Source organism: Solanum dulcamara, chromosome 1 (genome assembly GCF_947179165.1).
Source record: "Solanum dulcamara chromosome 1, daSolDulc1.2, whole genome shotgun sequence".
In the NCBI taxonomy this organism is placed as follows: Eukaryota; Viridiplantae; Streptophyta; class Magnoliopsida; order Solanales; family Solanaceae; genus Solanum; species Solanum dulcamara.
The window spans coordinates 5413403-5485491 of NC_077237.1; the positions used below are offsets into that span (position 1 = coordinate 5413403).

The window sequence follows — 72089 nt, forward strand, 5'->3', positions numbered from 1 at the left end:
ATTGTTACATGTCATTTTTTATATTTATTCATATTCATTTTAGTATTTTAGCACAGTCTAAAAATACATTAAAATACAAATAAATATTAAATTTTCTCCATAATTTTACCTACCCCACTAATCACACAAAATTTTCGACACAATTCCATCCTCATCCAGTCTACTACAATCATTACTAAAAAAGCAAAAGCACTAGGTAAGGCTGACCATTGTAGCATCTTTTCTGTTTAATCTATGCCTTTTTTATTATTTTATTTTTTTTCTTCGCAACGCACGCCATCATTCAAGGACATTTTTTTTCAAACCGTCTCTCTTTCTTTTCCAATGCACATACAGTCTTTCACTCTCTCTCAACCCTTTTTATAGCAGTGTTTTTTCCACATTTTACATCGGGGGGGACCCATTTACATTTATCATTTGGTCCCAATTGTTCAATCTCCTTAGTCAGGATACTTGCTTCTAATTGGTGCCATGTCTAGACAATTATGATTTCAAAGAGCTGAAGTAGAAAGAGAGTTAAGTTTTCCACAAACACAAAAAATACCCAAATGATGCGAGGACCGTGAACCAAACCAGCAAACAGCCAGGAACTTTGAGCTCCAACAAACCTGAGAAACAAGTAGATCTAGTCGGATAATTCCTTACTGCAGCGGACTACTTTGAGTTTTGACTTGGCTATTTAAGGTATTTCTTTCAGTAATTTATTTTTTTCTTATTATGAAATATATACTGATTATTATAATCATAGTGGGTTTTTTATTTTCATTTTTTGTTCCTTGTTGATGTTCTGCAGCAACTCTATTTATATTTTAGTTGTGCTATGATGGTATTCTCTTTTAGTTTGTTGCTAACGATTCACTATTTTGGATGTCACATCATTTTATTTATTTATTTTTGATTCTATGATGAATATACGTTTTATGTTTGTTTCATTTATTGGTTGTTGTTGTCCCTTTTTTTTAATATATTGTTATTCTTAATTGTTTAGATTAAATTCATATGCACAGCTAAAGTTTCCCAGTTAACTATCTTATTAGCATTTAGCTACTGTTTGCTTGTTATTTCATACCATTTTATATTATCTTTTCATCTGTTTAATATGATCTTTTGTTTAGGAAATATATTGTATTTTTTTACAAGTTAAAAATGGTCAATGAAAAAAATTTCTCCATCGATTTTTGAGGCCTTCCTATTTTAAAAGACGGAAATTTTAGTTTAACTTTACATATATATTTTGTTTACTTTGGCTATTACTTTCACTATTCACTATTACTTTATTCATTTACTATTATTATTTATTCTATTCATGTTTGACCACTTTTCATTTTGTTGGAATTGATGATTTACATTTTTATAAGATTTTTGTTAGGTGAACTTTATTGATTTTGTTGGTTATTGATGTTATTTAGTTCTTCCGTAGTCAATTATGTTTGTTATCGTCGTTAGGCCATTTTTTTATTTACTTATGTATTACAGAGATGTATTTTCATTTCCTGTATTTTTTTTATATGTAGTTTAAAAGTGGTCAATGAAAAGATCTCTTCGTCGATTTTTGAGGCACTCCATTTTAAAAGACAAAAATTTTAAATTTAGTTTACGTTTAGGTTATATTAAATTTTGCAGGCTTGAACTCCATGACACTATTTATTTCTATGTTTATCAAGTCAACTTATTCCTTGCTTTGTTTTATCTCGATGACGACGATGTTCTTTGGGGTTATACTATCTTTGTTCATTTCTTCAAATCTAACTGAAATTTCTTCATGTTATTATGAGTTTTCTTTTCATTTGTGTATGGTATACTTTAGGTTCTTTTCTGTTGTTAGTTTTGTCTAGAGAAATTCATTCTTTGTTAAAATTTTTAAATTGTTGGGCTATTTAGATGTGTTCGGTCTCAATTGTTTCATATTTTGATTTTTTTAGGTCATTTTCGTGTTTGAGTTGACTGTATTATTGCTCCATTTGGTTAGTATTTTATTGTGTTTTGATTAACTTTATAGTTACTTTTACTTTAGCGAATATATTTGTTTTGGCCCATGACTCTTAGATCTATTATAGGTATTATCTCTTTAGTGAATTATTTATATTTCTTTGTCTTCTTAAGTTATTTTATTCTTTGATTGGTAGTGTGCTGTTGATTAATCTCATATTTATTCCTTACTAACACGTCTATTAAGTCTTTTACAGGTACTCAAAATTGCTTCCCGAGGAAGCTATTCGAATTAAGTTCGAATAATATATTTAATTTATTATTGTGTATATTGTTGACGTTAGACAAATATTAGGTCATTCCTTATATTTGTTTTAATTTACTCTTTATGTATATTTCTTTATATATTTGTGCAATATTTTCATCTCCTCAATTTAAAAAATGAATTCAGCAGGGACTCGCAATTGTGGATTCTGAACGATGCTAATACCTTCCCTTCGGAATAACTTGAACCCCTTACTTAGGATCCATTGGCTTCGTAGACATTTTTAAATAATTAATTGGTTTTTAATTATCCCAAAATTATGGTGACTCCTTAAATTAAACTATTTTCTTTTAAAATCTCTTTTGAACAGTTGAATTGATTTTTTTACGAATCACCACGATGTTCTAATAGGGATGTAACACTTATTATAGTTACGCCTCTGAGCCCACTATATAATAGAATTCTATTTTTGTAGTATATATATAGACACATATATTTTAAAATTATTTTGATAATAATTTATTCATTATTAATATTGTACCAAGTGTTTGTACAGGTATTCAGAGATATTTTCTGCAAATGATATTCAAATTATTATTTTTTATATGATAGAAGAGTTCTTTGTTCATATGAATAAAGGGCTATTCTTTTAATATTGCATAAAAACTATCCTTTTTACATACATTTATATATTTTTCTCATATTTTCATACACGTTGACGATAATTTACATTACTTACTTAGTACATACTCTTTTATACATATATTCTTATATAATTTTAGCGCATATTTATTTATATATGTGTGTGTTATACTTGCAAATAATAATTTTATCTCCTTCCTTTTTGATAAATTAAGTCTAGCCGGGTACCACATTTTATGGATTTCGAAGGATGCCTAACACTTTTCCTTTGGAATAATGAAAACCCTTACCTAGAATCTAAACTGGTTTTTCGTAGATTGAAACGTGAATCATCCAGATCATTCATCAAATAGGTTTTTCTTATTTTTCTTAATAAATTAGGTGGCGACTCTATACAAATAATTAATCCTTTTAGAGTCTATATGTTGTGCTTTATCTAACCTCGGTTAAAAATAGGACATAACAATATGGATGTTACGGCTGAAGGAAGTTGCAGGTCGAGTAGGGACTACTTTGACGTATTTTAGTGGCTTAAAATGCACCTAGTGTCGTTGTTATTGTAGTGTCGTATTGGGAATTGTTTTGTAGTGTTGTAGGGCTGAAAAATATCTAAATATAGGTATAAGTGCTGCTGGTTGCAGCCACATGACACCCCGTTTTGTGTGGTTAAGATTTTATGAAATAAATATTGAAAATCGGCGGGTTGTTTGGGACTTGTTTGGTGTGATGTTGAGGTGGTATAATTGGTATTGTCTACTGGTTGTTGTTGTTGGTTGGATGCTAAGGTTGGGGGTTAAATTAAAAGTTCGGATAGGGCAAGTTATAGAGGAGATGTTGCCCGAATTTCGTTAACTTCTAACTAACCAATAGACTAGTCAAGACTCGTTAAGAAAGGCGAATAAGGAATTGGTTCCTATGGGTAATTTGTGGTAGAATGATAAGATGGAAGGTCGAAGGTCACTAACTTTAGTATTACTTTCGTGTTAAATAGGTTAAAGGAGTAACGAAGCGAGTCTGGGTGCGATTAACCCATAACAGGTATGTGACGCTATCTCTTCTTTTCTTTGGCATGTCTTAGATATAAGTTACGATTGATTTGTATATGAAATGTTAGGATAATTCTACTCATAAAACTCCAAGTATGATTCATAAGTCTTGTCCACTTCTTGATGTTAGAACTCCTGCAATAGCTGAGTTGTTGCCTTTAAGTCTTCTATGCGATGAAAAGTAGTACATGTAAAGCCTATTTCTTCTTTCCTTAGAAATGGCTTAATTATAAGTGAAATGATATATGATACGAGTTTGTAGGTAGCTCCATTCATAAGTTTCAGACATAACTCATAATTCGTGTTCACTCCTAAATGCTAGAAGTCTTAAAGTAATTAAGCTACTACCCTTGAGCCTTCTATAGGCTGAGTAGTGATTGGATGGGTAAACTCCTGTGCTTAAAGGCTCTTTGACATACCTTATGATGATATTTGAGGGATGTCTGATATGATACCAAGTTTTACGTATATGCAAATATATTATATGTATAGGGATCGGGTCGGACGTTCCTCGACACTAACGTATTATATGTATAGGGATCGGGCCGGACGTTCCTCAACACTAACGTGTTATATGTATAGAGATTGGGCCGGATGTTCCTCTGCACTAACGTGTTATATGTATAGAGATCGGACCAGACGTTCCTCGGCACTAACGTATTATATGTATAGGGATCGAGCCGGACATTTCTCGGCACTAACGTGTTATATGTATAGGGATCGGGCCGGACGTTCCTCGACACTAACTTACTATATGCATGGATCAGGCTGTACGTTCAATAGCGCTAATAGTATACATATGCCTGCGATGATAAAGTGATGCATTTGTAACACCGAGTCCTCGAGCGGGCCGAGTATGGTAGGTGACAATGGTATATATGACTTTATTTTGTAAGATGCAGGTACAGTACTTTGTTAGATGTTATAGTTTTTCCCTGCATCCCTATACTCAATACATATGTCGTACTAACCCTCTCTTTTTGGGGGGTTGCGTTTTATGACCGCAGGTACAAACGTGCGTTTTGGGGATCCGCTAGCCTAGGACTCCACTCAGCGGTTTTGGGGAAAAGGTTCATTTTATCAGAGCCTAGTTTTTGATACTACTCTTCCAGTGTATATATTTGTTTATTTAGGGGTACGGCGGGGGCCCTGTCCCGCCATATGTTATCACTAATACTTTTAGAGGTCTGTAGTTACGTGTGTGGGTTGTGTATATATGTGTGTTCAGTTGTGTCTGTATGACTTATGTTTTGGGACGTTTCCTTTGTCGTGGCAGCCTTATCGGCTAGCATATGTGTTTATAATGGGACAACCCCACATGCTACGATAGCCTCGTCGGCTTATACAATGTGTTGTCTATTGATATGTTGTGACCTACACAGGAGATAGGTTGGGCCAGTATGTGAACATACGACAGGTTTACTTACAGTTACCTAGGGCATACGCGAGTGTCCAGCTTGGGTATCCAGTCACGGCCCACGGGGTTGGGTCGTGACACCTCTTTCTCATTGGTGATAATTTGTTTGATTCACTTCAGGGAGTGGCAAAGAACCAACAGACCGTCTATTATGATTTTTCATTAGCAGTTCGTTATGGCGTTCAGCAATAAGAAGATGAGAAAGTAATTCAGAATATTTTTTAAACTTCTTTTCATGATATTGCTACTGCAGGAGCATATTCGCGGATGGAAATATGGAGTATATTTTTTCAAGTTTATCTTGCTCAGTGATTTTTTCTCCGCATAAATTTAACTAAGCTATAATTCTAAACAAGACAGAGTTATATTCAGTTATATTTTTAAAATCCATTAATCTCAAATTTAGCCAATCATGGCGTGCCTGTGGAAGGATGACTAACTTCAGGTGGTCATATCTTTCTGTTAGGTTCTTCCACAATTTAAGAAGATCATTTAATGTAAGGTACTGTAATTTTGATCCCTCGTCAAGATGGTGACGGAGAAATATTATAGCTTTGGTACGGTCTTGACTAGATGCCTTATTGTCATCTTTAATGATGTCTGCCAAACCCATCGATTCTAGATGTATTTCGGCATCTAGTGCCCATGATGAGTAGTCTTTTCCTGATATGTCAAGGGCAACAAATTTAAATTTAAAAATATTAGACATTTTAAGAAAATAAAATTCTTACCCCTTTTATTACCTTCTTAAAAAAATATAGCTCAAAGCGATGGAGGCTAGTTCTGATAATATGTTATAAAATAAACTAACTTGGTAAAAATAAAAAGGAAAAAGTAAGGAAAAAAAATCAAAAGAGAGAAAGCAGTGTATTTGTGTTTGTATGTCTCACCGTTTTTCATTGCCGACATTATATAGGTAAGAAAAGGTGGACAATTTACCCAAGTGGACATCCACTTGAGTAATACTTTTACAACTTAAACTCGTCATTCGAAAGTATATTTTCAACAAAGTTCTTTTCTTATTAGTTCTTGTAAATGATAATGTAAATATTTAAGGATAAAATATATTTATTGACACCAACTACTCCCTAATTATGAGGATTAGTGTTTGACTAAAATAAAAGTTGGAAATCAATTTTAAAAAGTACATAAGCCATGTTCACTATTCTTAATATTTTTCTTTATCATATAATTTAACACCCCTTGATTATTAGTTTTTTTAATACTACCTACCATATATATTTATTTTACCATATATATTAGGTATCTTTAATATTAAATATTATAATAAAGATAAAATAAATATAATATTTATGCAAGTAAACATAAACAAATGTTATAATTTTGATTGCGTGGTTAAATTATTGTTGCGCATGACATGGGTTGTAACGACCTAGCCCGTCGTTACTAAAATATCTGCGGTAAAGGTATACGAATCTCTTTCGTCATAAGATTAGGATCAATTCCTTAGTATGCGAGTGCATTAGTTGTGAATAAAGATCATACTATACGCATATCTCAAAGTTGAGTTAAAAGTGTCTTTCCAATTTAGTTTTGGACTTAGGTTCAAACTAGTGTCAACTTCAAACAATCATATCTCTCATTCCATAATGAATTAGGTGGTCTATCACCGATCAAATTAAAGGTCTATGAGCCTTCTTTCCAACGCCACTAAATTTTTTTCATTCGGAGTAAAATATTATGTTGATTTCACTGAGCACTGTCCGTGCTGGGATGGTTGAACGGGATTAGGCCGCTGTGCGGGATTTGATGAGACAGAATGGAAAGGAGGCATCTTTTTCTTATCTTATTCTTCCTCTAAGTGCCAAAATAGATGAGGATTACCCTAAAAACCTCCAAAATAAGCTATTCTAGCCTTGGAGAGAAGGGGAGAAGAGATTCATAACGCAAGGAAGGATACAAGCCACGGATTTCAAGCTCATATCCGTAAATTCTCCTTCTGAAAGTCAAGGATTGTGCTATAATCCTTCTACAATTACTTACAGCCCAGGTAGACTAGGTTTTCTCAAATTAAATAGTTGTAAATCTGTTCTCACGCATTCTATATTGTAGTTGAGGGGAGATTTCATACTTAGGCATTCGGGCACGGAGTATGGATGGTTAAATGATGGTCAATTGTTGTTTAGAGTTGGAATGTATGTTTTGGGTCATGATTATTACGTGACTAGTGATAAATGACCAATCTTTGAATGTTAACCTTGGTGAACACTGTTTAGTAGGCCAATGACCCATGCGGGATTAAATGTAAATAATTGCGGGGTTGTTAGGAGATCTTAAGACCTGTGAGTTATGAGTTATTAATGTATATAAAGGAGTATGATTATATCGATAATTGGATGGGTTTATGCTTATTATTCCTTGTAAATTACTTGAGTAATGCAAATAATGAAATAAAAGGGTGAATGTGAATGAATTAGTATTAATAGATCTCATGCCATTAACCTATTTGATTACATATGGCTGTAGGTTATGGTTAGTCTATATCATAAAGAGGCCCTTAATAGTGACTGAGAAATATTGTGATGTTTACCATGCATTTAACTATTGTGGTTAGACGATTGATATGTTGTTATGATAGGTCTTCTTTAAGGATAAATGCCCATAAAAATGGAGTTTCTTGCTAGGGTTGTGCTCAAATGTGTTTTGTTGTCTATTAGAGTGATTCTTGCTATGTTGATGAGGTTTAGTCAAGAACTTCCAAAAAGAGTCTTTGTGTGAGTATGAATTGATGAAGATGAGTTGTTAAATATATTTTATTGATTTTCTTAGCTATGTGGATTATGATAAAGGATGCTATTTTCTTAAAAATGATGCTTATCTTGAATTGTTGATTTAAAGCCTTGAAGTTGTGATGAGTTTCAAAGATTGATTAAATGGATAGAGAAAATGATTGGTTATGTTTACATGTTGCTATAAATGTGCCTTTAAATTTCTCTTGAAAGATATGATTTAGAGATGATTGATTGTGCTAGAGTGGATGAGTTGACAAGGTTTAAATGAGACTTATCGATATGATTTGATTAAGTCAATTGGATGGAGTTTTATGAGCATTGAGTCTTGGGGGGAGTATCGAGCACCGAATTGAGTAAGAGTAAAGTCCATACTCGAATCCAATAACTACGTCGCCAAACGTAGGAGGGGATTGAACCGTTAAAGTCGGATGTTTCTCCAAAATGTTTGTCCTGACATTATAAGACTTGGTTGGATTGGATCCATGATTGGTTGACTCGTTCATGCCCTGGCAAAGCATGAACGAACGCAGCAACAACGTCGGTTTGTTGTACTGTCACTGGCTCATAAGTGATGGTTGTCGAATAAGAGAAACTCCCATATAAGTCTTGGTAGTACTCTGAGTCGGATTGAGTTGAATGATATGTGATTGGTCCCATCTAAACCGTATTCTTGTTTAGACCTAGGACACGTGATTGAGTTGTTATTTCTCTTGAGTTGAGTTCCAAGTGGGTTTGATGTTTCCTTTATGTCATTTCATTCGGCCATTTTACATACCAATACATTTCACGTGCTGACGCTATTTGGCCTGCATTGTTTCATGATGCAGAGACAGGTACTAGAGATCATCAACCGACGCTCCGTTGAAGATCCACATCCACTCCAGTTAGCGGTGAGTCCTCTTAGTTTCGGAGGATATTAAACCTTTTTTTGTATAGTTTTGATGTCATTTACTTTGTTTTGATTGTTGGTAGCCATGGGTTTGTCATGGGCACCTTCTAAATTGTAGATAGAGGCTTCATAGACCGGAGTGTAGAAATGTCGAATTGTTCTTTTGAGTAGCCCTTTCTAAAAAATTTTGTCGAGTTGATGATTGTTTGGCCTTGGCCCTAATTTATGAACAGGATATCCTTAATTGAGTTTTCCACTAAGAGAATATGATTAAATGAATGTGTTACTGGACCAGGTGGTTCGCTCGGAGGTCAGAAATGGCCTTCAAGTGCCGGCCACGCCTAGGGTACACTCCCGGGACGTGACAGAATCCCACTGTGGCGAGGCTGCCACAGCTGGTTAGGTCCCGCCACAATGGGCCAGTACGAACCAGGGAGAAGCTTAGGTCCCTTAAATGTTTACCTCTTTCAAGTGAGATGTTAATTATTCGAGGGCCAAATATTGCTGTGAAAGCTAAAGGTAGTAAACTTGTTAGACAGAGTAAGTAGTGGCCCGTAGTTTGGAAACTCCTCTATGTGATAGAAGGGCTAGGTCATGATTTTTTTTAGAGTTGGCAGCGGACCAACCAGAAGGGATTAGAGTTAGGCTTGAACGAATTTAATGAAGTTATCGGAAATGGTAAAAATTGTGCATAAAGGCTTGGAGGTGTATTTTCTTAAGAGCATGTTTACTTCTTTGTTGATTTCTTTATAATATGCAATAGGTATCGGGTTGACCAATGATGCCTACTAGTACGTGTTATACTGATAATACTCTTGTTATGTCACTTGACATAGTCTGGTTGCAGGGTCAGTGATGTTTCTTAGGTGAAGACGAAAATGATTCTCCAACAGTTTCTACTCTTCATTCCTTATGGTGGGAGTTATGTCATAACTTTATTTATGATATGTATCTGTAGAAGCTCTTGTATCTGTTTAGACTAGTATCCTTGGGGGTCTTATAGTATCCTTGTAATAAACCTTAGAGTTTTAAAAATTCAATTATAATGTATTCTTGACTTTTCAGGCTGTTATTTTGGTATTTGTTAAATTTCCGCATGATATTTCTGTAAGGATTATCCTATCTAGGTGTTAGAGTAGGTATTCGCACCAACTACTCCCTAATTATCATGGTTTTGTGTTTGACTAAAATAAAAGTTGGAAATCAATTTTAAAAAGTGCAAATCACATAAGCCATGTGCTTTATTCAATATTCTTAATATTTTTCTTTATCATATATTTAAGATTCCTTTTTTAAAATATATTTTATTTTTACCATATATTTTAATATTTCTTGATTATTAGTTCTTCTAATACTACCTACCATATATTTTCTTCTTACCATATATATTAGGTCTTTTTAATTTTAAATATTATAATAAAGATAAAATAAATACAATATTTATGCAAGAAAACATAAACAAATGTTATTATTTTGATCCTGTGGTTAAATTATTATTGTGCATGACTTGGGTATTGCATGTTGATTCAATATTGAAGTCTTAACTTTTTGTACATGTGTATGTGTTGCACATTTTATCCGTATAAATATAAATATAATCTATTATAATTTAAACTCGTCATTCGAAAGTATATTTTTAACAGTCCTTTTCTTATTAGTTCTTGTAAATGCTAATGTAATTATTTAAGGATAAAATATATTTATTGACACCAACTACTCCCTAATTATCATGATTAGTGTTTGACTAAAATAAAAGTTGGAAATCAATTTTTAAAGCGACAGGATTAGAAATGAGGCTATTCGGGACAAAATAGGAGTGGCTTCGGTGGAAGACAAGATGCGGGAAATACGACTGAGATGATTTGGGCATGTGAAGAGGAGAGACACAGATGCCCCAGTGCGGAGGTGTGAGAGATTGGTCATGGACGGTTTCAGAAGAGGTAGGGGTAGGCCGAACTTTTTCACACGATATATGTAAGATGACAAGACATAAAGATCATAATTCTCATACATTATACACATTATTAATTTAAAATTTTAAAAAAATATTATTTCTTAAATTTTATGTTCAATACACAAAAATGAAACAGAGAGAATATGATTTTAAGAATATCATAAAGTTGGTTGTGTGTCTCTTCCCACTATGACTAAAATTTTTGGGAGAACTGAATTTGTAGGTCAATTATATTTTTTTTTAGTTTTATAATTTTTTTATAAGAGATTTTTATTTTTACATATAATAGATCTAAAAAGAATTATTTTCTTTTATTCAATTTATAAATGGTCAATAAATTTCGTTGAAAAAACCGTCGTAGAAATTTCTTGATCTGAAGATTGCAGGTTTGAATCCTGTCCCCGCCATTTCCTGAAAATCTGAAAGGGCAAATATTCCCAATTCTCATAAACCAAAAATTACATACCAGAGAAGTCATGGCGTCGCGGGGTATATGTTTGGTAATTGGTATGGAGGAAAATATTTTGTTTCTTAATTATTCATTACCATTTTTTTTCATATTTGATTGAAAAATTACGTCTCTAATCGATGAAGTTGAAAAAATTGATTTCATAAATAACATTTCACCGTTGATTCCCTTCCACCGTTTGAAACTTTGAATGTGTCATTGCCACTAATTAATTAAAAAAAGGATGTGCTTATTGTCAATAAACTTCTGTTTTTAGTTAAAGTCCATCTTGAAAGTTGTGGAGAGGGTTTTATATAAGGGTTATGACATATTATTAATAAACTTCTGTTTTTAGCATATTATTAATCTTTTCTCTAGATTACTATGAGGCTTATGGAAAATTACATGTTATTGTACGTCAATTTAATCTGATTGGTTAAACTTATTTACACGGCTCATGCACAAAATATAATCTCTTCGTATATACTTTATACATAATGTGTCGCACATATTAGAAAATAATATTTTCTTTATTTTAATTTGTTTTTTTATTTTTTTTAGTCCGTTTAAAGAAGAATGACGTATCTTTTCTATTTTAGAAACTTTTTAATTTTTACTATTCACCTAACATACTTAAGACTGCAAGATTAAAGATATTTTTGACACACTTCACGTAACTTTAATTTGAAATCATAAAAAATCAAATATCTTTCTTTTACTTTCGTTAATTTCACATCAATTTCAAAATCAGACGAACTAATTGAACCAGACAAAGTATGATTTATTCGATTGCTCCCAAGAATGATGACTTGGTCCCCTAGTTTTTGCCGACTACAGCTAGCTGACAGAGTTACATAAATAAAGAATTAATCGATGATTTCAATCTCTAAACTTGGTGTTCAAAATCTTATTTATCTAGATTCAATGTTTTGCTTAAACTAGCACCAAAAAAGAAGGAAAAAAACATTAGATATAATTTTTCCTAAACATGTCAGGTGAAGGAGAATGGATACCCACGAGTGAAGATGAGCAATCCAAATATCATCAACCATCGTTCGATCGGAAGAATGGTTACGATTCCGAGACCGGAATTTACCATTCAGTCCTCCAACTTAGTGAACAACACAAAATGACTAGTGATTATTCTGAACTTGACACAACCAAATTTGTATTGTCACAGTTCCCATCCCCTGCCCAAGCAATGTCACAAATTGCACTAATTGACTATGCCACTGACCAAAAATTAACCTATACACAACTCCATAGGTCCATTTTATCACTTGCCACGGGCTTATATAGCGCGCTAGGTGTGCGAAAAGGCGATGTAATTTTCATCCTATCGCCAAATTCAATTTTGTACCCAACCATATGTCTAGCTGTACTTTCAATAGGTGCAATTTTATCCCCTGCCAATCCACTCAACACTGAATCAGAAATTGAAAAACAAGTACGGCTATCGCGCGCGAAATTAGCCATTGCTGCACCCGAAGAAGTTCACAAATTAGTCCCCACAGGCGTGCCTACGCTTCTCACAACGCGATCCAACAACGATGAAAATTCAATTTCAGTACAAGAGTTGATTGAAAATTGTGACCCTTTAGAATTACCTAAAGAACGTCCAATGCTTTCGGATACAGCAGCAATACTATACTCTTCAGGAACTACTGGTGTTAGCAAAGGTGTCGTGTTAACTCACGCGAATTTCGTTGCGATTATGAAACTTCTGAAGTACTACGTGGAGGTAACGTCGTCTCAGGACGACGTTTTCCTCTGTTTCGTACCGATGTTTCATGTATACGGTCTGGCATTTTTCGGGCTCGGATTATTTTGTTCGGGTGTCACAACTGTGTTGATGCAGAAATTTGATCTTCAAGCTATGTTGGAAGCAATTCAGACACATAAAATCAGTCACATTCCAGCAGTTCCACCAGTGATACTTGGGCTTGTTAAGTATAACAAAGGTACTTACTATGATTTATCATCATTGCGAAGCGTTACCTCGGGGGCAGCACCGCTGAGCAAAGAGGTAATGTTGAATTATGTGATCATATCTTTAAAGTTGTTAGAAAAAATATACGTTTTACCATATAATTATATTATATTTGATCACAACACTTAACGTGTGAGCCTAATTCTCATTTCATGAGGCATGTGGAAATGTGGTTGAATCCCAAACGTCTTGACTGCTCTAATACCAAATTGAATAGTGTCGACTATTTTATCTAATAGCTCAATGTGTCAAAGAGGACATGTTTTATAGCCCTTAATTATATTATGTCTCAACCAAGGGCAAAGATAGGGTCAACATTTTGATTTTTTTATGTACAAATTGTTGAGGTTGAATCCCTTGGCATTGTCTAGTGTTTATTTCTCTCTATTTTGAATCTCTTTAGTGAAAATCTTGTTGGTTTGAACAGGTAGCTGATGCGTTCCGAGAGAAGTTCCCTTGGGTGGAACTGAAGCAAGGCTACGGCCTAACCGAGACAACAGGTGCAGCAACATTTTTCGTTACCAACGAAGATTCAAAGGCCCGTCCATCCTCGGTGGGAGTGTTATTTCCGGGCTTCTCCGCGAAGGTGGTTAATCACGAAACAGGGGAGGCGTCGCCGCCATTTAAAGAAGGTGAATTGTGGTTGAAAGGTCCAGGGGTTATGAAAGAGTATTTTGGAAATGAAGAAGCAACTACTGCAACAATCAATAAAGATGGCTGGCTCAAAACTGGTGATCTTTGTTACTTTGATGACAAGGGATATTTATATATTGTTGATAGAATAAAGGAACTCATCAAACATAATGGTTATCAGGTGACGTCAAAATCAAATTCATAATTTAAAGTTTATGAGTTATCATCTAAAGTATATACATATTCAGTGCTCCACCCCTGCGCGTTCATTTAGGTTAGTTAAAAGAACAGCTAACAAGTATCAAGTGTCGAAAACACTTTTATGCGTTAAAAATTGATTTTATGAATAAACAGTTATGCATGCAAAGGGATCCTTATACTCAATTAGTTGAGGACGCACAATTATAAAATGTAAATGCAATACAGGTAGCTCCAGCAGAACTTGAAGCAATACTATTGAGCCACCATGAGATACTTGATGCAGCAGTTGTCCCGTGAGTCAATTTTCATTGACGGTGTAAAAAATGTTTATACTAACGATGTATATTACTTGAACACATAAAATATTATTATTATACAGACTAGAAGATGAGGAAGCAGGACAAATACCACTGGCATATGTTGTAAGAGCAGCCAGTTCTGGTCTCACACAAGACCAAGTCATTCAATTTGTTTCTAGCCAGGTTCGAGTTCATTTAATTTTTTGGTACAATATTAATATTTATAACTTTTTTGTGTTTTTTAAATACATATATGCATAATTTTAAGAATTTTGTTTACACTTCATTTTATTTTATTTTTTATATTTTCTTGCTTTAGTTATTCATTTTTAAAAATAAAACTTCCATCTTATTTAGCTTAAATATTTTTGTGTGTGCGTATTCCCATGATGTCATCACATGTATTTAAAAATAAAACTTTCAATCTTATTTAGATTAAAAATAGAACTTTCATCTCAAATTTGTTAAAGTAAAAGAGGATTTTTGTCACGCCCCGAGAGGGTACCCTAGGCGTGGCCGGCACTCAGAAACCATTTCTGACTTCTGAGAGAACCACTTGGTCTCATTTCTTATTTATTCATGAGCGGAAGACTTAAGAATACTAATGTGGGCTTGTCATAATCAAAGGAAAAATAGATAATTATTAGAAGAAGTAGTTTCTAAGGAGAACTACTCCGATTACATCATCAGACTCTGTCTATGAAGCCTCTAATACTCTTAGATGGTGCCAATGACATGTCCATGGCTACCTCAAAAGAAACATCACACTCAACAATAATAAAAGGATAAGGAGTTCCTTCGAATACAAGAAGGACTCACCAAATAGCTGAAAAGAAATGATCTTCAACGATGCGCCTGTTGAGGATCTCTAACACCTGTATCTGCATCATAAAACGATGCAGGTCGAATGACGTCAGTACGTGGAATGTACGAGTATGTAAAATGGCAGGAAGGTAAGGATAGATATCAAGATACTCCTCTCAATAAAACTCAGCTCAGAACTCAACATCATCTCAACATGACTATGTAATGCAAGTTTAAAATATAATAATAAAAATAATAGTAATAAGCAATGCTTACTCAGTTGGGAGTTTCTCTAACCGACAACCATCACTTATGAGCTAGCGATGATACAACGAAGCGATGTCGTTGCCACATCCATCCAATACCTTGCCAGGGTAAAGGACATCACCATCTTGGATCCATTCATCAAAGTCCTCTTTTTGGGACTTAAGAGGCATAGCCTCCATCCTACGCTGGCTACGTAGTTCTGGGGTTTGAGTCAATTAAACTCTTACCCAACTCGGTGCTCAATACTACTCCCAAAATATGTGCTCATATTAAACTCATCATCTAGTCTCATTGGACTTTAATTTAAATCATCAAACTCATCTCATTTCATGTTCATCAATCATTATACTTCCAAAAACATCATTTACATCTCATCAAAACATCTTGCTCAAAATATCATTTTCTCAAATTCATTCAAATTCAACTCTTTTACTCTTTCAAAACTCAATAAAATACATATATAGTATTAATTCATATAACTCTCTTTTTATCAATAAAAATAATAAAAAGCCAACATCTTTACTCAAAACATATGTAAAAATATTCATGAACATCAAATCAATTAGAATTCATGGGAAAGTAGCCATGAACAATAATTCCAATAATATGAGAGATAACAATAATAATAATATTAATGCATAAATATATCAAACTCAATAGAAGAAGAATTAATTCATCTAGAATTCAAGATTTGAATAAAACTCAACTATAACTCAATTATAATAAATTTAAATATTGGGCGCATGGACGAACTCAATCCAATGCTATGAAAGCCTTACATACCTTAAATCCGAAGGTTTACTCTGAATTGGAATACTCTTGGATCCCTAGCCTTTTCTCCTCGCCGGAGCGTTTTGTGTACTACCCGGAGTATAAAAATAATCGGAGTAGTATTTTTATACTACTAAAACTAAAACTATATTTGAGAAGAAGTATATAGAGAGAAGAAATGCTTAGGAAAGCTTGATGAATAAAATGAGGAAATAAGGTGGGTATTTATAGGTGGGAAAGAGGGACCTAACAATAAATAAAATAATTATAAAGAAAAATCTGAAAATTTAATGGAATATATTGATGTCATGGATGATGTTAAATGGAGGACAATTTATGTCATGCATGATGTCAAATGCATCTAGATGTTTCCATGGTAGGTAAGATGAGTTCTTTTTAACAGAATACTCATTTTCGAAGCTACGTTTGAATAAGATAAATTCCTTATTAGGATTTGGTTTCTTCATAAGAATTGTAGATATGGAAGTCTAGTTTCATATCGTTCAAGAATCAACCAATTTGGAGCAACCTACAGTGAGATATGAATTTTCTTCTATCAACACTCAATTCCGTCACAGCACTATATCTTGCAAAGATTAATTTATTTGACCTACTTATACTCCGAATTTGAAGTTATGTTCTTCATGAAAGTTGTAGGTAAGGATGTTGTGATTACCCAGAAATTTGAATCACCTAATTTGGACCAACCTATGAAAAGTTATGCCCAAAATACAGAGGCTGTATTATTTTTGTCGAGAATTGAAATACCGACATACAACATTTTAGGGGTTGTTACAATATCTCCCCCTTGGGATCATTCGTCCTCGAATGAAGATGAAAATAGGAGACATAAAGAATGAATATCATCAATACATCAACTCCGATACTCAAATGGTTAATGACTCAAACTCAAGAATAAACATCGACTCAAAGGTAGAAGTAAGGAATATTACCTTGAATATCGTCATCAGAAGGCATAAATAGATGAGGATAGTTAGCCTTCATATCTTCTTCAGCTTCCCATGTAGCCTCTTCAACAAATTGATTTCGCCATAGGACTTTGACAGATGCCACTTCCTTAGTTCTTAATTTGCGAACCTGACGATCAAGAATTTGAACTGGAATCTCTTCATAACTCAAACTCTCTTTCACCCCAATGCTCTCAGCTGGGACAACAAGTGAAGGATCTCCCAAACACTTCTTAAGCATAGAGATGTGAAACACGGGATGAATAGCAGCTAATTCTGGAGGCAACTCCAATTCATAGGCTACGTTACCTACCCTCCTCATAATCTGATAAGGACCAATGTAGCGGGGACTAAGCTTCCCTTTCTTTCCAAATCTCATCACACCCTTCATGGGTGAAACTTTCAAGTATACCCAATCATACACTTCGAACTCTAAATCTCTTCTTCTAACATCAGTGTAGGATTTTTGGCGACTTTGAGCAGTCCTCAACCTCTCTTGTATGGTTTTCACCTTCTCCATAGCTTGGTGAACCAAGTCTGGTCCAATCAACTCAGCTTCACCAACTTCAAACCAACCAATTGGTGATCTACATCTCCTCCCATACAGAGCTTCATAAGGAGCCATTTGAATACTCGAATGGAAACTATTATTGTATGCAAACTCAATAAGAGGTAAATGATCATCCCAATTACCTTTGAAGTCAATGACACAGGCTCTTAGCATATCCTCCAAAGTCTGTATCGTACGCTCTGCCTGGCCATCTGTTTGCGGATGAAAAGCAGTACTAAGGTTCACTCTTGAACCCAAGCCCTTCTGAAATGACTTCCAAAACTGAGCAGTAAATTGAGCTCCCCTATCAGAGATGATAGACAAAGGAACTCCATGCAGTCTAACAATCTCTCTAAGATACAGTTTGGCATAATCCTCTGCAGTGTTCGTAGTCTTAACCGGCAAGAAATGGGCCGATTTGGTCATCCTATCCACAATTACCCAAATAGAGTCATGTTGTTTGCGGGTTCGTGGTAAACCGGTAATGAAGTCCATATTGATCATTTCCCACTTCCATTCCGGTATCTCTATATTCTGAGCCACTCCACAAGGCCTTTGGTGCTCAATTTTAACTTGTTGGCAATTTGGGCACTTGGACACAAACTCTGCTATATCTCTCTTCATTCCACTCCACCAGTATACTTCTCTCAAGTCATGATACATCTTTGTTGAACCTGGATGGATGGAATACTTAGAATTATGGGCTTCTTTCATGATTCTCTCCCTAATACCATCAACACTTGGAACACATAATCTTTCTTGATATCTCAACACTCCATCTCCCCCTTTGGTAAAAGCCATTACCTTCTGCTTGTGAACCTCATCCTTCAGTTGAAGAAGAATAGGGTCCTGATCTTGATTTTCTTTCACCTCTGCAACTAGAGATGATTCGGCTCCATTTCGTACTATTGTACCACCCTCACTAGAGTCAATAAGTTGAACTCCCAAACGCGCAAGTCTATGCACTTCCTTTGCCAACTCCTTCTTTTCCTCTTCCACATGAGTTGTACTTCCCATAGATAACCTGCTAAGAGCATCAGCAACTACATTTGCTTTACCTGGGTGGTAGAGAATGCTCATGTCATAATCCTTGAGCAACTCTAGCCATCTCCTTTGCCTCAAATTCAGCTCCTTCTGGCTGAATACATACTGCAAGCTCTTATGGTCTGTGAACACATCCACATGTACACCATAAAGATTGTGACGCCAAATCTTAAGAGCAAATACCACAGCTGCCAACTCAAGGTCATGAGTGGGGTAGTTCCTCTCATGAGTCTTAAGCTGCCTGGAGGCATAGGCAATGACCTTACCTTTCTGCATCAATACACATCCCAACCCAACTCTTGAAGCATCACAATAGATTACAAAACCATCCATTCCTTCGGGTAGGGATAGTACTGGAGCAGTAGTCAATCTAGCTTTCAACTCTTGAAAACTTTTCTCACAAGCATCAGACCATTGAAACTTAGCCTTCTTCTGAGTCAGCTTAGTCAATGGTGAGGATATGGATGAAAATCCCTCAACAAACCTCCTGTAGTAACCAGCCAAACCTAAGAAACTCCTTATGTCGGTTGGAGAGGTGGGTCGGGGCCAGTTCTTAACTGCCTCAATCTTTTGAGTATCAACTTGGATTCCATCCCCAGATATAATATGACCTAGGAATGCTACAGACTCAAGCCAAAACTCACACTTTGAAAACTTAGCATACAACTCCTTCTCCTTAAGAGTTTGAAGGACAATCCTAAGGTGATTAGCATGCTCATTCTTACTTCTAGAGTAGACCAAAATATCATCGATGAAGACAATTACAAACGTATCTAGGTATGGCTTGAATACTCGGTTCATGAGGTCCATAAAAGCTGCTGGAGCATTTGTCAATCCAAAGGACATAACAAGAAACTCAAAATGACCATAGCGGGTTCGAAAAGCCGTCTTCGGGATGTCACATTCTCTCACTTTCAACTGGTGATAGCCTGATCTGAGGTCTATCTTAGAGAAATATGTGGCACCCTGAAGTTGGTCAAATAAATCATCTATTCTGGGGAGAGGGTACTTGTTTTTAATAGTGACCTTGTTTAGTTGTCGGTAATCAATGCACATTCTAAGGGACCCATCTTTCTTTCGCACGAATAGGACAGGAGCGCCCCAAGGTGAGACACTTGGCCTAATAAACCCCTTATCTAGGAGGTCTTTCAGTTGTTCTTTCAACTCTTTCAACTCAGCAGGAGCCATCCTATAAGGAGGAATGGAGATAGGTTGTGTATCAGGAAGGATATCAATACCAAAGTTTATCTCTCTATCAGGAGGAATTCCGGGTAGATCCTCAGGAAAGACTTCAGGAAACTCATTCACAATGGGAACTGACTCAAGAGATGGAGTCTGATCATTAATATTTTTGACTCGAACTATATGATAAATACATCCCTTAGAGATTAATTTTCTGGCCTTAAGGTAGGAAATAAATTTACCCCTAGGCACTACAGAATTACCCTTCCACTCTAAGATAGGCTCGTTTGGAAATTGAAACTTGACAATTCGGGTCCTACAATCAACCGAAGCATAACAAGAATAAAGCCAGTCCATACCAAGAATCACATCAAAATCAACCATGTCCAACTCAACTAAGTCAGACATGGTATCCCTATGATAGATTGACACAGTACAATTTCTATAGACCCTCTCAGCTAAGATAGAATCACCAACAGGAGTAGACACACTGAAAGGCTCAAGAAGACACTCAGGAAGGATCTCAAATTTACTAGCCAAGTAAGGAGTCACAAAAGATAATGTAGCACCCGGATCAAGTAATGCATACACATCAAAAGAAAGGACTCGAAGCATACCAGTAACAACATCGGGTGCGTTTTCTTGGTCTTGGCGACTACCCATAGCATACAGACGGTTGGTTCCCCCACCTGCACTTGAAGCTGCACCTCTATGATTACCTCTATTCTGTGGAGCTGCAGAAGAAAACTGAGCTCTACTACTTCCATCTCCCTGCCTTTTTGAAGGACACTCATTCTGGAAGTGACCTATCTTTCCACATCCGTAGCAAGCATTGGTGCCCACACGACACTCTCCCAAATGGAGCCTTCCACATCTAGCACATGGTGGTTTCCCTCTAGAACCTTGAGCCATACTTAATTGGGACTGAGAACCTTGAGATCGGAAGTTTTGGTGACTTAGAGATCTTTGATCATACCTGGTATTAGGTGTAAAAGTATTTGTTGGGGAAGGTGCATAATTGGAAGACCTTTTCTGAAAGAAAGACTTGTTACCCTTCCCTTGCTTCTGCTCATTCTCATGCCCAGCAGACTTAGCCTTCTTGCTTAGGTGTTCTTCTCGGTCCTTTTTCTTATCATCCTCAACCTGCTGAGCATACACCATCAATCTAGAAAAATCCATGTCAGAAATCATTAGCATTGCCTTACATTCTTTCTTTACATGTTTGCCTAGGCCAGAGACAAACTTCCTCATCTTAGACCTCATATGGGGAATCATTTCTGGGGCATATTTGGACAATTGAATAAACTTCAAACTATATTCTTTCACAGTCATACTCTCTTGCTTGAGGTTCACAAACTCCTCAATTTTTGCTTCACGTAGCTCTTGGGGAAAAAGTTATCAAGAAATGCTCTTTCAAACTCATCCCAAAGAGCAGGCTCTGCATCTTCACCTCTACTTTCTTCCCACTGGTTATACCAGACATTTGCGACATCCTTGAGTTGATAAGACACCAACTCAACACCCTCAATCTCTGTAGCATGCATCGCTTTTAGTATCTTCCACATCTCATCAATGAAATTTTGGGGGTCTTCATCAACGTTAGAACCCGTGAAGACCGGTGGATTCATTCTCAGAAAATCTCTGATCCTCGTGGCAGCAGACGGCTCTTGATAACTAGAGCTAGGAGTTGGTGAACTTTGGCTACTATTTCGAGCAGCCACCAACTGGGTGAGCATAGCAATCGCTCCTCGAAAATCATCCTCAGAAGTAGGAGTGGTCTGAACAGTAGGTACTTGGGGTACCTCAGTAGACCTTGCAGGTCGGCCCCTAGTTCTCCGTGGAGGCATCACTGACTGTGGAACCTCAGTGTTGGGAGCGTTCCTCTTACTAGCTGAACGTTTAGGAGGCATGTCTGAAACGTGTAAACGCACGAATTAGAAAGAAAGCTTTTATAGAGTTAAACTCTATCGCACGAACTCAGATTATGAAAGAAGTGAAATAATTCCTAATGTCCTATAGCTTCCTGATTATAAGTATGGTGCATGACACACCTATAAACAAGACTCTACTAGACACGGCTTCATAGACACCCTAGGACTCTTGAACTCTGTGCTCTGATACCAAGTTTGTCACGCCCCGAGAGGGTACCCTAGGCGTGGCCGGCACTCAGAAACCATTTCTGACTTCTGAGAGAACCACTTGGTCTCATTTCTTATTTATTCATGAGCGGAAGACTTAAGAATACTAATGTGGGCTTGTCATAATCAAAGGAAAAATAGATAATTATTAGAAGAAGTAGTTTCTAAGGAGAACTACTCCGATTACATCATCAGACTCTGTCTATGAAGCCTCTAATACTCTTAGATGGTGCCAATGACATGTCCATGGCTACCTCAAAAGAAACATCACACTCAACAATAATAAAAGGATAAGGAGTTCCTTCGAATACAAGAAGGACTCACCAAATAGCTGAAAAGAAATGATCTTCAACGATGCGCCTGTTGAGGATCTCTAACACCTATATCTGCATCATAAAACGATGCAGGTCGAATGACGTCAGTACGTGGAATGTACGAGTATGTAAAATGGCAGGAAGGTAAGGATAGATATCAAGATACTCCTCTCAATAAAACTCAGCTCAGAACTCAACATCATCTCAACATGACTATGTAATGCAAGTTTAAAATATAATAATAAAAATAATAGTAATAAGCAATGCTTACTCAGTTGGGAGTTTCTCTAACCGACAACCATCACTTATGAGCTAGCGATGATACAACGAAGCGATGTCGTTGCCACATCCATCCAATACCTTGCCAGGGTAAAGGACATCACCATCTTGGATCCATTCATCAAAGTCCTCTTTTTGGGACTTAAGAGGCATAGCCTCCATCCTACGCTGGCTACGTAGTTCTGGGGTTTGAGTCAATTAAACTCTTACCCAACTCGGTGCTCAATACTACTCCCAAAATATGTGCTCATATTAAACTCATCATCTAGTCTCATTGGACTTTAATTTAAATCATCAAACTCATCTCATTTCATGTTCATCAATCATTATACTTCCAAAAACATCATTTACATCTCATCAAAACATCTTGCTCAAAATATCATTTTCTCAAATTCATTCAAATTCAACTCTTTTACTCTTTCAAAACTCAATAAAATACATATATAGTATTAATTCATATAACTCTCTTTTTATCAATAAAAATAATAAAAAGCCAACATCTTTACTCAAAACATATGTAAAAATATTCATGAACATCAAATCAATTAGAATTCATGGGAAAGTAGCCATGAACAATAATTCCAATAATATGAGAGATAACAATAATAATAATATTAATGCATAAATATATCAAACTCAATAGAAGAAGAATTAATTCATCTAGAATTCAAGATTTGAATAAAACTCAACTATAACTCAATTATAATAAATTTAAATATTGGGCGCATGGACGAACTCAATCCAATGCTATGAAAGCCTTACATACCTTAAATCCGAAGGTTTACTCTGAATTGGAATACTCTTGGATCCCTAGCCTTTTCTCCTCGCCGGAGCGTTTTGTGTACTACCCGGAGTATAAAAATAATCGGAGTAGTATTTTTATACTACTAAAACTAAAACTATATTTGAGAAGAAGTATATAGAGAGAAGAAATGCTTAGGAAAGCTTGATGAATAAAATGAGGAAATAAGGTGGGTATTTATAGGTGGGAAAGAGGGACCTAACAATAAATAAAATAATTATAAAGAAAAATCTGAAAATTTAATGGAATATATTGATGTCATGGATGATGTTAAATGGAGGACAATTTATGTCATGCATGATGTCAAATGCATCTAGATGTTTCCATGGTAGGTAAGATGAGTTCTTTTTAACAGAATACTCATTTTCGAAGCTACGTTTGAATAAGATAAATTCCTTATTAGGATTTGGTTTCTTCATAAGAATTGTAGATATGGAAGTCTAGTTTCATATCGTTCAAGAATCAACCAATTTGGAGCAACCTACAGTGAGATATGAATTTTCTTCTATCAACACTCAATTCCGTCACAGCACTATATCTTGCAAAGATTAATTTATTTGACCTACTTATACTCCGAATTTGAAGTTATGTTCTTCATGAAAGTTGTAGGTAAGGATGTTGTGATTACCCAGAAATTTGAATCACCTAATTTGGACCAACCTATGAAAAGTTATGCCCAAAATACAGAGGCTGTATTATTTTTGTCGAGAATTGAAATACCGACATACAACATTTTAGGGGTTGTTACAATTTTATTATTTGTATCACTTCATTTAAGCTCATATCACACTCTTAAATTGTAAAATGTTAAAGGTTTCATTTCAATTCACATATAAAATACAAGCTTTCTATTGACTAAAAGAATATATTAAAAATATGTAATTTAGTATTAGAGACATCAAAATATAAATAAACATAAGCATTAGTCAAATAAATTCATAAATAAAAACTATATTTATATAATGTAATTTGTTTAATAAAAAAATATGAAGAATTATCATAAAAATAAGAAATAGTAAAGATTGTGAATGTTAGTATATATGTGAAAATTACGTGGATTAAATGATAAAGTTTAATGATTAAATTCATCAAGTTTAAAGACGCTTTGTGCAGGTAGCCCCGTACAAGAAAGTAAGAAGGGTTAATTTTATCAGTGCCATACCAAGATCAGCAGCAGGGAAAATTTTGAGGAAGGAATTGGTGCTTCAAAGCAACCTCCCAATTTTGTCAAAATTATAAGATCACATATTTGCGTTATAGTGTGAAAGATATTTAAATTATTTATGTGATAAGTCAAGTCAAATAAATAAGCCAATAAGATCATATCATGTGTCAAAATGATATAACATGCTTAGTCAAAACAAAGACCAAAAAAAATATGCTATATGTGATAGTGACGTGTTTTGATCAATCAAATGTCTCCATGCCAACTTCAATTTTATTGGTCAAAAAGATTTTATTCTCATCACAACTCTTTCATTCCACAACTACAAATAGGGGTCTCATCATTCATAAAAAAAACATCAGAATTTTAACAAAAAATCTGAAAGAGCTTGTGGATCAAATAATATTTAGTGTTGTTTTTTGTTGGTTAGTACTAATTAGGGTAGATTATGAAAATTTCTCTACTGTTAGTGTGTTTATGTTTTTCCCCATAAAATTAAATAGAACCAAATTAGAAATAAGCCCAACATTCAAATTCTAGCAATACAAAAAAAAAAAAATACTAGCATTCAAATCAAGCTCCAAAGATGATAAATCACCAACAAAAGAAGAAATCAATACTTTTCAATCAAATTTCCAAAGGTATATGTTTCTTTATGTTGTGTGCGCTTTATTTTCTTAACAACCGTATTGTTTGAGTTAACTTTATATAATTTTAAATATTCGACAAAAATTTGTGGTGTCGTCAAAGAAAGAAAAGTCTATGAATATTCATCGACTTTGCTTTATTTGACAGTTCCACAACTCTTTGTCCTACATTTAAAATTATGGCTCAAACATTGTCGTTCTTAAAGAAAAATAAAACAACACAACAGAAAGAAGAAAAAAACAGATTCCTTTGGAAATTTGATTAGAAACTAGTGATTTCTTCTTTTGTTGCCGATTTATCATCTTTGAAGCTTCGATTTGAATATTAGAGTTTCTCTTCTTCTATATTGCTAGGATCTGAATGTTAGGCTTATTTATAAGTTGGTTCTATTTTTGAGAAAAACATAAATACGCTATTAATAAGAGAAAATTTTCATAATCCTACTTAGTACTATCCACCGAAAAATAACACTATATATCTTTTTAAGTAAAATCTGTCTTCGATATTTAGAATTACTATATTCAATAAAAAATAGAATATTCAATATTTGAAGGAAGGGGATTAAGGTGAAGCGATTTATTCGGCAGCAGTTCCACTGATAGGTTCGAGTTCTGAATTATACCATATCCTATGATTTATCGGTTTGAAAATTTATTATTTATACCTTTTTAGTAAATCTTTTAATACATTGTTTGAGTCATAGCTACTTGTTCAGATGAAACCATAACATTTAGATAACATCCGCCTGAAGCATAAAATATATTTTCTATTATTAGTATATATTAATTGAACTCATAACTCAACTTGCATTCGTAAAACTACACCATCTTATTCGGTTTAAATTAAAAAAAGGAAGGAATTTCTAAAACATACAATTTAAAATGTGAAATGAAATAAAGAACAAAAAGTACTTGCAATATTATTTCTTACATGTATTTTAAGGAGGTCCAACAAAAAGCAGTTCTTATTACCTTATTTTTATACAGCATAATAAACAAAGAAACTATTTAAATTTCAATGGAGTCCACAAGTAGGGCAATAATGTGAGGTTTTAGGACTTTCTCCGGGTGTGTGTATCCATCTTGATTGTGCTTGTATGTCACATCAATGATGCGAGCAAGATTGAGAATACGAGTTAAAATCTACATAGAGACAGGAGTCGGCCTAAGAATTCCTTCATTCACATCCTTCCAAGCTATCTCAGCCATTTCATGATATTTAGCCATTGCCTCTTCTGTTGATACACCATAATCTCTCCTGTAACACTCAATTCCCGTTGCAATTTGTCTCCTGCTTTTCTCAACCTCGTATGTGGCTATGTCATCAATAACGCGGCATAATGTTACATTAGCCTCAAGAATTTTAGGATTCCTTGACAGCCACTCGAAATCCTGCTCTGTAGAAGATTTCATGCCCAAATATGATGTTGTTGTGAGCAAGTAATAAGTGGTAGTTACTAAAGCATTACTTAGGTACTCTGAAACATGAGGCATATGTCCTTCAATAAACCATTTGGCTTCGACGTTATAGTTCCTCACTGTTTCTTTCATCTACAAACACCAAACATATGAATTCAAGTTTATGATCACTAAAAGATGCTAGGTGAAATAAAGTGAGAAATGTATATTTAGGTAACTCAAAACATACTCTTTCTTTTGCATGATAGACAACATGAGATCTTCCATCGCCAGATAATTTATCATAATCCTCATAAAGATCAAGAAGAGCTTTATAGCTGATTTTCATGTAATCAGGGAGACGATCAATTTCGTTGATATCCCACCTATATGATGACAGAGCAATTGAAAAAGAGTATAAAATATAGGGACACTTTCAAATATATACAATAAACTAATTAGTTTACAACAAATATAGTCATGTTTTATTTACATAAAAAATAGCCAAAATCATAGAAAATATACAGTAATTATACACTGACTATATAACATATATTACTTATACATGAGCTATACATTGAATATACATTATTATACACTCAAAAACTGAATATAGTTTGGCTATACACGAAATATACACTGACTATATATGTCAATACAGCAAATGGCCATTTTTTTGATAATTACTTTGACCGAATGGCCACTAGGTGTAATTTGCCCTAAAATATAATGAGCAAGAGTCATCTTAAGATGATAGTTTATACCTTTGTATGGCATCTGTGTATGTTTCAAGTTCTTTAACTATACCATAAAAATCGAAGGTGTCATCCACAATTGAAATGATGGCTATAGTTTAGCAAGCATGACGCGAGCTTGAGAATATTGAGGCTCAAAATACACTCCAAGTGACCAAAAATAACATTCAACTGCTCGATCTCTAGCATATGGAAGTGTTGTTACGAAGTCCAAATCTTTTTTATTTTTTTATGTTTTTTTTATTTTTTTATTTTTTATTTTTTGTTTATTTTTTTATTTTTTTTATGGTAAGCTTATTGAATCTAACCAAAAGGGCAGAGACATCATTTTTGCATGTTTAATTACTACTATTATGTATTCCCTCCACTTTGAAAAGTAACACACTCTCGACAGGCAATTGGGTGTGCAAAAATCGAATCAAAAAAAGTGTTATTGTTTATTGTTACTGGGTTATTGGATTAACAAATTTTTAATGGTTTTATAATAACAAAAAAATTATCGGGTTATTGATTCGATATTAATTTTTTAATATTGGATTATTGAATAAACCGATAAACCTTTAAGACAGTAGTAATTTACTACTTAATCCATACATAAATATCAAACATTTATATCGGTACCTTATTGATTACTACATTTGTTTTTTAGCATTCAATTCATATTATTATCGTAATTCTTCTAGTTATATTGCATTAATATAATTCTTTTCATGTTAGCTAGTAAAACATATTACTATATTTTAAGCCAAATAAATATTGTATATGGCCATAAATGAGTAAAGCATAATAATTTGTAAACCAAAAGAGTGAACAAATAATTTGGAATGAGAACATATATAATTTGTAGTATCCGGCCACTCAGTTGTTTTACCTGACTTTATAGTAGGTGAAGCGAGTAAGGATTCAAGAGTTTATTTTAAAAAAATTCACCAAAAAATTAATAAGTGTGTTAAATTTAAGTATGATAAGTGAAAACAAAATAAAAAGAGTATTATTTTATGGAGTCATTAAAAATTTAAATATGACAAGTAAAAAGAAATAGAGGGATGTTACATTATTGTGGATTGTGGATGTCACTATCCATGGGTGGCAACTTGCACAAATTGGGCAACAAGTTGCCCCCTCTTCTTGCCTATATAATAGGCATTCTATGCAAAATGAAAATTGCACAACACTGATAAAAAATTTAATACACTGATTCTTTTTCTTTCGCCTGTTCTCCTTTCTGGCTTTCTTCTCTGTTATTCTCTCTATTTAATTTTGTTAAATTTAGTAAATTTTCATAATACGTTAACACGAATCTCTAATTTTTCAGAAAATTAACTTTTATATCAGGTATATCTATTAAAGAAATTTAATTTTTAAGTTTCCTTGTTACTTTCAAATTAATTTTCATCATGTCAAATTTGTCAAAATTGGAATTTGTGGCACTTGATATTTCTGGCAAAAATTATTTGTCATGGGTACTTGATGTTGAAATACACCTTACCGCTAAGGGTCTTGGTGATGCTATAATTGAAGGAAATACAGCATCAAGTCAGGATAAAGCAAAGGTTATGATTTTCCTTCGTCATCATCTAGATGAAAGCCTGAAAATGAAATACTTGACAGTGAAAGATCCACTTGAATTGTGAAAAGACTTAAAAGGAAGGTATGACCACCTCAGGGCAACGGTATTGCCAAGGGCTCGTTATGAGTGGATGCACTTACATTTTCAAGATTTTAAAATTGTAATTGAGTATAATTCTGTTGTATTTAGAATAACTTCCCAATTAAAATTATGTGGAAAAACTATAAATGATAAGAACATGTTAGAAAAGACACTAACTATTTTTCATGTCTCTAATGTAATATTACAGCAGCAATATCGTGAAAAGGGTTTTAAAAAATACTCGAAATTGATCTCATGCCTTCTGGTGGCTGAGCAACATAATGCCTTTTTAATGAAAAATCATGAAGCCCGTCCCACTGGAACTGCTCCGTTACCGGAGGTAAATATGATAAAAGCACATGGCCAGTCTGAAAGAAGACAAAATACAAATTATGGCCACAATAATGTGCATGGACGTGGCAATGACAGAAGACGATTTAATAATCATCGTGGTGGTGGTCAACATAAAAGGGAGAACAATATCAGTTCTCAAAATAGTCCTTCAAAAAGTAACTGTCATCGTTGTGGCATGAAAGGCCACTAGAAAAATTAATGTCGGACGCCTAAGCATTTTGTAAGACTTTATCAAAATTCTTTCAAAAGAAAGGCAAACAGAGGTGGTGCCTCTTCTTCTAATGCTCGGATAGAGTCACACTTGGCGTTCGAAAATAATGTTGAGGCAAGACCTTTGAATAATGATAATATTGAAGCAAATCTGGCTTTAAGAGATGATGATTTTAATGACCTCAATGATATTACTCATTTGGAGATTGGAGATTTTTTTAAGGATCTTAATTGATGTTTAATTTCATGTTTTTCAATATGTTGTCATGTACTTTGAATTATTGTGTTTTTACGTTTATGTATTTAAAAAAAATTAAAAAACAAAATCAGGGCCACATTTTTATGATAATTGTATATTGTTTATTACATTATGCTATTTTACAATATTGTAATTAATTACTATTAGTGTGCTATTATTTAATCTTAATATCATATTGTTACTAAGAATGATATCCGCCTTATTTAATGTCATTATACTAATTGTTTATTCTTGTTAATGTTTTAGACATTAATATTATATAATGATTGTATTAGTTTTTCCAATAAACAAATTATCTATACATGATGAATAATATTATATTAATGTTTTATAATATTTTATATTTGTTTTTAATACTTATGTATAATATTTATTTAAGGTTAATAAGTATATAATTCCATAAACTAAATTATTGTAACATTCATCATAATTGAATCCTATAATTTTTTAAATTCTAAATTACCATAATTTAACTTTAAAAAAAATTACTTATTTTATTTCTTACAGTGCATTTTTATTTTATGAAGATAAATAAATTTCTCAGTCTTCAATTGGATTCAAGATGAATAATGGAGATATGTGTTTTTTGGATAGTGTCACAACTCATACGATATTAAAAGAAAAGAAATATTTCTATCATTTGATTATGAAAAAGGTCTATGTCAATACAATATCTGGTAGTACAAAATTGATTGAAGGCTCTCGAAAAGCGGCTTTATTACTACCTAGACTAACGATATTGATAATTGATAATGTATTGTATTGTAGTAAGTCTCAAAGAAACTTGTTAAGTTTCAAGGTTATTCGCCAAAATGGTTATCATATTGAGACTGCAAATGAAGAAAAGGTTGAATACCTTTATATTACTACAATAAATATGGAGAAGAAAATTATGCACGAAAAATTACCTGCACTTTCTTCTGGGTTGTACCATACAAATATTGGTACTGTTGAATCACATTCCATAGTAAACAAAAGGTTTACTGATTCTAATGATTTTATCATTTGGCATGACCGGTTGGGCCATCCCGGTTATAATATTATGCGCAGAATTATTGAGAATTCACATGGACATACTTTGAAGAATCAGAAAAAAATTTAATCTAAGGAATTCTCTTGTGTTGCTTGTTCCCAAGGAAAACTGATTATCAAACCATCAGCAACTAAGGTTGGGATTGAATCCCCTGCGTTTCTGGAACGTATACAGGGTGATATATGTGGGTCAATTCACCTTTCATGTGGACCATTTAAATATTATATGGTCTTGATAGATGCATCTACAAGATGGTCACACGTGTGCTTATTATCAACTTGCAACATGGCTTTTGCGAGATTGTTAGCTCAAATTATAAGGTTAAGAGCATAATTTCCAGATTATGTAATAAAGACAATTCGTCTTGATAATGCTGGTGAATTCACATCTCAATTATTTAATGATTATTGTATGTCGGTTGAAATAAAAGTTGAGCATCCGATCGCTCATGTCCATACTCAAAATGGTCTAGCAGAATCATTGATTAAACGCCTCCAATTGATAGCTAGATCATTGCTAAAGAGGACAAAACTTCCTATTTCAGTATGGGGGCATGCTATTTTGCATGTAGCAGCACTTGTGTGCATAAGGCCAACAAATTATCATGAATTTTTCCCATTACAGTTAGCGTTTGGAAGGGAGCCAAATATATCTCATCTTAGAATATTTGGGTGTGCGGTATATGTCCCAATTGCTCTACCGCACCGCACAAAGATGGGTCCCCAAAGAAGGTTGTGAATATATGTTAGGTGTGAATCTCTTTCTATTATAAAATATCTGCAATCTATGACTGGAGATTTATTTACGGCAAGATTCGTTGATTGTCATTTTGATGAATCAGTATACCCAATATTAGGAGAAGAACATAAGTAGTTGAAAAATGAGATAGATTGGAATTCATTATCTCTATCTCATTTAGATCCTCGAACAAATCAATGTGAGCAAAAAGTTCAAAAGATGATTTATTTGCAGAATATTGCAAATCAACTGTCGGATGCATTTACTAACCTTCCACGGGTTACTAAATCGTATATCCCAGTTGTTAATGCTCAAGTTCGGGTTGATATCCCGGTAGGACAACTTGTTTAGGCAAATGAGTCTAGGCCACACTTAAAACGTGGAAGACCATTTGGTTCCAAAGATAAAAATCCTCGAAAAAGGAAAGAAATAAATAATCAAGGTGATCATAATTTGGAGGTGAGTGCTCAAGAAGAGCCCAGAGACACAACAAATGGTGACACCACCAAGGAGGTCCAAGTACCTGAAAATAATGAGAATGAAGAAATCTTAATAAGTTATGTCTCGACATGAAAATGGTGGAACCGAAATGATATTGTGATCGATAATATTTTTGCTTATAATATTGTCACTGAAATAATGCAGCAAGATAAGGATCTTGAATCAAAATCTGTCGATGAATGTAGACAGAGAAATGATTGGTCAAGATGGAAGGATGCAATTCAAGCAGAGTTAACTTCACTTGAACAACGTGAAGTTTTTGGATCAATAGTCCGAACACCTGAAAGTGTCAAGCCAGTACGGCACAAATGGGTTTTTGTGCGTAAACGAAATGAAAAGGGTAAAGTCGTAAGATATAAAGCACGACTTGTAGCCCAAGGTTTTTCGCAAAGACCTGGCATTGACTATATGGAAACATATTCCCCTGTGGTAGATGCAATTACCTTCAGGTATCTAATGAATTTGGCAGTTCATGAAAAGCTTGAAATGCACTTAATGGACGTGGTCACTGCCTATTTATATGGCTCATTGAACCACGAAATTTTTATGAAAATTCTCGAAGGGTTCAAAGTGCCTGAAGCATACAAGGATTCTCGAGAAAATTGCTCAATAAAGCTTTAGAAATCCTTGTACGGGTTGAAATAATCAGGGCGAATGTGGTACAATCGTCTTAGCGAATATTTGCTAAAAGAAGGATATAAAAATGATCCAATTTGCCCTTGTGTCTTTATGAGAAGGTCTAGATCTGAACTTATCATAATAGCAGTATATGTTGATGATTTGAATATTATTGGAACTCCGGAAGAATTTTCAAAGGCAATAAAATGTCTGAAAAAAAGAGTTTGAAATGAAAGATCTTGGAAAGACAAAATTTTGTCTTGGTCTGCAAATTGAATATTTTACAAATGGAATATTTGTCCATCAGTCAACATATACTGAAAATATTTTAAAAAGATTTTATATGGATAAAGCACACCCATTGAGTACCTCAATGGTTGTGAGATCTTTTGATATTAATACAGATCCGTTTCGACCTCATAAAAATGATGAAGAACTTATTGGTGCTGAAATACCATACCTTAGTGCAATTGGTGCATTGATATATCTTGCCAACAATTCTAGATCAGATATAGCTTTCTCAGTAAACTTGTTAGCAAGATTTAGTTCTTCACCAACACGCAGACACTAGAATGGAATTAAGCATATATTCAGATACCTTCGAGGTATCATTGATATGGGATTGTTTTACTCAAATAATTCCATGTCACAATTGATCGGTTACGCAGATGCGGAATATTTATCTGATCCCCATAAAGGTCGATCGCAGACAAGCTATTTATTTACATGTGGTGGTACAGCTATATCATGGCGTTCAACAAAGCAAACTATGGTTTTATACTTCCTCAAATCATGTAGAGATAATAGTCATTCATGAAGCAAGTCGAGAATGTGTTTGGTTAAGATCAATAACTCAACACATTCAAGAAACATGTGGCCTTTCTTTGATAAAAGACGCTCCAACAATATTGTATGAAGACAATGTTGCATGTATAGCTCAACTGAAGGGGGGATACATCAAAGTAGATAGAACAAAACATATTTCACCAAAATTCTTTTTCACTCATGATCTTCAAAAGAAGGGTGAAATAGATGTCCAACAAATTCGTTCAAGTGATAATTTGGCAGATATGTTCACCAAAGTATTGCCAACTTCAACCTTTGAGAAAATGAGATACAAAATTGGAATGCGTCGTCTTCGAGATATTAAATGATATTTTCATCAGGGGGAGCAAAATACGCGTTGTACTCTTTTTTCCTTAGTCAAGGTTTTGTCCCACTGGGTTTTTCCTGATAAGATTTTTAATGAGGCAGCACTCAAGGCGTATTATCAGATATGTGTACTTTTTTTCCTTCATTAGGCTTTTTCCACTGGATTTTTCCTAATAAGGTTTAATGAGACACAACACATATGGAGGTTCAGAATAACTACATATTTTTTTACTAGAATCATTTTTTTTTGACATCCAAGGGGGAGTGTTACATTATTGTGGATTGTGGATGTCACTATCCATGGGTGGCAACTTGCACAAATTGGGCAACAAGTTGCCCCCTCTTCGTGCCTATATAATAGGCATTCTATGCAAAATAAAAATTGCACAACACTGATAAAAAATTCAATACACTGATTCTTTTTCTTTCGTCTGTTCTCCTTTCTGGCTTTCTTCTTTGTTATTTTCTCCACTTAATTTTGTTAAATTTAATATATTTTCATAATAATGAAGTATTATTTTATGTAGTCATTAAGGGTCTAATGTGACTATATTTTTATCAATATCTTGATAATAGACATGAGCCTAATTGAAAATCTCTTGGCAGGAATTTTTTTTCTTGGAGCTAAAGTATCGTTATGTGAAAAAAATAATTTTAAAATTTTATTATTATTTTTATCCAATTTGAAAGCCCAAGTGATCATGTGAAATTGTTCACTTGGGGTATTCGGAATTAATTAGAATTTTATCTTTAATTTATATTCTTATTGGTATAATAAAATTATTGTTCTTCGCTAATAGATCAGATCAAATCACGTTAAATTTGTGTCTTCTTTATTTGCTTTACTTTTGCTTTTATCAATTTGTTATTGCCTTTATTATTGTCACTATAACATTGTTTGGCTAAATATCAGAATATTCAGATCACCGATTCTATCAAATTGGTATCAGAGCCTAATTTAATTGAATTAATTGCAGTAGCTAAAATGACAGTAACAAAAAATTTATATTGAAGAATTTAATCAGAGTGCAAACTTCGGAATATGGTAATTAAAGATGCAGACTATCCTAATTCAAGAAGATCCAGATATGACACTGAAAGAAAATGAGAAAAAGCCAAAACATATATGATGGACTCAGAGTTTGTCGTCATAGATAAAAAAGCAAAATCAGGTATCATTTTAAGTTTCTCAAATAAAAATTTATGTGAAGTATCTGCAGAAGTCAAAGGCATGTGAAAAAAAAATATTAAAAACCTTATATAAAAATGTACGATGAAAAACAGACTTTACTTGAAGCAAAAGCTTTACATAGTCCGTATTATTTAAGGTATTTTTATACTCTTACATCTTGATGCATTTGATTTTGTCTTATGAATTTGAGTATTATTGATGTTGAAGTTAAAGATGAAGATCAAGTCGTCTTATTACTTATTTTCTTACCCCAATTATTTAAGTGTATTAGAGATATTATGATTTTTGGAAAAGGTACAATCTGAATCCTAATACACGATGGTATGGAGAGAACTTTCACCGATATTAGATATATTTCTGACTTAAATAAAAGTTCTCATCTCATTGAGTATTCTAGAATCTCTTGGGTGCAAATACACAGATAAAAGTAGAGTATGAAAATCTTTCAAGATGCTCTAGTGATTATGAAAGCATTCAGATCTGGTACATTGTACATTTTGTTGGGATCCAATATTACAAGTGTTACTGCAGTTTCTACTAACAATCAATCTGATTCTGACGTTACCAAATATGAAATACGCGATTGAGGCATATGAATGAGAAGGGTTTTTTCATCCTCAGTAAAAAGAGGTTTTCTATGTGGACAAAGTATTGGCAACATGGAGCTTTGCGAACACTATGTGTTCGAGAAGCAAAAAAGTGTCAGCTTCAAATCTTCAGCAATTTATCAAACAAAAGATATTTTGAACTACATTCATTCAGATTTTTGAGGTTCTTCTCATTCCCCATCAAACAGTGGTGCTAGGCATATGTTAACTTTCATTGATGATTATTCGAGGAAGTTTGGATTTATTTTCTAAAAAATAAAAGTAATATTTTCTTAAATTTCAAATAATTGAAAATTTTGATTGAGAAGCAAACAAAAAAAAACAGATCAAGCGGCTTAGAACATATAATGACTTAAAACTATGTACTGATGAGTTCAACAAATTTTACAAAAATAAGAAAATTACTTGACATCACACTGTGAGAATGACCTCTCAGCAAAATGTTGTTGCAGTAAGGATGAACAGAACTCTTTTGAAAAGAGCTTGTTGTATGTTCAAATGTCGGGTTGACAAATATTTTTTGGGTAGAGGCTATCTCTACAGCTTGTTATATTGTCAATTATACTCCTTCTGCACCTTTAAACTTTAAGAGTCCAGAGGAAATATATGATTAGATAATCCTGCTAATTATTTTGATTTTAAAATTTTTTATTGTCCTGCATACATGTATGTGAAGAATGAAAAATTAAAATCAAGAGATAAAAAAAATATTATTCTCAAATATACACCTGAAGTGAAAGGACAGACTATAGTGTCTTAATCCAAAGTCACCAAAATTCCACCTCCACTAAAAAAAAATATATAATTTATCTAAGTCAAAAATAATATACCTCTTCAAGATCCCAATTTTTTTTATAAAAAATATCTAATACTTCAATTAATATTGAATATACGAAAAAGGACCAAAAATACCATTAAACTATAGAAAGTATCCAACTTTTAATAGATCACTGTGGTAATATAAAAGTGGTTTACCAAATTGTGGAAGTAGAAACTATGGAATATAATAATTCTTGAGGAATTTTTTGATTGTAATGATCACCGCATAAAGTTCACAAATTAATGAGGTTAACTATGACATTCAAAAACAATGAATTTGCTACAATGAAGTATTGCAGTTACAAAATGCAAGTGTAATAACATAATACAAGAAAGTAAGAAAGTAAGAAAGAAAAAAAGAATGATATGTTTTTTTAACTAAAAATTCAAAAGTTGCACATCCTCCTTCAAAACAGCATTACAGGAGCACCAAAACACTGGAAAACTTTTTTCTTTTGCAAGCACTACAGCAATGGGGAAAAAACTGAAATTGCAAATAAGCAACTTGGTTCAAAAACTTATCCAGTAATCCACTTCCAAGCACCGCCCGAGCCCTGTTTCTGGACAGATGAAGCACGCTCCATGTCACGTTCCAATTCAGATTTCTCCCTTCGTATAGCTTGAACTTCCTCCTCTATGGACTGCATAGACTCTAGCATCTTTTGTAGCTCTCCTATTTGTGCCTGAAGATGCCATGAAGAAGTCAAAACAAAACACGAACGCCTTCTAATATTGGTTGGATTGAAATAAGCGGAACAACTAAACCATAAGTTGATCTTATTCCTCTTATATAGGATGCTACGTGATACTATAACGTTAAGATTATGTTTCACTGGCTATCTACCTACCACGACCCTCATCCTTTATACTTGAGACCAGTTATATGAAACTTACATAGGTGAGTTCACAAATAGTTGACCCCTAACTAGTTTTAAATTGTGACATAATTGATTGATTGCTCTAAGTATAGGATAGAGATGGGGGAATTAGAACTTAAGTTCAAAAAAAATTAGTGTCGGAAGTATTAACCTCCAGTTTAGCGCATCTTGATCTCTCGGATATAAGTTGACCCTGAACTGACTGAAGCTCCTGTAATGAAGTGATGAACGTTAATAATTGACAATTACCTAATCATCAATTTCTATCGACCAGATTACTCTTCTGAGAGTACCTTAGTCAAGTCGGCGTGAGTAGTAATAACATCTTCAGTTTTATTCCTGAGATTAGCATTTTCTGCTCTGACATCTGCAAGCGATGATTCCAACACCTTTTTCTGTTCTCGCAGAGCACTAATTTCGGCCAAAAGGTTTTGCTGGGTGCTATCAATGTGAACTTCCTTAAAACTGGAATCTTCTCTCTCGGATAAGTCTAACTTTTCTGGTTTAGTTAAGGCATATGCAGCTCTAACAGAAGCTGCTGCTGCTTCGGCCGCTGGTGACTGAAGTATCTTGGGATGTAATACATCCCTTGGTTTAGGCCTCATAACATATACCTATACGAAATGAAATGCAGTAATTTAGGCAAAAAGGCCTCATACGCCATAGCACAAAAAAATTAAGATAAAGGCAGTAGGAGGTTGTACAGAAAAGGTATAAAGGGAAGGCAAATTGCCAGACAGCCTAATCCCCAGCAGAAACCAGCATGCAGACAAAAATGCAACTATGATAAGGAACTATATCTAATGAAAATATGGGGGAGAGATTATTTTCCTTCTTTCCCTGTCAAGTAATAATTTATATTAAAAAATGAATTGGATTTGGATCTTATCAACATATTGAGAATCGATAGACGAAGACATGATCCAATGACTCAGTAATCCATTAATATCCTACACACGAGAAACTCTAAGGTTGACGTAGAAAAGTGAATATAGGATTTGGAAGATACCTCGTTATTGTACTTCCCGTTGTATCCACCAAAAGCAACCAAGAAATTCTCACCATCAAGTGATGCTGAAGAGACGCTCAGTCCCTGTTTCGAATGACATATCAGATAGAATTGTAAACAAGTCTAAAGATCAATAAAGAAAACGAAATACACAACCTCAAATAAGTTTATGAATACTGGGAAATCATATTGACATAGGCAATGGCAACTACATAAACAAATTTAACATAGTATCTTAAGCTAATGAAGTTTACCAGAATTTTTTCTATTTGATGAGTTTTACCAGAATTAAGCAGGTGCTTCCTCAGAATATATGAGCAAGTCTAGATGAATGTACTACAACCGCATTCGTTTAAATGCTTTCAATTCCTTATCATTTTGTCATCCCATCTGGCAAACTAAAACTGTGGTGCCAGCGGGATTTGCTAATCATGAAACAAACTTCCACTCAGACCAGCCTAAGTTTCATATACTTGAAAACATTTTAAATCACGAGCTGAACAAAGGAAGAGCGGAACACAAGTGCAGCATTACAAATGCTAAGAAATCAAGAATCAAAGTCATCTCAAAAATGAAAAATAGCTAAAGTTGATGAGCTTCTGTACAACTCAGCCAGTTTTGCATGTTAAAAGATTGGATCAAAGATAGAATAATAGAAGTTTCTGCTAACAAAACTTCAGAGAATCCAACGGGATGTCAGTCCAAAAGATACCACTGCGCTAAGGGCAAGATATTCTTCCTAAGAATACGGGATATCAAATTTCCTAGAAGAAAGATAGTAAGCAGAAGATAACCTCACTCGCGAGTGGATCGCTCCCCTTTACAGTAGCTAATACTGACACTACAAGCTTCGACATATTTAACATAAGAGTTTCTGGCACACCTGCAAAAAGAATAACAATTAAACATAGAAGTAGACATAAAAAGAGTTGTGCATGATGAACAAGAATGCCCACAGGGTGTGATTGAAAAGGCTGCTTAAATGTTTCACTTACCGCTTCTGTTATCTCCACCACCAACGATATACCAGTTGTCACCTAGAGTGACACCAGCATGACCAGCTCGTGGACTAACCAGATCCCCCTGAAGTTGTGGTTGAGACCATTCCATCTGCCAATGAAGAAAAGAGATTTTCGAAATTTTACAATCCAACTGACTATAATTGTTAATAGTACTTTCTTTGAAGATCATTCACAGAGAAAAATGGCTGTATTGTTGCGGATACAAGACATTATTACCATCAAAATTCCATCTGATCTAAAATGTAATATCAAACAAATGTTATAAGTAGTATGCCTTACAAAAATTGATAAGTAAACAGTATGCCTTAAAATAAAACCCAAACAGGTAAAAATAAAATATACCGTTTCCAAGTCAAGGACATGAAGATCGTTGAAAAAAACTGAATGAGAACATCCACCCAGAATCAGAAGATAGCGATCGGCATGGACTGCAGCTGTATGATCGAACCTGGGAGCTGGGGATGTCTGCCTATCAAAGTACAATGAATTAATGCAAATGCATAATTAGTGAAAAATAAATTTGGTCAGACATTTACGTGGTCTCAACAGTACTCCAAGTCATTGTCTCTAGATCAAGAACACTAATATCATTTAGCAGACGCCTATGCCGGTCTTCTCCACCAAACATTATGAGTTTAGATCCAAAAAGGGTGACAGATTGCCCACCTCGAGCTACCTGGAAGACATAAGAGACAAGAAGCAACGTTACAGCTCTCAACTAGAAACAAGCAACATAATGGCCAACAGTAGTAAGATGACCAGCAGATACACCGTGAAATTGAGAGCGAGACATTTGTGGTACAATAAACTAAACACTAACAGGTTCATTTGAGTTCAAGAATTGACTGACAAAAAAGACTATGAATGGGAAAGAGTGAAATCTAAGAGGAGGATGGTTAATTACCGGAAGTTTTCCAATGGTCTCTATAACACCACATTCATATGATTGAAGATCAATGAACCGAACTGCACAAGATACATAGAGAAGATTTAAAGTTAAGATAAATAAGCATCGGTCACCAGTTTTTAAGGGCTCTAAAAGATTACAAACCTGTTACAGTGTCAGAAACATCCTTTGAGTGCCCAGCAAGAAATAGAAGTTTATTTTCCCACAAGATCTGCCAACAATGTCAAAGAGCAGTGCCAGAACAAGAGAAATAGAAAAACAAATCATAACATCAGTGGATTATTTGCTAGAACAAGTGAAATGAAAAAAAGAGCTGACTCAATTCTCACCATATTGTGGCCAGAGATAGCTGGAAGAATTCCAGAATTCAACCTTATGGTTGACCATGTCAAACTTTTTAGATCAAAGACCTGTGGAAGTGGAATTAGTTGAAGAAAGAAAAGAACATCATTGTACATGAAATAAAAAACTGTTCTAATACCTGCACAAAAGTAGGAACTGTTTAACAAGAAAAAGTGATCAAAAGAATGACCAAATACCTGAATGTCAGACAGGTATCGTCCATTACGACTTCCACCGATGATATATAATTTCCCATCAACTGTGACAGCTGCATGCTACAGTGCAATAAGAAAGTGACATAAGTAGTAATATCCAAGATATAATCAGAAGACCCGTGAAAGGTAAAAATGACATATTTTGATATAAAAAAAGAATCGGGAAAGGCATGACCATACTGCTTTAAAGCTTCAATGGGAAGTAACAAAGAAGCCAACGGCATAACCAACACAAGATCTTGTATAATGTGTTCATGTAGATTAATATAAAATATAGAAGTTGGGGAACCTTGTAGCGCGCAGCTGGTGTCGGACCACAGACAGACAGAGGAACCCATTGGTCATAGGTTAAACCCAAACACCAATTTTGACCATCAGATCCCATAGCAGCTTAATTTTGAGCTCAAGCAGCCTTGTCTGTTTGGAAAGCACCAGAGAAATCAATTACAAGTATAGCAGAGCACATAACATTAGACATTATGCATCATGAAATGGAAATATAGCACCAGAATTTGATGATAGATTGAATCATCCAGTTCCTATTAGAAAAATTTTGGGGCAAAGGGTCGATTATAATTTCAGGTATGGAGCATGCCGGCAAGCTGCTTTAACCGAGAGAAGAGCCAATCCTTTGCTTGAGGGGAGCAGCTTATAGAAAATCCCGCTAACCAGTTACCCATCATCCTTATAACCAATTACGGAACTGAAAGTAGCTGAAAATTGGATTTTTTAAAGAACAATACTTGATAAATTATTTTTGAGAATGGTTATATTTAATAAACAGAAACACAAACATTGCACCAACATACACGCAAACCAGTTCCTTTACATCAGTGTAGGAAACTGAGAAAATCTAACATCCTATCTGCTGTATAACAGCTTCCATTGAATACTCAAAATTAAACACAAGCTTTTCATAATAAGACAGGCACCAAATACATGACATTGCAATGTAAAAACAAGAACTGAAAATCATTTGAATGGAAAACTCGATTTGAAATGAGAATTTACATCAATAGCTTAAATTATAAAAAATGATGATTTGCATATCAACCCAATTGAGAAAATGATCAGACTGATCAAATTATACGAATACAGAAACTTTCATGAATAAATAGCACTGCTTTCAGTAGAAACTAATCTCATCATAATTCATAGGTCTTTATACTATAAAACCTATACATATGTGTGAATCTCAACTAACAATTACATACAAGCTGATCACTACTTCACAAGCTTCCCAGTTATCCTGTAAACTCTACAATTGACTAATCTCTCACTTCGCTTATTTCCTATTATAAATTGCACTGATAAATAGATAACGTTGCCAAAATGTTACTTTCTTCAGAAAAAAAGAAAAAAAGGGGTAACACCGAGAATGCTGATTTGCATATCAATCCAGCTGACAAAATCATCAGACTGGTCAAATTATACGAATACAACAACTTTCACGCATAAACCACACATATTTCAGTGGCAACTAATCCTACCATAGATCTTTATTAGGGCTGTTCACAGTTTTGGTTAAAACCAAAATCAAACCGAAAATTTAACCAAACCGAATAAAAAAACCGACATTTGGTTTGGTTTGGTTTGGTTTGGTTTTAAATTTAAATAACCGATAATATTTGGTTTGGTTATGGTTATAGGAAAAAATAATCGAATAAATAACCGAACCAAACCGATAATTATATACATAAAATTTATAATTATTTATATGTATAATATTAGTTTTTCATAAATAATTAAAGATATTTTATACCTTTTAATTATTAATTTAATATTAATCTACTTATTTTTAAGGCCCAATCCAAACCCAACTCTCAAGCCCAATTCTAAATCTTAAATTCCTAATGAGCACTAAGCACTTAAGCAGCAGGCAACAACATAAGGTAAAAGTTAAAACTTTAAAACCCTAGTATCTATTTTTCTTTTACATTTTTGTTCCTCTCACGTTGGTTTCTCACAAATCACAGACTCACAGTCATAGACTAACAGTGAAGGCTCAAAAGCAACCTCAACTTCTCAACCCCAAGTACAAGATTGTCAAATTTTGAAAAGGTTTATAAGAAGTTTTTCAAATTTTAAATTGATTTTAAGTTGTTTTCTTTTTTGTTTAGAATGTTTAAGTTGTTTCCTTTTCTGTTTCGAATCTCTGTGGGCCGTGAGGAAAAAAGAGTTTCGTAAGAATTTGAAGAATGTAGAGAGAGAATATTTGAATTGTCTCGGCTAGTCATAAACCGAATAACCGAACCAAACCGAACCAAACCGACAATAACCAAACCCGTGGTTATTATTTTACTTAGTTTGGTTATGGTTTTAGACATTTAATAACCGATTAAATTGGTTTGGTTATGGTTTTAATCAATAACCGACCCAAACCGAACCATGAACACCCCTAATCTTTATACTCTAAAACCGACACATATGTGTGAATCTCAACTAACACTTACACACAAGCAGATCACTAATTTCACAAACTTCTCAACAACAACATACCCAGTGAAATCCCACAAGTGATGTCTGGGGAGGGTAGAATGTACGTAGACCTTACCACTATCTCATGGAGATAGAGAGGTTGTTTTCGGAAAACCCTCGACTCAAAAGTATCAGCCCCAAATAAGGGAGAAAAATTAATATATATATCATAATGGCAAAAACAAAAAGCGTTGCAAATTGTACAAGACAAGAAAATAACAATAGCAAAAAACTGTGAAGATCGAGAGGCAATAACAACACACTTATACTGACATGCCTAGACCTACGACCAATCCTAAACTGTCACAAGGCAGGGCATCATCCTATCCCTACTAGCCTTCTACTCCCACTAACCTTTTATGACCTCCACTCCTTTCTATCTAAGGTCATGTCCTCATTGATATGGAGTTGCGCCATATCCCGTCTAATCACCTCTCCCCAATACTTTTCGGTCTACCCCTACCCTCCGCATAACCCCCAAATCAAGCCGCTCACACCTCCTAACTAGTGCATCAACACCCTCCTCTGCACATGGCCAGACCATCTCAGTCTCGCTTCTCTCATCTTGTCTGTCACAGAGGTCACTCCCACCTTCTCCCAAATAACCTCATTCTTAATCCCATCACTCCTAGTAAATAGATAACGCTACCACAAGCTTCTCAGTTATCTTGTAAACTCTACAATTGACTAATCACTCACTTTGCTTATTTCCTATCATAAATTGCACCAGTAAATAGACAATGTTACCAGAAATGCTAGGGGTTACACCAATAATGCTGATTGGCATAACAAACCAGTTGAGAAAATCATCAGAGGGATCAAATTATACGAATACAGCAACTTTCACGTATAAACCACACATCTTTCAGTGGCAATTAATCCTACCATGGGTCTTTATACTATAAAACCTATGCATATGTGTGAATCTCAACTAACAATTACACACAAGCAGATCACTAATTTCACAAGCTTCTCAGTTATCTTGTTAACTCTACAATTGACTAATCTCTCACTTTGCTTATTTCCTATCATAAATTGCACTAGTAAATAGATAATGTAACCACAGATGCTACTCTTTTGAGAAAAAAAAAAAGAGATGACACCTAGAATGCTAATTTGCATATCAACCCAGTTGAGAAAATCATCAGACTTATCAAATTATACGAATACAGCAACTTTCACGTATAAACCACACTGCTTTCAGTGAAATCAATCTCATTATAGGCATTTATACTATAAAACCTATACAAAGTGCGAATCTCAACTAACAATTACATACAAGCAGATCACTATTTCACAAGCTTCTCAATTATCCTGTAAACTCTACAATTGAGTAATCTCTCACTTCACTTATTTCCTATCATCAATTGCACTGATAAATAGACAATGTTGCCACAAATGGTACTTTTTTTCAGAAAAAAAGAAAACGAAAAATAAGGGGGTAACCCCGAGAATGCTGATTTGCATATCAACCCAGTTGACAAAATCATCAGACTGATCAAATTATACGAATATGCAAAACTTTCAAGGCAATTGATCCTACCATAGGTCTTTATACTATAAAACCTATACATATGTGCAGTGGCGGGCCCACCTTATGCCGAGGGGGTTCATCCGAACCCCCTTCGGTGGAAATTTATACTATTTATGCATGATTAAAATAATTTTTTATGTATATAAAATAGATGTTGAACCCCCTTCGACTAGCTCGTGTGTCTACTTATTTAAATTTTGAACCCCCTTATTTAAAATTCCAGGGTCCACCACTGCATATGTGTGAATCTCAACAAACAACTACATACAAGCAGATCACTACTTCACAAGATTCTCAGTTATCCTGTAAACTCTACAATTGAGTAATCTCTGGTTCGCTTGTTTCCTATTATAAATTGTACGAGCAAATTGACAACGTTACCAAAAATGCTAGTGTTTTTTTTAGAAAAAAAGGGGGTTACACCGAGAATGCTGATTTGCATATCAACCCAGTTGAGAAAATCATCAGACTGATCAGAATTATATGAATACGGAAAATTTCACGCACAAATCAAATGGATTTCAGTGACAATTCAACATAATAGGATACAAATCGGCAAAAGAAATGATTGAATTAAACAAGCAAAAGGAAACTTACAGTAAATGGGGATTCGGATCTGTAACTGAACTGAGATCGGACGGCAGGAATTCGTCCGATCTCCGGTGAACAATGTGACCAAGTTAACGGAAAATAGCTAACAAGCTTCGTCGGTGTTCTCGTCCTAATGAGATCTTGAGAACGTCTCAAAGTTCCTTTTTATTTACTCCCAGTGACTAATATACCTTATTAATTGTTTAATCTTTATTTATTTATTTTATGTGTTTCTTAAATCTAGAATAATTAATGCTAAGAATAAAATTAAAAAGATATAATTAATTTTCTATTGATTATTTAAATTAATAACTAGTTTTAGTATACATGATTGGACGGAAAGTATCTTTTTCTATATTTGATAAATAAATTTTATTTAATCCGCTTTTTTTAATTACTTTTTTAGTGTAATTATAATTCATACTCAGATGTAGCATATAGGCTTTAAGGCATTTGCACTTAAATCAACATTTGAATAGATTTTAATCATTAAAATCTTAAACAAAGTATTAATATCATTAAGAAATATTTTTGTATGAATATTTCCACCACAACCACGAGTCATCACTACTAGCCAACTTGGTCATAGAATCACCATCGTCATTATTGTCAACAGTTTCTGTCAGTCGCTACCATATCTATCATTTCCATCATTATAGTTATACTCATTGTCGCCACTATCCCCATCATCACCATCACCACCTCCATGTCCTTTATTAACCACTACCACCATTACAGTCTACTCTTATTATCAACTGTCATTATCATCACGATTAGTATTGTCACTAACATTATCGTCAACTATCACACATTCTACAATCACCATCACCAATACCATCAACCAGGGGCGGATCTACATGGAGTGAGGGGGTTCACCCGAACCCCCTCAATCGAAAAATTATGTTGTGTATAAAAGGTTAAATTTGAATATTATGGATATATATCATTTAATGAACCCCCTTAATACAATTGAAAAGAATGGCTTAGCGGTCAAGGGGGTTCAATTTATAACTAAGGTCGTGAGTTTAATTCTCGCTCAAGTTTTTTTTTAAAAGTTTCTCACTTCCTTTTCTATTTAATGTGCATTTTGGGCTTTGGATATGTTGTTGGGCTTGACTCTCAAATGAGCAATTGTGGCTGGGTAGACAAAAAGTAGTTAGCCCATTTGTGTATATTTGTTATTTACTTAATTGTTTTTTTATTTTTTTTAAGTTTAAATATTTTATTTAAAATATTTTATATATTTTTTTATGTAATTGGAATGAAAAATATTCCTATTCACTCTTTTTCATGCTCACATATAAGCCCTAACTAGATTTCTATAATTTCTAACTGATTTTCAATATTAACACACCTTTTCACCAAAAGAAAAGAAATAACACACTATGCATATCTCGTTTTGTTAAATTTTGTATATTATTTATCGAGTTACATAGTGAGTTCTTTTCAACTATATTTTTATCATTCTACATATTAATATATTGATGTTGTTCAACATCTTTTGTTATTATTACTATTATTATTGAGTACTAAAAATATATTATTTTTAAAAAAGTGTAAATATTGAATTATTAATATCATAATATTTTTTATTTTCTTTATCAATTTCAAAAAAATATATTATGATATTAATAATTCAATACACACTTTTTTAAGAAACTTATCTTTTGTGGGGCATTAATTTAAAAGAAAAAATAGAAAGCTTAAAATAAAGCAGGACAGTGCAAAGTGAAAGTTAAAAAAAATATATTTTTTTTAAAAAAGGTTCAACGGTGTAGAGAAAAATGGAAAGAAATGTTAAAAGGACAAATAAGGCGAGTTAAAATTTAGCAAACGTTTGCTTTAATTTTTCTTTGCTTATTTCCTTTCTTTATATGTTGAACCCCCTAAATTAAAATCCTGCATCCGTCACTGCCATCAACTACTAACATCGATTAAAATCACGTCAGCCACTACAATACTAAATTACATTTACCATCATAACTAACACTACCATCATTACTAGCCACTAATACCAATCAACTCTATCATCACCAGGAAACACAAACATTTCATGTTTTATCAAGAATTTAACTTTCTCTATAGAAAAGCTCTTCTTCTGTTCTTCATACATATTTTCTTGGTGTCAACATTTATCCTTTGAAATAATTAATCAGATGGGCCAATCTTTTTGGACCTATTTAACATAGCTAATGTGGCCCAATCTTTAGTGAATCTTGATTATACAATCATTTGTACATGTTGTCGCTTTTAGACATATCATTTAGAAAACAGTCATTTATAATGTATTTAAAGTCTGACTACCAAATTCAAAATTTATTTGAAAATTTAAAATTTCAAAAACAAAACTTCAAATCTTCGCTAGTTCACAACTTCACACTTCTGCGTTGAAGTTGATATTTATAGTTTGAAATTTGAACTTTCAGAATTTAACCAGTTAGTCCTCAGCTTTAGACGTTTGAACAAAAGCTTTTAAACTTCAAACGAATATAGCCTAACTCCGATCCTAATGTTTAAAGTTCAAATTGTCATTCAAACTCAGACTTAATTTCTAAAGTTTGTTTCGACCAGTTTCCCATTCCAAACCTAAAGTTTTCAAGTTTGTTTCCAAAAGTGGCTAAAGTTCAACTTAGTTATATCTTAAATACTGATCCTTCAAACAACTATTTATGCGCTTGGCCCTTTATTATGAGACATGATCCTAGTACAAGTTAATGATGAGAATTTTTCTTATGATAATTAAGATGTCTAATATGAAAAAATTATATGAAAAAAATTAATAACATTGATATCTCTACAAGTATATATATGAGGCTGATTACTCAATCAAAAGATGAAAACTTCATAACATTATGTATTTTTGTAGGTAATATACTTTGTGTTTTACTACAAGGAGCTGTTTATTTATGTTCATACATGATTGGAAGGCAAGTCAGAGTTTATTGTAGACATTAAAATTTTATTAAATTCTACAAGATGTGTTCAATTTCAATAGAGATTCTACAAGGCGTATTCAATTTCAGTTAGGATTCATGGAATCTTGGAAGATATTTCACCCTAAATCTTAGCTCATGCCTATATAAAGGGTAATATACTTCCTTAAGCCTGCATCTTGAATATCCCATAAATTCTTAGATATTTACAAAGATCATGAAGACATCAAATATTGTCTTTCTCAAAGAAGTGATCTCGAATATATATTCCATAAACTCTTAGGTATCTGTAAAAATCGAAATCTCGAATATCAAATAAAATCTTACGATATTCACAAAAAGATCAAGATATGCCAGACTCTTCATGATAATTAAATATTTCAAGAAGATCCGTAAATCCTTTCATGAAGATCAAGTCCAAAGATCAAAAGAACAAACATATTTGTACCCAAATTAATTTATCAATAAAATTATATTTCTTCATATTTTATTAGTGATTGAAAGTTATTTTTTATCATTTAGAATTTGTTGCAAACATTTATAGTTTAACTTGTGCATGATATTATATTCTGATTTAATTAAATTTAAAAGAGCGAATTCCCCCCCCCCCCCCTCCCGCCTTTTTTCATAAACTCAAATTCAAAACATCAAGAAACTCAATCCTCTTACTATAAGACATACTAATAGAAAAGCCTACTCTACTTTCCAGTGCTTATTAGCTTCCATATTCTAGTGCACTACGAAAATTAAAGAATACGCATCTACTTAGAATTCATTATTAATTTGACCAACAAATCCACCTCCAAAATAGCACTCACGAGTTCCCAAAATTTCTGGGATCTTAAATTATGCTCCATTCAAGCAGTTTTCATGTCTGTATTCTTTGATTTGGAATCAGCTAATCGTGTTTTCGATCTTATATGATATTTTTAATTTGGATATGTTTTTTTTTTAAAATTACGGATCCCTAAAAAATAAGAGATATTTTCATTTAATTATCTTTTATTTAATAGTCTTTTTTTAATTGTTAAATTTTTTTTTTTGAGAGTCAAACAATATGAATTTTGATTAATATTTTAGGATGTATTTTTCAATATATTGATATGAAAAATAATTGCAATTTTATAGTATTTTTATATATTTGAATATCTAAATTTTAATTTTAAAACATCGAATTAATGAAATTTAATTTAACTTTGAAAATTAGTCAAATTGACTCTCGAAAAGCGCAATATGACAAATAAAAAGGAATGAAGAGAGTATGATTTTTTAATTAGGTAAAAATTCACTTATAGCTAATTAAAAGTAAATTTCGTAAAAATAAATAATATCTTTTTGATTATATTAAAAAATAATTTATTTTAGACTAAAGGTAAAAACTGAAAACACCATATAATATATATCGGATGTACTGATGAACTTAACTTATATACATTGTTAACGAAAACAATTTATTCCACTATTATTTTTGTTTGTTATAGCTAATAACTTATTTTATTTTCAGAATTTGCAAATTTTATATTTTAAGATTTTATAATTAAATCTTTTAACGACATGATATGATGGACTAACAAAATGCCACAAAAAATAAAATATATTTGGAAGAATTTAATGGCAAAACGCAAGGGAAGCGTATTGGTTGTAAGAAGTCAATGGCAAATCGCAACTTCCTCATTTCCACTTTATATTTTTTTTCGTTTTAAATTAGTTGTTATGCTTCTTCTTACACGTTCTTAAAAAAAATTAATTAGGAGAAATAAAATTTGTCTTAAAATTTTTAAATGATAAATAATTTGAGATAACTATTTTGAAAGTGCGACTGGTAATTTGAGATAGAGGAAATATGTTCTAGTTATTAATTGAAGTTAAAGAAATTCTTTTTTAACTGTGATCATTTCTCAAATACTCACCGAAGATCACACTGGACCTATTCGAGAATAGTACTTACATACTCAAACCTTAAGAATGAAACAACTTCACCTTTATACAAAAGCTATAATAATAGGATTTGAATTTTAAAAAAATGTGGTGAGATGGTTGAGTTGAAAAGTGAAAGGCAGGCGTGCTATACGTGGAATATAGAAGAGCACCAAAACAAAAACAAAAGCTTAGAGAAGACATCTGTAATTCAAAGTGTCAAAAACCTCCATTGCAATTGTCCCCAGTCCCACTGAGAATATTGCCATGAAAAGGTATTTAAGGAGTAGGTGCGTTAGTGGGTCATAGCTACTTGTGATCGTCATTGGATGGTAGGGCATTCCCCAATATCCTATATATGTCCTTGTGGTCACAGAGAGAGAATTTTTATTACAGAAATTCATCATCATCTTTTATATATATAGAAAATATAATAAAAAGTTTGACATTATATGACAACGGATATAGAATTTTCATTATAGAAATTTATCATCTGCTATATATACGGAATATATATATATATATATATATATATATATATTGATTAGATGAATTTTCTTTCGTCCATTTACTCCACTCTGGTGTCCAAACAGTGCCAGAATTAGAATCTTTATTAGGGGATTCAAAATATAAAGAAGTACACACAATCTAGTCAAAGAATCAATGTCTACTATATATACATAAAAACTAATTTTAATTATGTATAAATCATATAATTTTCCTTTAAAAAGAATATGGATGAACCCCTTAGCCACCCCAAACTCACCCCAACCCTTTGACCAAGTTTACTGAGTCTGAATTTATTATTTATACTATTGACTAGTAAAAGGTATAATTAATATACAAAATTTAAACTTATAATATTGAGTTCGAATAAACTTATAAAGATTGAGGATTTAAATTTGTTATATGTTTGACTTTTAATTTTTTTTAAAATTATTAAATGTTATTGGACCTTTAGAATTTTGGGATACAAAGTTCGATATTCATTGAAATTTTAGTATTAGTAGTTACTTTCTCCGTCTTACATTACTTGTTCACTTTTCTTTTACACTTTTTAAGCCATCATAAATAAGAAGGGTGTTTTTATTAATTTACCCATTTAACTTTTTTAATACACTCTTATGTGCCTTATCCATAAGTATATAGGCGGAGAGATTATAAAAATGAAGAAAAAATGATGGCATAATTTCTTATACCTGCCGACTACTAGATTGTTAGGACCGAAATAATTAGGTGTCAGCAAAGCAAATCTTGAATGACCATGAGTAAGAAGACAAATGAGAAATATACCATAAGAGACACAAACGTTTAACGTGGTTCGGTCAACTGACCTACGTCTACAAGAGGAGATGAGTAATCCACTATAAATATGAGAGTACAAATAATCGAGAGAAATAACCTCACACAATTCACTCGGAATAAAAAGAGGTTCACACAAGTGCTAGCGTAACACTTGTGTCTCACCGTTTCTCCCCCTACACAAAACTCTCAAAGCCCCTAGGACTATATTGTGAATGCTCCCAAGTTAGAAGGAATAAACCTCTACTTATAGAGTTATAAATCTTTTCCTATAAAAAAAATGACTATTGAAATATGAAGTCATTGTTTTTCTTTTAGGAAGTTCCCGATAAGAGAACCTTGATTGTAAGAGGTTTAAGTTTAATTAAACACCTAATTTAATATAAGAGCAATTCATTAACTATCATATGCTAGAATGACACGTTCCTAACAGATTAGATAAAGATTGTTGCATGATCTAATTAATGCATATGGAAGTCACTAAAATTTGTAGTCAAATGAGAACAGATGTCTCAATGTGATTGATTGGCCGGCCCCACTATCCTTTGTTGGGTTTTTAATAATAGTACTATTTAAGTTAAATACTCGTAGATATCTTCTGACTTGACACAAAGTTTGAAATTTATAGTCTAAAACTTTTTTTGATAATTTATGTGGCTTTAAACCATTTTATTAAGAGTAAAATAAGAATTTTAAAGTTATATTCTTTCTAGTTAATTATAGAAATATGATATATTTTTTTGAAACAAATACGTAACTAATTGATACAAAATGAATAATTTTTAAACTATTTATAAATTTTAACTTGTAATAACGTGTTAATGACTTATCTTTGCTATTAATTATATTATCAGTAAATTTTTATCATTAATATTTACCAGTAATTATCTTAATATTTAAGTTATATACGCCATTAATATAAGAATCTTTTACTTGATCAGATCATCTATATATCTATTCTGGTAATGTAATTTGTCTGAAAATTTTAAAAATTATAAATCTCGCATTTCAAGATCTCGTACTTGTAACTTGATTATGTATTAACTTAAACTATAGTATATCTTTAAGCGACCTTGATTGTGTATTTATGCTTTTATAGTGTGTATAGAATTTAAATAATCCTTCAAGTCAAAAGTGGAAGCAAACTGTACTTGTGATAATGGGATGATTTTGCATGATAAGTTGATCTTGATAACAATATATACTACCATCACCAACACCACTATAATATTCCAAGTCAACACGTTCATATTTTCTGTCTTTCATTAAAATATTATTTACTCCGTACATTTTTTACATGTTCATATTTAATTTGTAATATTCTTAAGAAGTAATAAATAAAGGGGTAATGATTATAATTAACAAGAATAAGGGTAAAATAGTCTTTTAATTTTTTAAATTGGACAAGTAAAATTGGATAACTATTTTTAATAAATTGAACAAGTAAAGACAGCCGGAGAGGGAATATATATTTCTTAAGAAGCTACTAGAAAGCCATGCAAATTCTATAAATAGCGTTAACCACATTCCTCACTGCCATAATTAACATTTCATTTCATTTCTCCTAAAGCTAAGCACTACGTAAGATATTTCATATACGAAAAATTGCATAAAGATACTATCATATGGCTCATTCTAAGCTTATAGCAGCTGCATTGTTGATTTTACTCATTGTTGATCTTGCATTTTGTGCAAGATTAGGAAAGACGGTAAACGGTGGTGGTGGAGGAGGTGGAGGAAGAGGTGGTGGTGGTGGTGGAGGGTCATCGTTAGGCGTGTCAGGTTCAGGATATGGTTCGGGGTATGGTTCAGGGGAAGGTTCGGGATATGGTGGGGATGATGGAGTGTTTGGACGTGGCGGAGGAGGTGGTGGAGGAGGCGGTAGTGGAGGTGGTGGTGGTGGTGGAGGAAATTCGGGGAGGGGTAGTGGTTATGGTTCTGGATACGGGTCAGGATATGGATCAGGGTATGGGTCAGGTGAAGGAGTAGGTAAGGGTGGAGGTGGCGGAGGTGGTGGTGGTCGTGGTGGAGGTGGAGGTGGAGGTGGTAATGGAAATGATGGTTCAGGATATGGTTCGGGTTATGGAAGTGGAAGTGGCTCTGGGTATGGAAGTGGTGGTGGTGGAAGAGGAGGAGGAGGTGGCGGAGGTGGTGGTGGAGGAGGTGGTGGTGGAGGCGGCGGTGGTGGAAATGGCAATGGCTCAGGGTATGGTAGTGGCTCAGGGTATGGATCAGGATATGGTGGAGGGAATGGAGGTGATGAACCTTGAACTATTGGAATGGAGTTCATGTATACATAAATTTGATATATTTTGGTGTTTGTATTATTTATGATATGGAATAAATTGCATGGTTTAACCACCTTTATTTATGTGGTGGTAAACTTTGCTTTGTTTGTCTATGTAATCAAATTTTTATAATATATGCTATATTAATATGTTTACTTAATTCAATAACTTTCCAAGTTTTCCTCAAATGTACTTCGATTTTTGCCTTGTTAACTTAAGGGAAAATGGAAACTATGAGGGGTTGGTTCATAGGGACGTGCTTGACTCACAAAAATAGAAAGAAAAAAAATAAAAAAAATTGGGGCTGAGATAGGGAAAGGGAAATTGAGGAATGAAATTACAAGGCGGGAATCAAATTCTCATTAATAAAATAAAAACATAATCAACCACATAAATTACTAAAATTCTCCAAATCTCTACCACTTAAATATGAGTCCGCAGCTCGCCCAGAAGATAACAAATCCACCACTATAGATTTGTCAATTATTGAGTTTGGCAAAGGACATACCTGGCAATCTAGCCTACTAAGACTAAGATCATCAATACCGCAGCAGCTCTTTCATTCACTACTACGTGTATAGCCCAACTTCCACTACTTAAAAAGTATGAGTGAAAATGCATTCGTCCTTTACTATATTTCTGACATTAATACACTCAAGAGTGAAGTGGTGGAATGATAGCAGTACTTTCTATTCTCTAGAGTTTTTGAGTTCTTAATAAGACTTCGAAAAAAACATACCAACTCATATCTCTGGACATATTAATGTTACTTAACGAAAATTTCACTTATGCTTATTTGATCCAAAAATTTCTTTCAAAGAGAAATTATAACAAGTGACTTTTGTTGTATTTTTATAGTTTAAGATCATTTTGGCACCCAAAAACAGCTAAATCAATAGTTGAAGGATTTTTACAGCACTTTACCCAAATAATCAAATTCATAATCAAAACGATAGTGAAAATCAGCAAGCAAAATGCTTCTAACAAAACCTATTTGGCTATTTCCTCAAAGGTCGGAGATGAAGAACTCTTTAAGACAAATGAACTATGCATCACCAGCAAAACCATCCACTAATAAGTTATAGCACAAAGCCACAAAATAAAAATGTCGACTGCAACCTGAGAAACTACACATTACCTAAACATATTGAAGTATTCAAAGGCATAAAATACAAAAACTGCTCCAATTCGACTTCCAGCTTATGCCGTGGCAGATGCACGTATGATAACAATGACTATTCCCCTTCTACGAGACATAGGAAGGAATAAATATTTTGTATGTAATAGACCATAAGAAAACTTCAAAATTGTCAACTGAGTGCTAGCTATTGAAGAATTACAACTGTATAGAACGGTATATATTCAGTCAGTTTAATCAATCGCAAAAATCATCCCCACAAGCTTTGCTTCCAAATATTCCATAAATGTACTTAATTTTATGCTGCCCTCCCTCAGATGGAATGTTTTTCTCCAGCCGTGGATCAGCATTTCACATATTCATTCTCTAGAAATGTCAACACAGTTCCAAAATCACCATATGCATATGAAATTCCAGGAATTCATTAAGAAAACGTCAAAAGAAGAATAGTTAGAAATACAAGTCCATCCTATCACCTCTCAGAAACAGCAGCTACTTTACGAGATATCATTGACTCCGCTATGCGGATTGCTCTTTGTGATCCAGTTATAGTTACCTTCCTGCAAAAGGCCAAAAGCTTTATAAATGCAATCTCTATGTTTTTGTAGTTCATCCTGTCAAGTTAAACAACATTGACATGACGTTATACCTGTCAGAAGTACCGGACAAGAAATCACCCCTATCTGATATCTTTATTCTGGCACCACTAAGCTGCAACAAAAGCAGTGACTTAGTACATATACAAACCAGAGAGAATATTGCAACTTCTTCACACACCTGACTGATCTCTATTATGCTCCTCCCATTACGGCCAAGGACTAGTCCAACATGCTCATCCGCAACACCAATAGTCATGGAATTGTCCCAGACCTCCGGTGGTGCCACCTGAGTAAAGAAGAATAGAATCATGACAGAAGGAAAATAAAAAATAAAAGAGCACAGCATCTAGAGACAGGATAATACTGTACAGTCAACAGCTTCAAGACAAGCAGAAAGTAAAAGAATTGGTTGCTTGGGGTAAAAGAGGGTTGCCAGCAGAGTCTTACAAACATTAGGGACGCCAATATATTTTAATTTATTTTTACTTTTGGGATGAAGATAAAGTATTGTCCTTAGTAGGAAGAGAATGGACCTTGTTCTGCTGTCGGTTATTCGGATATCTTCCCCCAACTCTGTTTGCTGGTTCATAACCATAGTTCATCCCGACATATATAGCTGAGAAAATATGAGGTGGCAGAGTAAAATACAAAAATCAGATGAGAGTATGAGTCAGAATAAGGACAGAAAACAGAACATCTCAAATTTGAGATACTTCAATCCAGTAACTGCTTAAACTCAATATTCTGAAAGCAATAGCAGGGTTAATCCAATTCAAATTATATCACATCCAGTCAGCCTATATAATGCTCCATTATGTCAACCGCTACAATATTCCCGAAATAGTATTCTGGGAGTCTTGTTATCTGTATATGACATTACAAGAGAGACTGGATTATCAATATTTAGAAAGCAGTGCGGCCAAGACTGTTGTCCCCTTCATGCATTGATTCTCATATTTGCATATTTTAGACTGAGAACTCTAGGAAGCAATACTCAGCATTTGCACAAGCACAGACGAAAATTGAGACACGGGAGCAGGTCTTATCCATCCTGAGCTACTTCAGCTAAATCAGGTACTACAAATTAGTATTTTTGAATCATACCTGCATACTGGAATGGTGCATTCATGGACTGCATGTAATGAGGGTCTTCTGCTAACTTGAATAAAATCAATTCAATAGCCCCCATCTGCTCCTCTAGAGTACCGGTCACTGTAACTAACCTATCATGTAGTCCTGGGAAGTTGTAATCCTGAGGAGATATTTTTATGCCAGCCCGAGAATCTTCAATAAATGACCTGAACAAGAAAATTCCCTTCTATAATTAATTTTGGAGTACAATCCACAAATAGATTCCCATACTAAATTTATTGACTCACAATACCACCAAATATTTATTCTTTTTTCTATAACCGAGAAATCACCAAGGGCCAATGGCGCACGGTTCGAAACTAAGTGAATAATTGTATATAATCCTGGCATTTGGGACTAGAGACATAAATCTCCTTATGGTTATGGAATAGGGTGAAAATTAACTTTTCCTTCCAAATAAATAGCAAGCTAGTATCGCACTTAAAGCGGACTTTGGTTCTAAGCCCTTTTTCCCTCAAAAAAGCACCACCACTTTGGATCAAATAACCTCCTTCTTGATTTCATTCAATAAATGACGAAGACGGGAAAATTGCACAAGGAAGTATTCTAAAAGATGAAATAGAAATTAAGATCCATCATGTCACCCCTCTTTGTATTTCACTAGCTAGAAAGAACAATTGATCTTAGCCAAAAGTCCCAACGAGATACACTAGCTATGAAGAACAAGAAGAAGAAAAAGGTAGAAAAAGGAAATGGAGGAAGGCAAAAGATTTGGAAAACAAAAAGGATAAGAAATGAATATATAGAGTATTTCTTCTAAAAAATTATCTTAAAATGAGGTCACTGTCTATTGGTATCACAGTATACATGAGACCAATTTTTGGGTTGCATAGCGGGAGCTTAAGTGCACCGGGCTGCCCTTTTACTCGCTAAAATATTTTTGGGAATGGCAATGAACTGTTCTTTTGCATTTAGACTTCTTTCCTGCAAAAGGAAGAAGAAAAGGAACCAAATAAAACAGCCTTTGCAAACCAGATGATAGGTTGTTGAAACAGCAAAAATTATTATGACTACAATACTGCCAACGGTATCAATGAGTTTGAAAGTAATTTATCCTTGAAAAATAATATAAATCATCTCTTCTGCTTGTTGGATAAAAAAGGTAGAAAGCAAATATACTTGGATCATCCTTTAAATCCATTTCAGAAGGAGTTGAAAGAGCTTATATGGATGAACTACATAATTCCTCAAATTTGACAGCCCTCCTTTATTTTTCTTTGAAATGGTTAACAGCCCTCCTTTTTTCACTTTTTAAACTTTCCTCTTTTCTTAGTCTACCACCTTTCAAGTTCCAACCCAGCCAAATAGTACTGATACATAGGATTTGCTCCCACAAGAAGAATACCAAAGTATAATAGCTCAACATCATTTCAACGATTAATGGAGAACAGAGTATTTGCCACACATAGAGATGTAAATTCAGTTGCAATCTTGATAGTTTCACAAGTCATTGTCAAGCAAATAACCATGTGGAAGAGTAGAATAATTCTGACTATAAAGCATTTCTTTGATTCTCATACAGAACAATTTATTTATTTTTTAAATTGGTGTCATACTGAACAATTATTTCAGTTTAATTCTGACAACAATAAAAAAAACAATCATTTCAGTCAAATTGAATTTGTAGTAATCAACAAGAGCATTCTCAACACTACGGGGTCAATTGGTAGGGTGTATAAGAATAATATTGAATAGGTAAGAAAAAAGTTATGCTAGTATTAGTCTTTTTTATTGACTATTTGGTTTGTTGTATTAAATGAATAGGATGTATTATAATAGGAATAGTAGTGAATAGGGTGTATTAAAATAGGAATATTACACCGTATTGTTAATGATGCTTTACTATGTAAAAAAATAGTATTGAATACAGTGCGTAATATTGGTTGAAAACACTACCAAACGAGAGATTAAATGATACCAAAGTTGATACATGTATTATTTTCTCTAATACCCCTACATGTATATAGAATGAAACCCCCCACCTTTCTCTTAATATAAGAAGAGAATCAACTATAACATAGCCTTCAGAACCTAAGCATGGTCAGAACCCTACAATCCTCAACTTCATTGAATTGTTTAGGACGATTAATAGAAAGGGAACCTGGTAAAATATGGGCAGACAACTTATAACATCACTTCCCCGTGTTACACATTGAGGACAACTTTGGTCATGGAAGAGGTAATCAAGACGTTAACCTAGAGAGCCGTGCATCAGTTATAAAGAAAATAAGCTAAAACATTCACGTTGGACAAGGAACTTAGTCAAATCAACAAGATGCATTGAACCAAAGTTTCTAATGGCGTACATATATTCAGTTGAAAGGGATTACAAACTGGTATCCAGAGGTTGCATGAACAGCACACTTGATCATTCTATCGACCAAAAACTCAAGAGACAAAATCGTGAACATTTAACTTGTCAAAATGAAGTCAAACGAATCATTCCATCACAAGGCTATACCATTTCAACATACATCTGCCATAACTTTATAACCAAGGGAAGAAAGAATATTCAGATTCATTACGCCAGATAAGCAAGTCAATGTTACGATACTCAAATTGCAGGTCATTTGCTTGGTTGATTGTCTGATATGTTAGAATGAGTGGAACTTGCAAGGGTATTGTAGGGAAAGAAACATATACTTTATGCTTGAACAACATAAGGTGAGTAGAATTCATACTTTATTGTGGCTCCTCCTTTCCCAATTATTCCACCACAAGAGCTGTTGGGCACAACTAGTCTAAACTTTGAGCGTGGATCCACTTCGCCACCATCTTCAGCATAAAACTGATTTGGAAGAAGATAGTACTTCAATCTAAATATCAAGAGAAGTATACGAAACAGGATTTGGATTTGAGATTACCTCATCCAGTAATTTACCAAGAATAAGATCGACTGCCTTGAGTATGTCATCAAGAAACCCAGATACCATTACAATTCTATCTGGTGTTCCAGGGAAAACTTCATAGTTGCGTGACAACTTAATTCTAGCCCCAGAACGAGACTGAAACTCGGTGATCGTTGAACCACCTTTTCCAATAATTGAACCAGCTTCAGCATTTGACAGAAGGAATTTGACATAAGTTGCCTTCTCCTCATGGTCTGGGAATAAGACAAACATAAAAAGGAGGAACATCAGACTTATGCTGAGCATCTCAGCAAAAACACCTTAAAAAGTGATATTCTGAGTTAATGCTTTTCCACAATAATTGCAAAACAAAATGAACAAACTTCATGAACAAAAATATTTATTCTATCCATAATGACCCATCTTATCATACTGAGTAGCCTTGCTGGCTAACCCTCTAATAATGAAAACAAAATTGGGAGAGTCATTTCTCAACTACCATATGCAGCAGAAGAGATATATTCCTAATGCAGAGTAACAAAACCTCTTGATACATGATTTTTTATTACAACCAATCAATGATGCCAGTGATTAAGTAAACCAGTAACATCAACATAGTGTATATGCACATTAGTATTTACAGAGTTATAGAACAAGAAAGAAACAGCATTCAACAAAAGTCATTTTAATTGGTAAAGCTTCAGTTTGACAAAGACATTTCTTTTTGCTCCATATGGATAAGAATGGAAATGCTGAAGAAAAATTTGCACCCATTGAATTTCTGATGTGGTCCCTCAAATGTTTTAAGAATTGGTGCTGCTTTCAGGGTGAAATACTCCCACATACATAAAAAAAATTGCTCCAGACTTCCATATAATGTTCAATTTTTTTTATGAAGTGCTCCAGACTTCCATATAATGTTTTAGAGAGGCTAATTAGGAGTAGAAAACTCATAAACTGATATAGATCAAATTTTTGAACCTTCTATACACGGACTTTCTTGGTTCCTATTGATATACAGCATTCGTCTTTAAAAACAGGAGAGCAAAGATGTTTCATCAAAGCACATTTTTCGCACGTAAAGGAAGCGTTTACCCTTTTGTGCAGGTAAATAGTTGGCAATGGTTGAATAATAAGGCTCGGGTGCCTCTGGTACAGAATTGGATGTGAAACACGCCTTTGAGTGATTAAACACCTTCTCTATTAGAATGTCTAGAGGAAAAAACTTCACCTCAACCCATAATGTCACGTGACTGAGAGACAGCAACAAAGAGTTTGAATTCACAATTAAGAGGTAAGATCATCAAAAGAACAGCAGCTCAACTTTAAAAGTACAAAGGCTTCAATGAATGAATGAAACTCTGTGAGATAAAATGAGTAGTGGCTAGGATAGAATTATTACAGAAAGAATGTTAAAATAATATTGTGAAAGTTGAAGCATTATGTGTGTGTGTGAGAGAGAGTGTGGCTAATGTCCTTACAGAAAATTTACATGAGGGCCATGAGGCTATGGATAAGATCAAGGATTATATGGAAACTACTAAGAGTGTATTTGGATTTGCTTCAACTTGTGACTTTTTAGCTTATTTTTGTACTTTTTTGGCCTAAAAGTAAGTTTTATAAGCATTTTTTGCCTTTCCCAAACAGCTCCAAAAATAAAAAAAGAGCTTAAAAGCCAAAAGCTACTTAAAATAAGCCAATCCAAACACTCTAAATCCATAGGCACCTAGAAATGCCTACACAGTAACTACCACAACTAAGTTAAGTATGTATCATATCGAGGCATCAACAAGCACACACACAGAAATGATAGCAAGCCACAACATCTGTTTGTGATCTCAGATTTACTCCACAATAGAAAATACAGAAGTTTCATATTCACCTCTCAAACAGCAAATTTCTTCTATTTCCAATTTCCTGTCTGCCATCATTGGGGTTATAAAACGAAAATAGTATACCTATAGAAATATCAGCTCAACACCTGCTCACACTAGAAAATTCACATTGTTCGAATTTTCAAACAGAAAAGGATCAAATATTCTCTGACAGGATTCTAAAACCACATTATCAGAAAACTCAAAAAACTTAGGATGTTGTAAGCGCAGATTTAGTCCACAATAGCAAATACAGAAGTTTCATTTTGAATGATTCACCTAATAAACAGCAAATTTCTTCTATTTACATTTTCATATGAATATATACAAATGCATTTGCCATCATCAAACCAAACAGCTTATTATTAACTCGCAAAGAGTCCACAAAACCACCAAATGACCACCATCCTTAGGGTTTAAAACGACAGTACGATACCTCTAAAATCTCAGCTCAAAAGTCTGCTCGCATTAGAAATTTAACATTGTTTGAATTCTGAAATGAAAACGGATCAAATATTTTCAGACGGGATTCTAAAACCACATTATCAGAAAACTCAAAAAACTTAGGATGCTGTAAGCTAAGATTTAGTCCACAATAGCAACAACAGAGGTTTCATTTTGAATGATTCACCTCACAAACACCAAATCTCTTCTATTACCAGTTTTCTATAAATTTACATAAACAAATCTGCCGTCATTAAACCAAACACCTTATTATTAACTCACCAAAAATCATCAAATGTCCTTCATCTTAGGGTTTAAAACGTGAAATATCAGCTCAAAAACCTGCTCGCATTAGAAATTTCACATTGTTCTAATTTCGAAACGGAACAAACCTTCTTCGGTCCAATACAGCATTACCAGAAATCTCATTTAAAAGCAAAAAAAAAAAAATACATCAGATCCTGAGGTAGTTATCTTCACACTACAACAATACATGGAAAATTAATCAAAGAGAGTGAGATGTATATAAAACCTTGAGGAGGATGAGGTGGAGAATATTTCTCCAGCTGACTCTCAGTAGATGAATTGTAGTTCGATTCAACTCCTCCTTCCATTGTCATTTTCGGTGCGTATTAATCAGTGTTTTTAGGAGCGAATAGAAATGTGTAGAGAGAAATCGAAAACGAGTCAAATCAATTGCATCTGCAGAGAGAGAGAGAGATCATGAGGTTAACTAGTAGATTTTAGTCATACTTTATATATGTATAAAAATTTGATTGTGTTATCATTATGAATTAATTTAAAATTATAATGAAAATTCACACATTTCAACTTCATGAGATAACATGTAATGTTTCGTTATCAATATGGATAGTATGGAAATAGAGTAATATATAAATCGATATTGTAAATATAATTACACAATTAATTTATATAAATTAAATCCTAGAAAATAATTACAATAGTTCCTTGTCTTTTGTGGAATATCTTTATGATTTCTAATATTATGTTTAATTATTACTAATAACTTTCATGGTTTATTTGGACTGCATTATGGGAAGTAGATAATTGTGGGGTCATTGTTGTTCTATGAAAAAATATAAGTTTAAAATGAATATCCAAACTTTGAAAAGCTTAATTTTGGAATGTAAAAGTGTAGCTTTTCTTTAATCGCTATCTATTTAAAATTAAGAAAAATTATTTAAATACACAAATACTTTTATCATATTTATTAATTCTCTCTGTAGTTAGAATGAATTATATATTGTCAAACTAATTAATAATTTCATACCAAATTTCAAATCAGATACACCTAAATATATGTATTCACTCTAAAATACAAACATATAGGGAAAAAGGCGAGTGAGAGAGGGAGCGAGAGAGGAGGGAGGAGAGAGACGAGGTGTATCTCATATACATATAAATCACACTAGATAAATGTATATCAGATACATTCTGAAATACAAATACACAGGGAGAGAGGAGAGGGGAGAGAGAGATAGGAGAGAGGCGAGCGAGAGAGTCAGTGTATCTCAAATACATGTGAATACACTTGGATACAGTCTATCTGAAATAAATTATACCTAATTTGACCCCATGTATCCTAGATGCATGAATTTTGACACATCAAATACATGTATCTGGAACTAAAATCTTGCACGAATGATAATTTAAAAACTCACGAAAAGACATGTAATTAAGCCTTAAATTAATGAATTTTTTATTATTAACCATGGTGTAAAATGGATATGTCACATAGTACCTCCTTTATTTCCTTTTTAAAAAAAAATCTCGAGTTGTTTTATATGTTACGTATTATTGATTTTTTAATTATCTTATTTTTTATTTCTTATCTAATATTTTTATTAAATTTTGATTAAATTTAAATTTGTGCATCCTTATTTATTTTTTGAAGCGATACTCCAAATAAAAAATGCCATTTACAGGAACTTGAATCATAAACCTTTAATTAAGGGCTAGATTTTTTAGTTTTTACAAAGGGAAAAGGTAGTCAAAGAGATAAAATGGATGATCATTGGTTTAGGATTACTATTTGTTTTTGTGATTGAAAATTTGAAACATTGACAACTTAATTCTCATTATTACTTATTTGATTATAACGAGGCATTTAATTTGAGCAAATTTTTATTTGATTTTCACGAATTTGATATTTGTTTTTACGTCCGACTGATTTAAAATTTACATGAAAAAAATTAATTTAAAAAATAAATCATCTTTTTATATCAAAAATATTTTTATTGGCTAAGCTCAAATTTAAGACCCATGTTGAAAAAAAAATTAAAATAATATTGAGTACTTATCAATTATCATCCCACCTCAAGTTTGAGGTAGAATTAAGATAGTACCTGTGCTAAAGTTGAAAAATAATTGATGTCCAATTTTCAGCATAGTTAGGCACTACCAAACTAGTTGAGGCAAAATATTCAAAATGTACAACTTTTTACCAAAACAATAGAGACTCCATATTTAAATTTTTACAACTTTTATTTATTTTTTTTGGTATAATACAGGTGCAGTCTATTATTGGTAAAAACTTGTTTGTTGCTTTCTTTCTTTTTAAATTTTATGTAGGTTCCTTTCAATAGCAATGATAAACTAGAATAAATTGTAACTAACCTATTATAATCAAATCTCTCTATAGTGATAATATTTGTCTAAAAATTTATTATAGTGAGATGTTATTACATGTATAATGACATTTGACGTTTCGACCTTATTTATAATTGTCATAGATGAAAATATTCAACCAAAATAAATGTATTTTTTATGTTATAAATGAAATAAAATACTTATTAAATTTGAAATCTCAATTAATTTTCATATTTCATTAATTAATAATTGAAAAGACTAATATATTACTAATAAATTCATAAATAATTATATCATGCCGATAAAAAATTAAAATCAAAGGAGCATGTGCATTTAAAATTTAAATATGTCAAGTTTGAGGTAAGAATTATATAATTGTAGGTTGTTTCATAAATTCTAGTCTCGTAATGACGTATATTAGTCTATTTATATTTTGAAATTCCCCATTAAACACTTATGTAATTCTCCATGTTAAGATTACAGATATTAATCCATAAATTAAATTACTAACCAATTTAATTCAATGATTAATTTCCTTTAGAGCAATACTTAACTTATTTCATGCGACATATTCATAAATTTACCGGCCGGGTTTGCACATAAAATTTTATAAGCTTCTCATAAAAATGTGTATCATTAATCTCTATATCGAGATATGAATTTCATCAACTAACTAATTATTTCACCAATATATATATTATTATCATACAATCTATTAGGCATATTGACCCATCTAAAAATCTTACATTTTAATAAATCAAAATGATAATTAATATATACAGATCATAATCGTTATATCAGGATTGAGAATATAAGTATATTTAATAGTTTAGAGAATATATTTTTATCAGTCAGTCTAAAACATCTATCTCTACTCGATCCCATTTAATACATACAAAATGCACTAGCACGAGAAGTTAGAACGACATCATTCTCATAATCAAGATAAATTACATTTAATCTTGTGCTATAATCTTTCTGATGGTTTGTCCAAATTTCTATCTACGATTGTGAATTATAACTTTTAACTTATAAAAACTGGTGATTTAATCTTCTGGATATAAGCTCAAATTTTATACACCAAATCATCTACTATATAAGTTGAGGATACATATATGACAAAATTATCTATTTGATGTAACACTTTATTGAACTGAATAAATAAATAAATAATTGTTCAATAAATAATAATATATCTAAATGCATGATTAATAGTATATCCAAATAGTTATAACGAATATCGATATAGGTAGAATATTGTCATAAAAAATTAAAATATAACATGAAAAATCGATTATAGAGAAAATCATGACCTTATAATAAAATATCTTTGTAACGAGAGGCCGTGATAGAAAGATTTGATTGTATAACAAATTCTTTCACGGACAAAGTAAAAAGTTTACAGCAGTTTTTTTTTTTAAAAAAAATGTAGTATAATTTTCAATTAATATTAGGAAAAGTCATATCCCAAACTTTGAAAAAGCCAAATTGCCATAATATTTCTGTTATTAGCAAAATTTCAATCAACATAATTAGAACTGCTGGAGTTTTCATGTTTATGCGAAAAATTTAATTTTAAAAATTCAAATTATATGTTTAAACAAAACTTCAATTTCAAATCAATTTGATTTCAAATCATAATTTTGACAAGCGGACTTGATTGGTGAAGATATAATATGTAGATCTGTTATCTGTGTGTAATTTTGACTTGCTAGAAGAAAGTGAGAATATGACAAGAGACTTGCGATTATTTTCAGATTATAGAACGATCAAATTAAAAAATTGAGGACAAATATCCTTCGGGGGAGGGGGATGTAAGGACCTATAGATTTATATCCTATAATATGATCGAACCTAGTAATAATGTGGTTAAGGTGCGATATACCGATCAGATGATTTTTTGAAGACGATCTCAATGCACTATTAAAAATCAAATCATCCGGTTCAATACAAACGAACTCCACGTGCTCGACCCTTACACTCAATCTCATGTCAATGCATGCGCATAATATAATATCAATAGATCTTGGGGATGATGATGTATCTCATTTCAATCAAATACAAGGTATGACATATGTTTATCTAGATTATCACAAATATACAGGTTCAATAAAAAAAAACAAGAACACACAAAAGATAACCAAGTCAATAGATATCATAAGAAAAACCCTAGCCGTCACCTATCTTCTCTCTCAGCAGAGGTGATCCAACAAAATAGCCACTGGCCGGAATGGCCGAACCAACCGGGGGACGACCTCCTCCGGTAACCCATAACACAACCAACAATTTAAACACACAACCCACAATACTACTTACAACCTCAAAGACTAATATTCAGAATCAAACATATGCCAATCTCTTCAAACCCACAAGTTTGGATACAAATACTGTCAAAATCCCAGCAAAACAAATTTCATACAGCAATGGGGAGCCTTTTATTGCCTGGAAATCAAATGAGATACAACAAATGATTGAAAAGGAGAAACTACAATATGCAGTGGTAGGTAAGTTTTCATACGACAACATTGATATTAAAGAACTAATGAGAGTAATTCCAATACAGTGTGGAATTAAAGGAGTACCAATCATAGGAGTACTTGATGAAAGACATATTCTGATTCGTCTAAACTTTCTAGAAGACTATGTTAAAATGATGTCTACCCCTGTCTACTATCTAAAAGTACATGATAGATATTGCCAAATGAGATCTTTCATATGGAATCCATGGTTCAATCCAAAGGAAGAGACCTCATGTGTAGTAGCGTGGATAAGCTTTCCTAAACTGACTCCAAATTTCTTTGTTAAAGAGGCTGTTTTTTCTATTGCAACAGCAGTTGGAAAACCGCTAACAGTAGATCTGGCCACAGCAAACAAGACAAGGCCAAGCTGCGCAAAAATCAAAGTGGAGGTCGATTTATTATCAACTTTACCAAAAAGGATAAATATTGCTGAAGAGGATGAATCGGGGATAATAAACTCAAAATGGGTAAGGATAAATTATGATTACTTACCAAGATATTGCAAACACTGCAGACTTCAAGGTCATGAGGAAAAGGAATGTCGAATTCTCCATCCTGAATTGGCTAAACATTTTAGAGAAGATTTCCGAAAAGAATATACAGAAGATATTGCCACAGAAACCCAAAATAAAGAAGCCAACCAAGGGAGAAGGGGATGGTACAATACTGATAAACAAGAATGGATGCAAAGAAGGAGCAAATATAAAAAGGATAAATCAGGGATTATAATTGGAGAAGTGACCCCAGTACCAAAGAACAAGGAGGGAGTCATGGCAAATACCAATACTTTTGCAGTACTAGAAGAAATCTCAGAAAATCATGATAAAACAAATAAAGAACCTATGCCACAAGAAGATACTAGAACATGGATTGAGAAGAGCTTCTATACTAATAAAAGGAAAACAAAAGACACAGACAATAACACAACTGGTACAGCACAACCACAAGGAGACAGCAGCATAGCCGAAGATGAGAACCACAACAGCAATATAAGAACTAGAATGGAAGGCATCTTACCTGAGGAACCTCACATACACACACCATGCAGTAAGCTCCAATCAAAATCCGTAACATCAAATTTTCAAGAACAGGAGGATATCAAGAAGAACAAGAGCACAAACCATTTCAGCATAAACAGCAGCAAGACAACATCCACAAGCAGAGGGGGACAAACAGAATCTGAAGCACAAGATAACATAGTGAAATTTCAGACTCCAGATTTAAATCAAATAGGTCAAGGAAGGGAAAATAATAGCCATAGCAAAGACTTGATTTCACAAGAGAATCAAACCTGGTGGGAAGTAGAGAGACAGATAGAATATCAGCAACAAGGAAATAATAATACAAACAACATGGAAAATAAGGAGAGAAATCAAGAAAATAAAGAAAGAACAGAACAAGAGAAGGAAAATCAAGAGCTCAATATGGTGCAACAGGAATATGGCATATCAATAATATCGAAATTGAATATGGAAAGGGGAAACATAGACCTTGATGAACACACCTTAGAGCATAATTTTGAAGCAGCCGTTAGAGCAGGAGACATCTCTCCAAAGCATCTACAAAAAGGAGGAGGAAAAGAAAAAAGAAAGATATCAAGAGATACAAGTGTTCCACCTGGGAGTGGAGTCCATACTAGAAGGCAGATTAATAAACTCAATAAACCATGATGAATGCTCTTATATGGAATATTAGGTCAGTCAATACCAAAGAAGCTTTTACAAGGTTGATAAAAATGAATCAAAGACACCAGTTTGGATTTATAGGTTTAATGGAGCCTTTTCAAGATTCAAACAAGATAGAGGAATATAAGAGAAGACTGGGTATGGAACATGCCATGGCTAACATATCTGGTAAGATTTGGGTTTTTGTGGAAGATATTTTTGATTATCATATAATAATGAATCATCAACAACATTTAACCATAAATTTAAAGATTAGAGGAAGTCAAGAGGAGATGCTAGTAACAATAGTTTATGCAAAGTGTACTCAAAATGAAAGATTGGATTTATGGGACTCATTGGAGGATTTATCTACCTCAGTTAATATTTCATGGATGATTGGGGGGTGACTTTAATGCAATAACTTCAGAAGAGGAGAAATATGGGGGCCTTCCAGTAACCATCAATGAAATTATGGATTTCAGGGTCTGCATTCAAAACTGTGGAATGTCAGATTTAGGGTTTAGAGGCAGCAAATTTACTTGGTGGAATGGCCAAAATGGTGAGGATTGCATTTTCAAAAGATTGGATAGATGTTTGGGTAATCAACTGTTATAAACAAAATACTCTAGTGTTGATATCAAACATCTGATTAGGAGTGGTTCAGATCATGCTCCTATGTTAATCTCTTACATAGGAGACAATAAAAGCATCAAAAAACCTTTTAAGTTCTTGAATTTTTGGGTAAAACAGGAAGGTTTTATGGAGATAGTTAGACAAAATTGGACAACTGAATTTATGGCAAATCCTTTCATACTTTTTCATCATAAACTGAAAAAAGTGAAAGCAGCTTTGGTACAATGGAGTAAAACAACTTTTGGCAACATTTTCCATGAAATTGAAACTCTCGAAGAGATTATAAAAACAAAGGAAAATCAGTTTCAAAATTTTCCAACTTCGACTAATAGACAGGAATTGCATAAAGTGCAGGCTGATTTAAATAAATATTTACATCTAGAGGAAGAATTCTGGAAACAGAAAGCTGGGATGCAGTGGTTTCAGGATGGGGATAGAAATACAAAATTCTTTCATGCTCATGTACAAGGGAGAAGGAAAAGAATGTAAATAAGAAGAATTCAAGGGGAAGATGGGAACTCGATAGAAGAAGAAGGGGGAATAATTGCTGAAGCTATCAAATTTTACACGGATCAGTTTACAAAGGAAGAAGATCCAAAAAATTATGAAATTCTAAATCATTTACCCATAATGATCTCTGAAGAAGACAACTTGAGTTTTGAAGCAGAACCTACTAAAGAAGAGGTGAAGAGAGTGGTTTTCCAACTAAATAGTGAAAGTACAGGAGGACCTGATGGTTTTACAGGTGTGTTTTATCAAGCTTGCTGGGAAATCATTGGAGATGATGTTATCAATATAATGAAGGCTTTCTTTTGCGGTGCAGAACTGCCCAGATTTGTCACTCATACTAATTTGGTCTTAATACCAAAGAAAGAAAGGGTTAACACCTTCTTTGATATGAGACCAATTAGTTTGAGCAATTTCGTAAACAAAATCTTTTCTAGACTGATACATGAGAGATTGATTTCTAAACTATCTAATATAATATCTCTCAATCAAGCTGGTTTTGTCAAAAATAGAAGTATTGTGGAGAATATACTATTGACTCAAGAAATTGTTTCAGATATAAGATTGAGAACAAAAGATGCTAATGTGATATTAAAGCTGGATATGGAAAAAGCCTATGACAGGGTATCTTGGGTGTTCTTAACTAAGGTACTTAGACAGATGGGATTTTCAGAAAAGATTATAGACATGGTCTATAGGATTGTTAGTAATAACTGGTACTCTGTTTTGGTTAATGGGCAACAACAAGGATTTTTCCAATCTACCAGAGGAGTAAAGCAAGGGGATCCTCTTTCCCCTACCTTATTCATAATGGCAGCAGAAGTCCTAACAAGGAGTTTAAATGCACTTCATCAAAATATCCAGTTTAAAGGTTTTGGTATGCCTAAGTGGAGTCCAAAAATAAATCATCTTGCATATGTTGATGACATGATCATCTTTACTTCAGCAGATGTGGTGTCTTTGCAAAAAATAATGAGGATCTTGAGAAATTATGAGTAGACTTCTGGTCAGAAGATTAATATGGACAAAAGTGCTGTTTATATGCATAAGAAGGTGTGTTGGGGGAAAGAGTAGACACTGGGTGGCTTGGAAGAAGGTGTGTGTTCCTACTACAGAAGGAGGTCTAGGTTTTAGAACATTACATGATGTGGCATTAGCACTCTTTTGCAAACTCTGGTGGAACTTCAGGACAAAACCTACCTTGTGGAGTGAATATATGACCAACAAGTATTGTAGAAAAGAAAATGCTATAGTGGTGCAATGGAAACAAGGGTCACAAACTTGGAAAAGAATGCTAGAAGCCAGGAACTTAATAGAACATCAAATTTGGTGGCAAGTTAGGAAAGGGGACTCACTTTTCTGATTTGATAATTGAACTGGATTGGGAGCTTTATACTATGTAAATTCAGGGAATACTTATGATGCAAGAATTCACAATATCAAAGAAATGGTAGTACAGGGGAGGCGGAATAAGAAAAAATTGATGGAAGTACTTTCTAAAGACATTGTTGACCATATAACACAGAATGTAACCATACCCAAGGAAGAAAGAGAGCTTGATAGACCATGGTGGATACTAGACACAAGTGGAGAATTTACTATTAAATCAACTTGGGATTTTGTTAGGTTAAGGGGACCACAACTGGACATTTATAAGTTCATGTGGATAAAAGGGTTGCCTTTTAAAATTTCCTTTTTTCTGTGGAGATGTTGGAAAGGCAAAATTCCTACTGATGATGTTTTAAAAAAGATGAACTTTAATTTAGGATCAAAGTGTTGGTGTTGTATAAATCCTAGAGAGGAGACTATACATCATCTTTTCCTAACATCAGATACGGCTAAAAGAACTTGGTCCTTTTTTTGCAAGGCTGCAGGAATAAGCATGGAGGGGGTACAACTACAACAGTTAATTGTGAACTAGTAGAAGGCACCAGTAACAAATAGATTGAAACAAGTATATGCTGCAGTGCCATCAATTATAATGTGGGAACTTTGGAAG

At 33.4% G+C, this 72089-nt stretch overlaps 4 protein-coding genes, 1 long non-coding RNA gene and 1 pseudogene across 7 annotated transcripts; 2 read left to right on the plus strand and 4 right to left on the minus strand.

Moving 5' to 3' along the window:
• The first annotated feature begins 12331 nt into the window (after positions 1 to 12331).
• Positions 12332 to 24824, plus strand: LOC129886344 (probable CoA ligase CCL5). Its single transcript, XM_055960998.1, has 5 exons — positions 12332 to 13369; positions 13761 to 14147; positions 14393 to 14460; positions 14547 to 14649; positions 24699 to 24824. Exons 1-5 carry the CDS (start codon positions 12332 to 12334, stop codon positions 24822 to 24824), a joined length of 1722 nt encoding a protein of 573 aa, XP_055816973.1.
• A 1581-nt stretch (positions 24825 to 26405) lies between these two features.
• Positions 26406 to 36047, minus strand: LOC129885284 (vetispiradiene synthase 2-like; annotated as a pseudogene).
• An 870-nt stretch (positions 36048 to 36917) lies between these two features.
• Positions 36918 to 45822, minus strand: LOC129899391 (acyl-CoA-binding domain-containing protein 4). Its single transcript, XM_055974345.1, has 14 exons — positions 45668 to 45822; positions 41348 to 41475; positions 41041 to 41118; positions 40831 to 40911; positions 40646 to 40712; positions 40499 to 40560; positions 40131 to 40270; positions 39937 to 40063; positions 39568 to 39682; positions 39367 to 39455; positions 38573 to 38656; positions 37857 to 38177; positions 37715 to 37774; positions 36918 to 37368 (listed from the first exon to the last, which is right to left on the minus strand). Exons 2-14 carry the CDS (start codon positions 41441 to 41443, stop codon positions 37204 to 37206), a joined length of 1485 nt encoding a protein of 494 aa, XP_055830320.1. The 5' UTR covers positions 41444 to 41475; positions 45668 to 45822; the 3' UTR covers positions 36918 to 37203.
• A 7616-nt stretch (positions 45823 to 53438) lies between these two features.
• LOC129885291 (putative glycine-rich cell wall structural protein 1) lies at positions 53439 to 54083 on the plus strand. Its single transcript, XM_055959517.1, has 2 exons — positions 53439 to 53952; positions 54037 to 54083. Exons 1-2 carry the CDS (start codon positions 53439 to 53441, stop codon positions 54081 to 54083), a joined length of 561 nt encoding a protein of 186 aa, XP_055815492.1.
• Positions 54084 to 55114: 1031 nt separating this feature from the next.
• Positions 55115 to 62893, minus strand: LOC129899400 (protein BTR1-like). 3 transcript variants are annotated; one of them, XM_055974366.1, is made up of 10 exons: positions 62690 to 62753; positions 61722 to 61829; positions 59855 to 60093; positions 59672 to 59778; positions 56943 to 57136; positions 56372 to 56454; positions 56017 to 56124; positions 55889 to 55950; positions 55716 to 55799; positions 55115 to 55605 (listed from the first exon to the last, which is right to left on the minus strand). In XM_055974366.1, the coding sequence occupies exons 2-10, from the start codon at positions 61768 to 61770 to the stop codon at positions 55599 to 55601; spliced, it is 933 nt and encodes a 310-aa protein (XP_055830341.1). In that variant the 5' UTR covers positions 61771 to 61829; positions 62690 to 62753; the 3' UTR covers positions 55115 to 55598. The 3 variants fall into 3 exon arrangements, with proteins under 3 accessions (XP_055830341.1, XP_055830333.1, XP_055830349.1); XM_055974358.1 differs by lacking the exon at positions 61722 to 61829 and having other exon boundaries at positions 62690 to 62893; XM_055974374.1 differs by lacking the exons at positions 61722 to 61829; positions 62690 to 62753 and adding an exon at positions 62440 to 62550.
• Positions 62894 to 67562: 4669 nt separating this feature from the next.
• LOC129886352 (uncharacterized) lies at positions 67563 to 68379 on the minus strand. Its single transcript, XR_008766201.1, has 3 exons — positions 68304 to 68379; positions 67779 to 67841; positions 67563 to 67653 (listed from the first exon to the last, which is right to left on the minus strand). It is a non-coding gene; the product is annotated as an uncharacterized LOC129886352 (long non-coding RNA).
• Positions 68380 to 72089: the final 3710 nt, after the last annotated feature.

What these genes read in the sequence shown, in the direction of transcription:
- LOC129886344 (XM_055960998.1), top strand. Translation starts at nt 12,332, where the DNA reads ATGTCAGGTGAAGGAGAATGGATACCCACGAGTGAAGATGAGCAATCC. An exon ending in CAGCACCGCTGAGCAAAGAG is followed by an intron (nt 13,370 to 13,760) that starts GTAATGTTGAAT and finishes TGGTTTGAACAG; the next exon opens with GTAGCTGATGCGTTCCGAGA. An exon ending in TTCAATTTGTTTCTAGCCAG is followed by an intron (nt 14,650 to 24,698) that starts GTTCGAGTTCAT and finishes CGCTTTGTGCAG; the next exon opens with GTAGCCCCGTACAAGAAAGT.
- LOC129899391 (XM_055974345.1), bottom strand. Translation starts at nt 41,443, where the DNA reads ATGGGATCTGATGGTCAAAATTGGTGTTTGGGTTTAACCTATGACCAA. An exon ending in GATACCTGTCTGACATTCAG is followed by an intron (nt 40,912 to 41,040) that starts GTATTTGGTCAT and finishes CCACTTCCACAG; the next exon opens with GTCTTTGATCTAAAAAGTTT. An exon ending in GCGATCCACTCGCGAGTGAG is followed by an intron (nt 38,657 to 39,366) that starts GTTATCTTCTGC and finishes CATTCGAAACAG; the next exon opens with GGACTGAGCGTCTCTTCAGC.
- LOC129885291 (XM_055959517.1), top strand. Translation starts at nt 53,439, where the DNA reads ATGGCTCATTCTAAGCTTATAGCAGCTGCATTGTTGATTTTACTCATT. An exon ending in TGGTGGAAGAGGAGGAGGAG is followed by an intron (nt 53,953 to 54,036) that starts GTGGCGGAGGTG and finishes GTAGTGGCTCAG; the next exon opens with GGTATGGATCAGGATATGGT.
- LOC129899400 (XM_055974358.1), bottom strand. Translation starts at nt 62,777, where the DNA reads ATGACAATGGAAGGAGGAGTTGAATCGAACTACAATTCATCTACTGAG. An exon ending in TCCACCTCATCCTCCTCAAG is followed by an intron (nt 60,094 to 62,689) that starts GTTTTATATACA and finishes TCTTATTCCCAG; the next exon opens with ACCATGAGGAGAAGGCAACT. An exon ending in TTGGTAAATTACTGGATGAG is followed by an intron (nt 59,779 to 59,854) that starts GTAATCTCAAAT and finishes CTTCCAAATCAG; the next exon opens with TTTTATGCTGAAGATGGTGG.